General features: G+C 59.9%; 6 protein-coding genes and 1 long non-coding RNA gene across 29 annotated transcripts; 2 read left to right on the forward strand and 5 right to left on the reverse strand.

Annotated features, from left to right (window-relative positions):
- Nucleotides 1-306: 306 nt before the first annotated feature.
- MROH6 (maestro heat like repeat family member 6) lies at nucleotides 307-8,660 on the reverse strand. 9 transcript variants are annotated; one of them, XM_032760626.2, is made up of 14 exons: nucleotides 6,460-8,660; nucleotides 6,096-6,248; nucleotides 5,730-5,884; nucleotides 4,955-5,072; nucleotides 4,525-4,709; nucleotides 4,295-4,432; nucleotides 3,994-4,108; nucleotides 3,740-3,883; nucleotides 3,486-3,659; nucleotides 2,666-2,833; nucleotides 2,256-2,375; nucleotides 1,899-2,001; nucleotides 1,724-1,789; nucleotides 307-1,578 (listed from the first exon to the last, which is right to left on the reverse strand). In XM_032760626.2, exons 1-14 carry the CDS (start codon nucleotides 6,745-6,747, stop codon nucleotides 1,352-1,354), a joined length of 2,154 nt encoding a protein of 717 aa, XP_032616517.1. In that variant the 5' UTR covers nucleotides 6,748-8,660; the 3' UTR covers nucleotides 307-1,351. The 9 variants fall into 9 exon arrangements, 8 of the variants coding, with proteins under 8 accessions (XP_032616517.1, XP_058299685.1, XP_032616515.1 ...); XM_058443702.1 differs by having other exon boundaries at nucleotides 313-1,578; nucleotides 3,486-3,662; XM_032760624.2 differs by having other exon boundaries at nucleotides 313-1,578; nucleotides 2,238-2,375; nucleotides 3,486-3,662.
- A 128-nt stretch (nucleotides 8,661-8,788) lies between these two features.
- NAPRT (nicotinate phosphoribosyltransferase) lies at nucleotides 8,789-12,273 on the reverse strand. Of its 3 annotated transcripts, XM_032760633.2 has the most exons (13): nucleotides 11,961-12,273; nucleotides 11,631-11,758; nucleotides 11,472-11,554; nucleotides 11,085-11,215; nucleotides 10,878-10,993; nucleotides 10,468-10,664; nucleotides 10,254-10,394; nucleotides 9,893-9,977; nucleotides 9,624-9,704; nucleotides 9,425-9,527; nucleotides 9,193-9,347; nucleotides 8,988-9,095; nucleotides 8,789-8,902 (listed from the first exon to the last, which is right to left on the reverse strand). In XM_032760633.2, exons 1-13 carry the CDS (start codon nucleotides 12,184-12,186, stop codon nucleotides 8,840-8,842), a joined length of 1,617 nt encoding a protein of 538 aa, XP_032616524.1. In that variant the 5' UTR covers nucleotides 12,187-12,273; the 3' UTR covers nucleotides 8,789-8,839. The 3 variants fall into 3 exon arrangements, with proteins under 3 accessions (XP_032616524.1, XP_032616523.1, XP_032616527.1); XM_032760632.2 differs by having other exon boundaries at nucleotides 10,468-10,993; XM_032760636.2 differs by lacking the exons at nucleotides 8,789-8,902; nucleotides 9,193-9,347 and having other exon boundaries at nucleotides 9,002-9,095; nucleotides 10,468-10,993.
- Nucleotides 12,274-13,605: 1,332 nt separating this feature from the next.
- On the reverse strand, nucleotides 13,606-31,396 carry EEF1D (eukaryotic translation elongation factor 1 delta). 8 transcript variants are annotated; one of them, XM_032760637.2, is made up of 9 exons: nucleotides 26,561-26,707; nucleotides 22,917-24,007; nucleotides 20,636-20,759; nucleotides 20,118-20,189; nucleotides 15,132-15,231; nucleotides 14,958-15,058; nucleotides 14,391-14,612; nucleotides 13,898-14,092; nucleotides 13,606-13,716 (listed from the first exon to the last, which is right to left on the reverse strand). In XM_032760637.2, exons 2-9 carry the CDS (start codon nucleotides 24,005-24,007, stop codon nucleotides 13,678-13,680), a joined length of 1,944 nt encoding a protein of 647 aa, XP_032616528.1. In that variant the 5' UTR covers nucleotides 26,561-26,707; the 3' UTR covers nucleotides 13,606-13,677. The 8 variants fall into 8 exon arrangements, with proteins under 8 accessions (XP_032616528.1, XP_032616532.1, XP_032616531.1 ...); XM_032760641.2 differs by lacking the exons at nucleotides 22,917-24,007; nucleotides 26,561-26,707 and adding an exon at nucleotides 31,242-31,396 and having other exon boundaries at nucleotides 20,636-20,756; XM_032760640.2 differs by lacking the exons at nucleotides 22,917-24,007; nucleotides 26,561-26,707 and adding an exon at nucleotides 31,242-31,392.
- Nucleotides 26,148-30,113, forward strand: LOC131384174 (uncharacterized). Of its 3 annotated transcripts, none has more exons than XR_009214748.1 (4): nucleotides 26,148-26,470; nucleotides 26,579-26,947; nucleotides 27,115-27,941; nucleotides 29,602-30,113. It is a non-coding gene; the product is annotated as an uncharacterized LOC131384174 (long non-coding RNA). The 3 variants fall into 3 exon arrangements; XR_009214749.1 differs by having other exon boundaries at nucleotides 27,118-27,941; XR_009214747.1 differs by having other exon boundaries at nucleotides 26,579-27,941.
- A 143-nt stretch (nucleotides 31,397-31,539) lies between the features above and the next one.
- On the forward strand, nucleotides 31,540-34,193 carry TIGD5 (tigger transposable element derived 5). Its single transcript, XM_032760652.2, has one exon. The coding sequence runs from the start codon at nucleotides 31,784-31,786 to the stop codon at nucleotides 33,713-33,715; it is 1,932 nt and encodes a 643-aa protein (XP_032616543.1). The 5' UTR covers nucleotides 31,540-31,783; the 3' UTR covers nucleotides 33,716-34,193.
- A 2,869-nt stretch (nucleotides 34,194-37,062) lies between these two features.
- PYCR3 (pyrroline-5-carboxylate reductase 3) lies at nucleotides 37,063-43,528 on the reverse strand. 2 transcript variants are annotated; one of them, XM_032760654.2, is made up of 6 exons: nucleotides 43,391-43,528; nucleotides 41,992-42,056; nucleotides 40,849-41,028; nucleotides 40,363-40,515; nucleotides 39,960-40,052; nucleotides 37,063-39,780 (listed from the first exon to the last, which is right to left on the reverse strand). In XM_032760654.2, the coding sequence occupies exons 1-6, from the start codon at nucleotides 43,515-43,517 to the stop codon at nucleotides 39,598-39,600; spliced, it is 801 nt and encodes a 266-aa protein (XP_032616545.1). In that variant the 5' UTR covers nucleotides 43,518-43,528; the 3' UTR covers nucleotides 37,063-39,597. The 2 variants fall into 2 exon arrangements, with proteins under 2 accessions (XP_032616545.1, XP_032616544.1); XM_032760653.2 differs by having other exon boundaries at nucleotides 37,064-39,780; nucleotides 40,363-40,575.
- A 3,017-nt stretch (nucleotides 43,529-46,545) lies between these two features.
- On the reverse strand, nucleotides 46,546-51,468 carry GFUS (GDP-L-fucose synthase). 3 transcript variants are annotated; one of them, XM_032760657.2, is made up of 11 exons: nucleotides 51,368-51,468; nucleotides 50,460-50,616; nucleotides 50,015-50,129; nucleotides 48,712-48,840; nucleotides 48,549-48,622; nucleotides 48,245-48,378; nucleotides 48,092-48,156; nucleotides 47,674-47,740; nucleotides 47,447-47,526; nucleotides 47,117-47,216; nucleotides 46,546-46,873 (listed from the first exon to the last, which is right to left on the reverse strand). In XM_032760657.2, the coding sequence occupies exons 2-11, from the start codon at nucleotides 50,603-50,605 to the stop codon at nucleotides 46,818-46,820; spliced, it is 966 nt and encodes a 321-aa protein (XP_032616548.1). In that variant the 5' UTR covers nucleotides 50,606-50,616; nucleotides 51,368-51,468; the 3' UTR covers nucleotides 46,546-46,817. The 3 variants fall into 3 exon arrangements, with proteins under 3 accessions (XP_032616548.1, XP_032616547.1, XP_058300459.1); XM_032760656.2 differs by having other exon boundaries at nucleotides 51,322-51,444; XM_058444476.1 differs by lacking the exon at nucleotides 51,368-51,468 and adding an exon at nucleotides 50,932-51,149.
- Between the last annotated feature and the right edge of the window lie 13,148 nt (nucleotides 51,469-64,616).

Here is a 64,616-nt window from a genome sequence, read left to right on the forward strand (position 1 = left end):
ATGTCCTTGACCTGATCCTCAGCTTCCTGCATATGACCTGCAAAGAGACACTCACCCCAGTGCTGACAGCTCTAATCCCATCCATTCCATGCCTGTTAGACCACAGTGCAGCTTCTCTGTCTTAGGGTTAACCCAACCTGACTTGGCCATAGCCTGTGCCTGGAGCCTGCCTGACCTTTAACCCTGCTGCCAAACTGGCTCTTTACCTGGGGCCGTATCAGGGACTACGGCCTATTACCCCAGCCCGAGCCAGATCTTGGACCAGGGTCAGCTCCCATAACCACACTCGAAACAGACGCCCAACGCTTTCCATCCATGTGTGTTTATTTTAGATGCTTTCCGTGTGGGAGCTGGGGAGACAGGTCAGTAGGACCCCACGCCTGTGCCCGAGGAGCCCCAGTCTGGGCAATGGTCCCAGCCCTTCACAAGGCTGTGCACGCTCCCTGTGCACTTGCGGAGGCTTCTCTGAGGAGGAGGCTGCGAAGGAGGCCTTGAATGCAAGGACATTTCCAGGCAGGCATCCTAGGTGCGGGGATCTGCTGCCCAAAGCCAGGGAGGTGAGGTCACAGCACTGGCGGCTGCCAGAGCAGCCTCTTCCTCGTGTGTCCAGTGGCGCGTTCCTCATTCAGCCCTGGGAGAGGTGCTGGGGTAGTGTCACAAGTGCTTGGTCTGATTGGGCGTGTACACGGGACCCCTACATCTGGACCCCCAGGTGTGATCCGGGGCCTACGTGGTCCAGCTTGGGGGGGACACCGGGGCCAGCTTCTGGAGAAGGCCAGGCTCCCATGAGGCCTGACATAACAAACAGGGGGTGATGATGGCCTGGCTGAGAGGGCACAGCAGGTGTGGCCGGGAGACAGGTCAATAGTCTTCAGCAGAGAGGATGCCCACCAGGAGCCTCAGGATGCTGGCAAGGAATGGGGTGAGGGATGAGGATCGGGGGTGCAGCTGCAGGGCTGGCCAAGGCCCGGACAGGCCACAGCGTCTGTCCAGGCATGAGGTGGAGACCCAAGAGGGCAGCCTATGGGACGACCAACTTTGGGGTCCCCCAACAGACTCAAAAGGCCAGGTGCCATCTGGGCCAGGAGCCAGGCCCAAGGTTGGGACACAGGGCATGCTCCAGGGGGCTGTGAGAACAAGAGCCCTGACGGGGACAGATGGGTGCTGGCTGTCCCTCTCTGTCGCCATCAGGGCGGTGGGTGCCTGAAGAGGGGTCGCGGGGGTGGGGGGTGGGGGTGGGCACTGGCGTCCAGCACCAGGCCCAGGGAGCCCCTCCGTCAGGGCGGGGACGGCTGCTGTGCGTGTGGGGTGCCTGAGTCGGACCCTGGCCCGCGGGCCCCAGCCCCGAGCCTCAGGCTCGGCGGGGTCCGGAGCAGCCCCAGCGGCCCGCGAGGCTCCGGCGCTGGAAGGGGCTGTCGGCGAAGACTGGTGGGGGCCGGGCGGGGCGCGGGGCGAGGCGGAGGAGGCGGGGCCCGCGGGGGCGGCCCCGGGCGCGGGCCAGCATCGCCACCTGCTGGGCGGACACGTGCGCTGCCGCGGCCACGGCCGGCTCGGGGTCGCTCTGCAGCCGCCCTAGGTCTGTGAAGAGACCGCGGCTCAGGCTGGGGAGCCCAGGAAGGCCGAGTGCCCGGGCCCTTGGCCCTTCACCCACCGCTCCCGTCCACTCCGCCCTAGCACCAGCCACCTCTCCAGGACACCATCCCCTGGCAAGGTGGGGCCTCACCCTGGAACAGGGAGTCCAGCAGGTCCTGGTTGACACAGCCGGGGCTGGCGTGGTGGACAAGGAAGCCTGGACCAAAGCAGATGCATGAGTGCGGGCCCCACAGCCCCACAGGGGGAGGCTGGCCCAGCTCCCAAAGCCCCGGTGCCAGGGGCAGTGTGACCCCGGGCGGCCTCACCTATAAGCACGGCGGCTGCCCGGCGCAGGGGGTCCTGTGGACTCCGCAGGTAGCCCTGGGTCTGGCTCAGGAAGTTGGGCACGTGGCCCGGGTATCGCTGAACCTGGGGATAAAAGGGCTAGTGGCAGGACAGGAGGGCTGATCCTGAGTGTGGAGGAGGTTGCAGAGCTGAATCCAGGGGCTGGGGTTCCAGGGGAGCCCCCAGAGCAGGTGGCATGGTGGGAGGCCTTGGACTTGCCCCACCAGTAGCCTATCTGGTTTGGCTGCAGTAGAAACGGTTTGGGGGCCCCGGTGAACCCTGGAACAAGTGGGCTGCTGATCATACCCCCTTGCAGTCACCTTGCTTCCCCTACTGACCAGGCGGCAGCAGAGGTGGCTCAGGGCTTCAGGGCTGTCATAGTGGGCCACGGTGACCATCTCCTCCAGCAGGCCCCAGCAAAAGGCCTGGTCGCAACGGGCCAGGGTCCACTCTGAGCTCTGGGATAGGGGAAGGGAGCCGGGTCAGGGGTCCAGGAAGTAGAAAGGCTAAAGGTGGGGTGGGAAGAGGGGGAGCAAGGGCATCGGGTGAGGGGCAGAAGAGCCCAGGGCAGGAGGCCGGATTGAATCCGCTCAAGGGAAGAACAGTAGTAACCTGGCCGCCCGTCACACCTGCCTCTGAGGTCCTTGGGATGGGTGAGTCCCCGACCTGTAATTGTCGGAGGGGAGGCACGGTGGGAGTGGTGAGTGTTGGATGGCATCGGGGTGGGATGGTGTGGGGGGTTGCTGACCTCAGCAGCGTCCCTGCTGGGGTCATGCAGACGCAACAGCAGCGGCACGAGACTCTGCAGCACCAGCTTCCGCAGGGGGCCGCGGAGCCCCAGCCGGAGCCCGCCCCGGCCCCGGCGCACCAGAGTCCCGAGGAGCCCGACGGCCGAGGCGCGAATTGAGTCCCGTGTCTGCGTGGGAGGGCGCAGTCAGGGCAGGCGGAGACTGAGAGGGGCTGCAAGGGTGGGAGGGTGCGGCCAGCGCGGAGCGAGGAAGTGGGGGGTCTAGGGAAGGCTGCTGACTCGGTGTGATCTGGGGACAGGGAACAGGGCCTGGAGCTGGACCTGGTTGGGAAGCCTGGGGAGCCCCTGCAGGGGGTGGGGCTTGAAGGGATGGGGTCTGGAAGGAAAAGTCTAGCGGGGAGGAGCTTGGCGGGACACGGCCTTGGAGGGGCGGAGCTGGGCGACAGTGGGCGGGAGGGGCGGGGGCGGTCAGAAGGGAAGAAATCTGGGACGGATAGACTGGGGGGACGCGGCCTGGGAGGGAGAAACTGGAGAGGCGGGGCGGGGCCTGGGAGCTCCTGGCCTGGGAGGGAGAGACTGGGGGGCGGGACATGGAAGGGAGAAACTAGAGGGGCGGGGCGGGGCCTGGGAGGGAGAGACTGGGGGCGGGGCCTGGGAGGGAGAAACTGGAGGGGCGGGGCGGGGCCTAGAAGAAGAGGCTGGAGGGGCGGGGCGGGGCCTGGGAGGGAGAGACGGGGGGCGGTGCCTGGGAGGGAGAAACTGGATGGGCGGGGGCGGTGACAGCGGGAGGGGCGGGCCCGGAGGCGGGGCGTTTGCTCACGTCGTCCAGCAGCGGAGGGAGGCGCGGTCCCAGCTCCGCGCTCAAGAGCCGCACAGGCGCCCGGGGCCGCAGCAGGAGCCTCCTCAGGGCGCCCAGCGCTGCACCTACGAGCCGCGCGTCGCCTTCGCCCAGTGCGCCCAGGAGCGCCGGCAGCAGCGTGCTCACGTGCCGCACCTGCTGGGACTCGGGGTCAGCCTCTTGCAGACCTCGCCGCGACCGGGCCAAGCCCCTCTCCACCCCTCCCGTTCTCTCACCTTCCTGCGATTCAGCGCGAGGTGGCCCAGGCCCAGCAGGCCCAACCAGCGCACAGTGGGTTCGGGGTCTCCCTGCCAGGTGAGGAGTCGCTCCAGGATGACCTCCTCCCGCAGGAGCCGTGCGGTGGGCCGGCTCTGCAACAGCTAGGCGAGGCACACGGGGTCAGCACGCCCGCGCTCCCCGTGCAGGCCGCTGCGACTCAGGGATCAAGTCCAGAGTCACCCTTCACCACCCATCCGGGAAGCAGGCTCACCCCTGTGAAGAAGGCCATAGCCGTGAGACGCTGCGGGTCGTCCGCGCTGCGAAGCCGAGGAAGCAAGTCCGCGAAGAGGCCTCGCAGGTGGTGGTCGGCATGTGCCACCATAGCACTGGGGTGGGTGGAAATGGGAGCTCTCGCTCCGTTTGGCGGCCTCACTCCTCGAGAAGACCCCATCCCAACACCACCCTCATGCCCCTGCCTTTTCCCTGTCCCCCTGCCCAGCACCTGGCCAGCAACGACTCTCTTCCTGGTGTGACACCCTGGGGCCCCTCCTCGCCCTCCTCGCCCTCCTCACCTGGCCAGCAACAGGACGCCCTCCAGGTGGGTGTGGGCTCCCACCAACCTCCTCCAGCCTCCTGCCTGCTCCATGCATGTGACCACCATGCGGCCTCCATCCCCGGTGAGCAGGGCCTTCAAGGCCTCCACGGCGCAGCTGGTGGTGGGGACAGTGAGCAGGTGGGCAGTGGGGGCTGAGAGGGTGACACCATGCTGGCCCACCCCACGTAACCTGGTGTTGCCTCTCACCTGGCGTGGCTGTGTGGTGGCCCTCGGTGGGACAGAACCCAAATCTTGGGCATGTCGGGGGAGCACGGGCTGCGGGCCAGCTTGTGCAGCTGTGTGACCAGCGCAAGCAGCAGATGTGGGTAGAAACCCCTTGTGGCTCCCACGCAGCCCGAAACAGCCAGCATCTCCCCAAGAGCACGTGTGGCCTGCGGAGCAAGTGGCCCACTCAGGCCTGGGGCACGCCTGGAGCTGTGCTGGGCAGCAGAGGGACAGGTGTGCCATCGACAGGATGGAGACTAAGCCTCAGACACGCGTGGGACATTCCAGGAGCAGTTACCTAGGTGCAAACTCCCTATCCCCAACCTCCCCCCTCCCCCCACCCCCCACGCCTGCCCCCGCCCCCCACGCCTGCCCCCGCCCCTGCCCCCTGGTAATGGCTGGAGCCACCTACCGCCAGCGCCTGGGGCTCAGGCCCCGAAGCGCCCTTCAGTGCCCACAGCAGTTGCACCAGCACCTGCCCATTTACACGCTGGTTACGGCTTAGGCTGCGCCAGAGCTCGGCTGCTGCCCTGAGGGTTTGGAGGGGTCTGGTGTGAGACAAGAGATGGGTGGGTGTCCAGGGGATGTAGGGAGTCCCCAGCCAGGGTGGAGGCAGCCAGTAGGACTCCAGCAGGGGAGGGGCAGGAAACCACCACCCTCATCTCCCCCAATCCCCAAATCTCAGAGAAACAAATGAAGTGTTAATTGTGCAGACCACAACATAGCCTGTCTTAAGCTGAGCTGCCGGGTGGGGACTCACTGGGAGTCCTGTTGGGTCAGCGACAGTGAGATAAACCTGGCATTATTTAAAAAAAAAAATCGCCACAGAGAATAAAACCAAAGATAACTTCTGGGGCAAATTAACCAAAGAGCCAGGGGTGTCCAGGCACGTTAGCCCCCCAGCCTCATTCACCCCACTCCGGAGCCAACCCCAGGACGGTATCCAGGGGAGACCACCTGAAGATAGAGGAGCCCAGCATCAGAAACTCTGTGGCAGGGTGTGGGGGGAGTTTGCAGAGCCAAAAGTGAGGGGAGCGGGAATGGATACGGGGCACGAGTCACCGCAGGGCTGGAATAAGGAGGCCCTGCCCCCTTTCAGCTCCCTCGTCTGGGGCCAGACTCCACCGCCAAGCGGGAAGAGGGAAGGAAGCCGCGTGGGGACCGCAGAGCCAGGACGGTTGGGTTACCGATCGGGGGGCAGAGAGCGGGGTAGCAGCGCACACACCACGTCCCGCGCATGCTCCAGGGCCAGTGCGCTCAGCACTCGCAGGGCCGCCCTCCAGGGCCTCCCCTCTGCTAGGCTGGGCACCTGCGCCAGCAGCCCGCGCACCAGAGCATGCACCTGGTGGGGAGCGGGGCAGACTTCAGCAGTCAGGCCTCCTCCACCGTCCATTCCCCTCTGGCCTGCACCCCACCTCCACCCCCAACCTGATCCCGCCTGGCAGGAGCAGCCTGAAGATGGCAGGGTCCGGCTGCGCTCTCCAGGCCCCTCCCACCACCTCGGTGCCCGAACAGGCAGGATTCTGTAGGGCATGGAGTGGGTGGAGGCTGACCTGGTCCTCCAACCGCTGCCCCCGGGCCTCCAGGGCTGAGGACAGGGTGAGCGCTGTCGCCTGGGTCCCTGCAAAGCCAGCCTCCTCCAGGCAGGCAGCCGTGTACAACTCGAGGTCGGCAAGAACTCCCTCCTCCCAGGAACTCTGGGGAACCTAGGGCAGGATGGGGGGGGCGTCTGAAGTGCCCAAACCTCTCCTAGCTCTCCTCCTGGTCCCTCAGCCTCCCACCCGGCTTCCTACAAAATCCCTTGCTCCTCTGTTGCTCACCAGCCTGTTTCGCCCTGACCTCCCCCGGGGCCAGCACCACCCCCCGCCACCCCGCCTTCCACCTAGCATCCACAGCATCCCTTCCCTCACCCCTCACCTGGTGGGGCCCCTCAGGGGCTGGTTCCAGGGCACTGTTGGGGGAGCAAGGCTCACTGCCAGCTTCAGGGACGGTGGCCCCACGTCTAGGCTCAGCCTCAGAGGGGGCGGTGAGTGCCTGGGTCTGTGGCTCAGCCTCAGGTTTGACCTCCCAGGACTTGGGCTGAGGGCCTGTGGAAGGGGGTCCCTGGGGCTGCCCATGCCTGGCCCGGATTCCTTCAGTCAGTGCTGTCAGGGTTAGAGCCCCCACGGGAGCCTCCCGGGCCCGGCCCCACACACCCCCAGCCATGGTGGCCCTTGCCTGCAGCACCTGCCACTGCTCCTCCCGGGAAGTTGTGCCCAGGACTGACCTAGAAGCCTGCCCGGGCGGGACCACGGACGGGCGTGGTGGCGCGTGCGCGAGCGTGAGCTTGCGGGGGCTGGGGAGCCACACGGAGGTGCCTACAATGGGCCTTTGAGGGGCCCTCCTGCCTGGGCTGCTGGAGGGGAGTGGCCACCTGGAGCCTGAGTGCCTGTGGTGTGGCTCTACCCACCAGGGCCCTGAGAACAGGATCCCCAAGAGCTGGCAGATCCACAAAGGGGGAGAAGGGCCCCCACCCTGACTACCAGCCCCTGTTGACCAGGGGGCTCAGGGTAGTTTTGGACAGCTCTGAGGAGGTCCTCGCAGGGTCTAGGAGTCTGGGCCCCGCCCTGAGCCCAGCGGCAGTCAGCTCCCCACTGGGCCTGGGGCTAGGGGCTGGCCCTGCCCCCTGCACACTGGCTCTGTCAGACACCTTGGAACAGGCATGACTGGGTGAGCTTGGGGCAGCCCAGAGGGGTGGAGGGGGCAGTGAAGACACCAGAGGAGCGGCGGCCCCTCCAGAGCTTGTGCAGGCCCATTCTGGGTCCCAGGTCCTTGGCCACATCTTATGTTGAAACATAATCCCCAGTGCTGGAGGTGGGGCCTGGTGGGAAGTGATTGGATCCTGGGGGCGACTTCCCCCTTTGGTGCTGTTCCCATTGTCAGAGTTCTCAAGATCTGGTTGTTTGGAAGTGTGTGGCACTGCCCCACCCCTCCCTCCGGCCATGTAAGACCTGCCTGCTTCCCCTTCCACGAAGACAGTAAGTTTCCTGAAGCCTCCCCAGCCATGCTTCCTGTACCTGCAGAACCACAAACCAATTAAACCTCTCTTCCTTAGAAATTACCCAGTCTCAGGTATTTCTTTACAGCAGTGCAAGAATGGAAGAATACTGCCACCCTGGCTGGGCCCCTCGGAGTGCGCGGGTGCCCTGGGGGTGCCTGGGGTGTGGTCTGTTCTGTCCAGTGTGTGCGAGTCTGTATCTCTCTCCTAGCTCGTACTCCCCGGGGCTGGACTGGGCCTCTGCTCAAGTCCCCACCCTTCACGCTCAGCCAACCACACAGTGGCGCTGCCCACCCTGAGCCCCGGGGAGCCAGATGAGCTGGTCTGGTGGAATGCCTGGGCAGACGGAAGTGCCCCTGACGCACCCCAGGCGGCCAGCATTCCCCCCACGCCCTTGCCTGTCTGTGCCACCTCAGGCTGCTTGAACAAGAGAGGCCCAGGCCCCCAGCCTCCACTTCCTGCCAAGCCTAGGAGCTCTCTCCCAAGCAGTTCCTCTGAAGCTCATGTTGCCCAAACTGGCGGAACCCTGAGATCAGGAACTTGCTGGCGCAGAGGCAGGGCCAGCCCAGCACAGCCATGTGCAGCGCCACTCCGGCTAGGTGTCCGGGGCTGAGTCATCTCCTGGAGCTTCAACTTCTTCCCCATTCTTCCTCTCCTTCCGCAGGCTGCTGGGTCAGGAGCTGTGTCCCCGAGGCCAGATGCCAGGGTGGTGCCGGGTTGGCAGCAGCAGTGGCAGGAGACACCTGAGCTCTCCCTTTTGACTTGGGGAGTTTGAGATGTCCTCACTGAGCCTGAGCCTGGGGGGCAGTGCCTGGGCAGGCATGGGAGCCCAGGGCCACGGCTAGACCCTCTTACCTGGCACTACCCCCCAACCCTGTCCTGTCCCCAGCCTGCCTCTAGCAAGGAAAGGTCTTCCACAGCAACTCCCTCAACTCCAAGGCAGACACCAAAGCCCTCCCTGCCTGTGGCCTTGTGGTTCTAGTGTGGGGTCTGACTCCGCACAGCCCACCCCAAGCTGGGGAACTCCTCACTGCCCTTCAGGCTTCAGCACAGGGCTGTCTCCCACCCCGGCAGGGCCTGTGCTTTCATTGGGATGCAAATCCTCCTGCTCCCTTGAGCTCAGATTCCTGACTCCAGCCCAGCCCCAGCCCGGGAGGCCCAGCCTGTGGGCTGGGTGAACAGATGACACAAACAACACAGGACAAGCTGTGGGGAGAAGTGAGTGATTCGTGTTGTTTCCAGGCAGCCCGGCTGCGAGTCTCAGGGGGACGGCCCTGCACGCAGACTGTTCACCAGGGCCTGCAGCCTCTCGGACAGCACCACCTGCAGGGAGCAGAGGAGGGGAGCGGTGGGCAGGGGGAGGGTGGGGGCACACAGGGCAGAATGACAGGGCGGGCCTCCCCCCAACCTGGTACTGTGCAGGGCTCCGCAACCGCCTGTGCTCAGGGCTGAGTTGGCTCAGGGACAGCTGGGCCAAGGCTCTAGACTCTGCCAGGGATGGGAGCGGCTCACACAGCTGCAGGGAAGACGTAAGGAAAGAGAAGCTTGGGGCTGGCTCCCAGTCAGGGCTCTACTGGGGCTGGGGGGCAGGATGAGGGTGGTGGGTCAGCCACCTGTCCCTGCTGGAGGCAGAGGCGCAGCAGCGGCTCCACCTGGGCTGGCCTCACGGTGCAGGGCTCCTGGGCCCCTGGAGGCCACACCCTCAGCTCCTGGCCAGCCTGTGGCGCCGGCTCTTCTGCTAACTGTAGCACGTCCATGAGTAGAGACCCTGTGTGGGTGGGGCAAGAATAAGGGGGGGCCCTGGTGTTTTGAAGGTGGACAGCAGGGGGAATGGGAGGGCCTCACCGTCAGAGCCCAGGAGTCGGAAAGCAGCCTTGCTCCCAGGCAACGTCTGCTTCTCGGGGTCCTCTGTCAGCTTCATTCGTGGCTGGCCCCCCACGGCCACCAGCTGCAGGGAGAGGGCATTGAGCTGGCTAGTCCTTATCCCCCACCCAGCACCATCCCTCAGACCTGCCCCCACCTGGGCCCCCAACACTGTCCCTACCTTATAGACGCCGCCCAGGGAAGGCTGTTGGGGGCAGGTGACCACACTGGTGCCAATGCCAATGACATTCACCTCACTGCCCTGAGTGGGGAAGGGGGTGGCCGTGAGCCCAGCTGCCCTGGGTGGGGAAGGAGGTGGCACTGCCCTGGGTGGGAAGGAGGTGGCACTGCCCTGGCTGGGGGAAGGAGATGGCAGTGAGCCCAGCCAGAACCTGCAGGGGCCCCCGGAGCCCCCTAGCCACCCTCCGCCTACCCCCTCATCCACCCCACCTCTTGGGCCAGTCGGGCCAGCGCCTCCTCGTCAATGTTGTTGCTGACTGCGATGGGGACTGACTCCAGCCAGGGCACCTGGAACCTGCCGCATGGGTGGAGAAAGGGTGGGGGCCGCCCCTCAGGTCTTCCTGATTCACCCTTGTGTCCCCCTGCCCCCCACCCCCTCCGTCAAGGACACCTGTGCTCACCTTCTGCTTGGGAGCTCCTAGGGAGCCCCACCACTTACCTCCCTGCCACGGCCTGCAATATCACTGCTGAAACCACAGCAGAGTACCTCGCTGTCCTTCCCTGCCCCATCCCCAAATCCTGGCTCCCCAGGGATCTCCCACCAGGCACACCTCCTCCCCGGGAAACTCACTGGGCTGCAGCAGCTCGGAAGACCTTGCGGATCTCCTGGGCCTGCTGTAGCAGGTCGCCACTGTCCAGCCTCACGCCCACTGCCCGGTAGCCCAGCTCTCCCAGGGCCAGGGCGACTGCTAGGAAGTTGGGGAGACCACTCCTGCAGGTATGGATAAGGGGATCAGGGGCTGCTGAGGTTCTGCTGCGCCCACCCCTAAAGTGCCCGGGCTCACCTCCACACGCTGTAGGAGTCCAGGAGGCCCTGGAAGGCCCGGGGAAAGGCCAAGGCATAGGCCACAAAGGCTGCCCGCTCGCCTGGGTGCGGCTCCTGCACCCCCAGCCCCAGGTGGGCACACACATGCTCCAGCCACACCTGGGCTTTGGCCGCCAGGTCCACCCCAGGGCCCTCACCAGCTGCCGGCGCCAACATCTGTGGAACAGAGTCGGTGAAGAATGGGGGCCAGGAATGCAGGATGAGGCCTGGCCAGGGACACCCTAGTTTGACGGCAAAGGTAATGCAGCCCGTGCCAGCTTCCTGGGACAGCACTGGGGTGACCTGCCTGGGTGGCACACCTCTCGCCAGGGCAAGGGCTGGCTTGGGGCCTGTCGCCTGGAGACAGCAGGGTTGAGAGGAGGGACTGACCGGGTCAGGGGGCACCTCGCTGCCTGAAAAGGAAGTGACGAAAGAGTGGGCCAGGGTCCCGGCCACCGGCACACCTCGCAGCTGGCCCGCTAGCACGTTGCTGCTGCTGTCGAAGCCTGGGGAGGAAGGCGGTGGGATTGGGGGGCTTTGGCCCAAGACGGGGCTCCTCCTTCCCGGCCCTTGCCTTGCCCCGCACCAGACACTCACCGCCCAGGTAGCTGTAGGTGGAGGCTGTCAGGCCCCCATCGGGGCCCTGAGCCCGCCTCAGGCCCATCTCTAGCAGCCGCTTCTCTGGCCCTGCGATCAAGCGAAGCCGCGCTGCGTTGGTGGCCACCAGGCTGTGGGGAGCCAAGAGTCGGGGGACCCAGGGTGAGGGTCGCCAGGCCACCCAAGACGGCGGTTACCTGGGGCCTGGAACTTCCAACCTGGGAGCTCCACCCTCACCCAGTCCCTCCTTACACCCTGCACAGTGGGGGCGGGAGGCCAGTCCTGGGACCTCCGGGCAGCCAGCCCCGCAGCCACAGTCCAGCACGGAGCCCCGGCGCTCGGGGCCCATCCCATGCCCACGCTCCCTGCCGGCGGCCCGCAGCTCACCTGGCGTAGCTGACCAGGCAGAGCAGCGGTGTCTCCAGCAGCTGCACCACCAGGAGCGGCCCGGACACCTGCAGGAGCGGCACCTGCGGGGAGCGAAGTCAGCTCCGCGCTCGGCCCAGCACCCCGTGGCCGCCGCGCCGCCCGCTTAACCCTACTCACGCCCGGGAAGGCGAGGGAGCCCTCGGGCAGGGCTCGCACCGTCACCTCGGAGCAGTCGAGGGCCCGCAGGTGCTCGAAGAACGCAGGGTCCGTGTCTGGGGGCAGCACCGAGGCCAGGAACTGCACGTCTGGAAACGAGGTAACTGCGCTGAGACCAGCGCGGGGACAGACCGGTCGTGGGACATGGGGGGGTTCCACTGGGGGGCAGGGACTTCCACCGGCCATAGGTGGGGGCTTCCGTCGGGCGTGGGGGTTCGTCAGGCGTGGGGGGCTCCCGGGGTGGGGGCTTCCGTCGGGCGTGGGGGGCTCGTCGCGCGGGCGGGGGACTACCGGCGTCCCGCAGGCGGAAGGCGCGCAGGAAGCGCACACAGTCGCGCAGGCCGGCGGCCAAGGCGAAGGAGCCGCCGAACGGGCAGCGGCGGAAGAAGAGCTCGAACTCGGCGGCGTCCCGCGCCCGGCCCGCGCGCCAATAGCCCAACGCCATGGTGGCCTGGTAGAGGTCAGTGAGCAGCGGCCGCGCCGCCGCGCGCCCCTCGGGGTCCTGCTCCGCCGCCATCCCGCTCCCGACGTCCGGACTCCGGCCCGCCCCGCCCTGCCCTGGCCCCGTGACGCGCCCCGGCCTATGGCGCACTCCCTGTGGGGCTTATCGTGCGGTTTGGGAGCGGCACGGGACGCGATGGAGGACGGGAGAGGTCTAATAGTATTTGCGCGCTGAGAGGGGCTGAAACAGCTGGACCCGGGATGGGGTGGGGGATGTCACCCAACTCCTCTCGGACCCCCAACCCCATTCCAGGCCCAGCGGCCTCTTTGGAGCGCAGCCCGGTCCTGGTCACCAGAGGTGCCCTCAGTCGCTCGTGTGTCTGCCCCTTGGCCGGGCAATGAGGTGCAGCTCAGGACTTGCCAGGAGGCGATATGGGTGGAGGACAGACCGGCCAGACTCCACCCCTACCTACCCAGAAGACAACTGCGGGCCAGCAGCCAGCTTCTGCCCTGGGCCTGGGGAGGGAGGCCAGAGGCTGCCTTAGTTGGAGCTTGAGCAGCCAGGCTAGGACGAGGGAGCCCAGATGGACGCAAATGTCGTTTGGAAAGAGCTTGGCACCCAGGAAAGGGCGGCGTGGGGCAGGGGGGCACATGCCCACTGTCGGCTGGCACCAAAAGACCTTCTGTGGCTATGAAGGCCCAGTGTCCCTCAGTGGTGGGTGTTATGGGGTCCTGCACTCCAAGCCCCACAGGAAACTTTCTAAAGCTTTGAGGGCAAAGTCAGGGGCCACTACCCAGGGAGAATCCATTCCCCTGTGGCTTGGGGCCCGGAGGACAGAGTCTGACCAGAAGCAATCAAGTAATTACACCCCATCCTCTTTCACCCCAATGCAGACACAGGTGGTCTAGGGGAGGGAGCGTGGCCACGCATGCTGACCACATGCGGCTGTCAAGATGCTGAGGCACAGCTCCACAGAACCCAGGCAGCCACCCTCTGGCCACCCCACATCATCATGGGAGGGGCACAGTCCCTGGAGCAAGGGGGCAGGGATTCCAGGAATGAATGAGGTGAGGGCAGGGCCGGGAAGGCACATGACAAAGGGCATGGCAGCAGGGCTGGGTGCCACTGGGACCTCTTTCCTGGACAACTCCAGGCTTGCACGCTTGCTCCCATGGGGACAGTGCCAACAGGCGGCAGAGTGGTGGGGTGGTGGCCTCTCCAGATAGTGAGCTAACAGTTTGTTTCTGGCTTTTTAAACCCCCTGAACTGGACTTGATTTTGCAATGGAAAGGAGAAGAGGGAGGGCCAGAGCTTTGGGAGGGAGTGGCCAGGGGATGGAGGGACAGGTAGAGGTCTGCTGGGGGCAAGGTCACATGGCCAGAGGGTGGCAGCAGCCCAGATGACTGTGTGGGAGCAGCAGGGCAGAGATGGGGCTGAGACAGGGAGGGAGACAGGCCAGGTACGAGCAGGAAATGACCAGGACGGAGCCAGAGGGCCGGTCTCAGTCTTTAATCGTGGCAGGGCCTCACGCACATGTGCCCGTGCGCACATACACACACTCAGGCTTCAGATCTTGTTGAAAGCTGCGATATCAACACTCTGCACCTGAGGAGAGGCGGAGGGTGATGGTCAGGGCCGTTCCCCTACAGCCCACTCGGAGCCAGGAGCCTCCTCTGAGATGGGGTTCACTCTGGGACTCGCTCCCCACTGCCGTGGGATGGAATGCAGGGCATGGGCCAGGGCCCCCAGTCTCCTCTCCCCTCCTCTCCCCGGCTGGCTCACTCACGTGCTCCTCAAACTTGGTGATCTCCTCCTCCAGCAAGTCTGTCCCCACCTTGTCGTCCTCCACTACACACTGAATCTGTAGCTTCCGGATACCGTAGCCCACGGGCACCAGCTTGGAGGCCCCCCAGACCAGCCCGTCCAGCTGGATAGAGCGCACACAGGCCTCCAGCTGGGCCATGTCCGTCTCATCGTCCCACTGTGGGAAAAGGGGAGGAAAAGCTGGGGTCAGCCATCCTCAGAACACCCAGGAAGTACCTGCATGCCCCCTTACCCTCAACCACTGTGTGTCCACAATTGTTTCCTTAAAGGGCCCTCAGAAAACAATCCAAATTCACACCTTCCTGTCTCCAAGTTTGTGTTTATCCCGAGACTTCTAAACTTGGCTTTAAAATCTCCCCAGAACCCAGAGGGCAAGGGGAGGGTCACAGGCTGAGCCGGCTGGGCAGGCACCAGGGCAGTGCCTGGCCCCCTGAAGCCCCACCCCACCCACTCACAGGCTTGACATCCAGCAGGATAGAGGACTTGGCCACTAGCGCAGGCTTCTTGGCCTTCTTCTCCGCGTACTGCCGTAGCCGCTCCTCCCGCAGCTGTGCCGCCTCCTTGTCCTCCTCCTCATTGTCGCTGCCAAACAGGTCAATGTCATCATCCTCGTCATCCTCTGCTGGTGTGGCTGGCTTCTTGGCTGGGGGCTCCACTTGGCGCATGGGAGACACGTGCTGCCACAGGGGAAGGGACAGGAGGAAAGCTGAGACGCCCCAACCAGGGCCCAGAGCTGCCTGGCCACCTCCTGGCCCTCCTTCCTCCCTTGGCCGGAGGAAGGGCAGCCCCTTGTGTACCCCAGCTGTGGTTCCCCACATGCAGGGCCCCAGGAAAGACAAAAACTGCCTCCACCTGCCCAGGGGATTAGCGCAGGCCTAACTGTAAACCTTCCTGGGGACCTGAGGACTCCAGTATCCTGGCTGCCAGCTCATCACTGCTGCTGGGGCCAGCCCACAGGGAGACATGGAAGCCAGCAGGGCCACGTGGTCCCCTGCAGTGTCAGGCGTGGGGAGAGCATTCACCTGGGTCTGCGGGGCTGTGGCCCGGTGGCCAGGCGAGCTCTTCTCCAGCACGTTCAGCCGGGCCTCCAGCTTGGAGATGGCCTGCTGCAGCTCCTGTACCACTGCGGGGGCAAGGGGAGCACGGTTAGATGGCAGGGGCCAGGGACAGCCCCAACCCACTGGCCCGGGGCTCACCGCCACGCAGGCTCTGATTCTCCACTTCCAGACTGGCGATCCGGACGACGAGCTCGCTGTGGTCTCCGCTGGGGCCGCTGGAGGCCCCGGGGCCTGAGCTCTGCAAGGCAGGAGGAGGAGAGGGCTCAGTGCCCAGCCTGCTCCTAGGGTCCCTCAGAGGCTCCAGTCAGCTCCACTGGGTCCCCCTGCCACGCTCAGGACTGCGGGAACTCACAGAAGGAAAACTACAGCTTGGGAGAGCAGGAGGTGCCCCCTGCTGATGCCAGCTCACACTTATGACCTCAGAGATGGTGGCCACCACAGACCACAGTGAAATTCTCAGCCAGGCGAAGTCCAGGACAGGAGGCTCCTGGTGCCCCAGACACGGAGGCTGTGGGGAGCTGGGCCATGGCTGCTGCTGCCTGGCGGGATCCTGCTGAGCAGCCAGGCTCAGAGGCTGGGTGGGAGGTGGTGAAGGACTCACAGTCCTACGGACAACCTGGGACAGGCCTCAGGGGACCAGGCAGCACTGGAAATGGGAGGCGGGAGCAGCTGAGGGCCCAGTGGGGGAAGAAGGAAGGAGCCCACCCGTGTGGACAGCAGCCACCCAGAGATTTGTCTTCCTGGGCCTCACGCCTGCCATCTCACTCAGCAAGCCAGTCTCTAGGTGATCCACGGTCCCAAGCCCACCTCATACTCTGCTATAGCTGAGACTGATTGATGCCCGGGGGCCCAGACAGGCTCCCAGCCTCCTGGCCCTTGACACTAGCCAGTCCTTAGGCACCTACCTGCACACATGGGCCATTTAGCCTGCCCACCCACCAACAGGATGGCTCTAAGGACAGGGTGCACCTGGCTGCATGGAGCTCAGTCAACCCCATCTCGGCAGCTCCCCGGGGCTCCCTCTCTGTGGGGAGGGGCCTGGAGTAGCTGGGCAGGCAAAGCTGCCCCTTGCAGCAGGTGCGGACATACTCAGGCCTTTGCCCAACGTGCAGCCCCAGCCCTGGGGCCCTCCTGCCACCGTCCTTGGGACCATGCTGTGGGGAATGCTTGTTTATGTATCTGGAGTGTGTGGGAGCTAAATCCCGCAGATCATGGGCAAGGCCGAGCCAAGACTGACCCACGAGGCCCACCTGGCAGCGAGGCCTGGAGGAAATGGGCAGGGAAAGGCCAGGCTGGCAGAGGCGCGTGAATGGTGGTGAGGGTGCGGGAGGCACCGGCAGAAACTCTGACAAGCTCTGGGGCAGAAGCTGGAGCACAGGAGGGCCAGGCTGTGGGATGTCAGGGGGCGTGGAGAATCATAGCAGACCTCCTGAGGGAGTGGGGCTGGGTCCCGAGGAGGCCAGAATCTGTGAGTGGCAGGGCCAGGGCACCTGAGGCCTCATGCACCCCACACAGCAGGCCCAAGGACACGAAAAAGGTCCCCTCGGGAAGAGGCACTAAGTCACCACTGGCCCCGGGCTGCATGATGAGCAGTGGGGGCCGTTTCACCACTGCCTGGCTCTGCGGGCCACTAGGCCAGAGCCCACAGCACTCAGGCCACAGGGAGAGCCCCTCCTTTGATGCTGAATTCAGGGGGGACTAGGGATGCCAGGCATCAGAGTCCCTGAGCACAGCTTCAACGGGGCAGGCTCAGGTCACCCAGTGCAGTCACAGCAGGCCTCAGAGAGCCCCTCAGGGACTGGAGGGATGCCAAAGGCAAATACTTCAGAGCCAGACCCATGCCTGTAACCCTGTGCCAGCACCACGTTCCCAGAAACCCTGCAGTTCTGAAACCCCAGTGTCTGCTGAGCACTCCCACCCCAAATCCAAGATGAGACTGGGCCCCTGCCATGGGCTGAATAATGTCCTTCCAAATCCACATGCTGGAGTCTTATTCCCCAGTATCTTAGAATGTGACCTGATTTGGAGACAGGGCCTTTACAGAGGTAACTGTCACTGAGGGGCAGGGGGCTAATCCAATCTGACTGGTGTCCAATAAGAAGACATCAGGACACACACACACTCAGAGGGATGACCGTGTGAAGACACCGAGAAGACCGTCCACATGCTGAGAGGCCTCAGGAAAAACCAGCCCTGCTGCCACCTCGATCATGGACTTCCAGCCTCCAGAGCTGTGAGAAAATACATGTGGTTTAAGTCACCCAGTCTATGGACCTTTGTTATAGCAGCAAACCAGTCCCTAAGCCCTAACAGTGCGACCACCTGCCTGTCCCAGAGACCATGACCTTAGGGTTGACCCCACACAGCCAGGGCTGAAGAGTTCCTGCAGCCCCAGGGCCAAGCCCCTGACCGCTGCCTTCTGGGCACTGGAGCGCAATATGCCTGACTCGGGTGCAAAAATCTGTGCTCCCTTAATCTCATGTCTGCCTAGCTTGGACTTGGTCAGGTGCCTGGGCAGAATGCAAGGCACGAAGGAGCACCCACCTGGCAGACAGGAGTGGCAGCCCTTCCTGGGCCCACCCACCCAGGGATGCCCAGCTTATGGTCTGGGAGCCAGCACACCCCTAGCTGGCTGTGGCTGTGGCAGACAGAATAATGGCCCCTGCAAAGATACCCACATACAAGTCCGCAGAGCCTGTAAATATAGTCTCCCAGGGCAAAAGGGGTTCTGCAGATATGATAAGATTAAGTTAAACGGATCTCAAGGAGAGGATGCTGGATCACCCAGGTGGGCCCACTGTCATCACAAGGGCCCACACGAGGCAGCAGGAACGAGGGAGGGGAGAGGGAGGCTGAGTGATGAGACAGCTGCCTAGGAGCCTTAGGCCAAGGACTGTGAGCAGCTTCCAGCAGCCGGAAGAGACAAGGAAGCGGATTCTCCCCGCAGAGACACCAGAAGGACCACAGGCTTGATTTTGCCCCATAACATGATCTCAGACTTCTGGCCTCCGGAACTGTAAGGTGAGGAACTGGTGCTGTTTTAAGCCTCGGAAGTGTGGCAGTGTTACTGCAACATCAAGTGGAAACCAACACAGATCTTGGCCCAGGAAGTGGGGTGCTGCTGGGATGCCTAACAACGTGGAGATGGCTTTGGCGTTGCGCAGTGGTGAGGCGGGAAGAATTTTGAGGAGCATGACAGAAAAACCCTAGACCGGGCTGGGCACGGTGGCTCACGCCTGTAATCCCAGCACTTTGGGAGGCTGAGGTGGGCGGATCATAAGATCAGAACTAGCCTGGCCAACATGGCGAAACCCCGCCTCTACTAAAAAAAAAAAAAAAAAAAAATCAGCTGGGCTTGGTGACAGGCACCTGTAGTCTCAGCTACTTGGAAGGCTGACGCAGGAGAATCGCTTGAACTCCAGAGGCGGAGGTTGCAGTGAGCCAGGATCATGCCACTGTACTCCAGCCTGGGCGACAGAGCAAGACTCTGTCCACAACCCACCCACCCCCGCCAAAAGAAAAACCCTAGCCTGTTTTGAGCACACTGTTGGCAGAATTCAGGTGCCAAGCCCCTCGGTGAAGACTCAGAGGAGGTGAGGAGCAGGGCAGAGAAAACACATCATCTTCTAGAACAACCTAAACCTAAACGGCCACGAACATGCTGTTGGTAGGAATAGGGATGTTAAAAAATGACAGCGGCGGGGACCATGGGCCACACAGGAGGGCTCCCTTCAAACCTCACATGACCCACCACGCTGGACTGTGAAACTGCCTGGGACTAGTGACGCCCTGTTTCCTTCTTCTTTTTCCCGTTTTGAAAGGGAATGCCTGTCCCACGATTGTATTTTGGGAGCAGATGCCTTGTTTTCCAGTTTCACTGGTCCACGGATAGAGAGGAATTTTGCCTCAGGATGGACCACACAATCCCCCATGCCTGACTGGATGGGATTCTGGACTTTGGGGGGACATTGTGGGGGACTCAGGCTTCTGCAGATGTTGGTGGGGAGTAATGCACCTCACAAATGAGATAATGAGAATCTCCAACGCCCACGTCCCAACCCCCAGAGCCTGCAAATCCACTACCTTATATGGCAAAAAGAAGAATCAGCAAATACGATTAAATTCAGGATTTTGAGGTAGGGAACATCCTGGACCTGGGATCGTGGCGGGCCCAAAGCAAGCACAAGAACCATGTAAGTGACAGAGGAAGGCAGGAGGCTCGGAGAGAGGCGTGAGATAGAAGTGGAGGCAGGGCGGGGATGAGGCTGCCTGCTGGGCACCTCGAAACAAGCAACATGGGCACCCACCAGAATCTGGGAGAGGCAAAGGAACAGACGCGTCCTGAGCCTTCGGAAGGATGGCGACCTTGCCCACACGGGTCAACTTCGTGAGACACGTTTCAGACTTCTGGCCTAACCCGGCATGATACAGATATACTGTTTCCAGCGTGAAGCTGTGGAAAGCCATAGCAGCAGCCACAGAAACACTGACCCCGTTCTTGGGGCCAGGACAGCACCCCGTCCCGGGGAGAACGCAGTCCCAACTCCTCGGGGACACCCCTTCCCCAGCCAGCCTGTCAGGCGGCAGCTACTGCCTCCAACTCCTGATCTCCGCCCGGGGCCTGGAGGCCAAGCAGGGATACAGGGCTCCTCTCTGGGTCTCCAACTCAAGATGGTGCCAGCTCTAGGCTCTGAACGCCTTGCTCCTTGCAGAACCACCACTTCTCTCTCCCCAGTGAGGCAAAATCTAAGAGGGAATGCAGGAAGGCCCGGCAGACACACAGTCCTGCCACGGGGAGCAAGCAGGGAGGCACAGGCCCTCATGGGAGGTGCCCACAGCGCGCCCTGTGAATGGCACCACTCAGCTCCCAGCCGGCCCCGCAGGAACGGCCAGTGTGACCACCAGCCGGCAGACGAGTTAAGCACAAAGGGACGCGAGAATAAGAACACTGTCCATGGCAGTCCGGGCCTGGAGGCCACAGAGCCACACGTCCCAAGGAGCGCAGCACTGTGCACTCTGCCCTGACTCTGCTGTGAAACCAAAACAACCAGCAGCATCAGGAAAAATCAGACATGCTACTTGGCCGAGCAGGAGCCCGCGGGTCCGTGGGCCGCGGGTACTCACTCCAGCCAGGGATTTCTGGATGTTCTCTCTGGCTCTCGCAATGTCACGGAGGATCACGCTGGCGCCGTTCTCCTGCAGACAGTGCAGAAAGAACCAGTCTTTTTTTTTTATTATTATTAAAAAAGAATTTAATTAAAAAACAAACCAAAAAACCCCATGAACCCTCACATAGAGATAGCAAGAAAGTACCGCAGAGAACGAGAGCTCAGCGGGCCAGAAAGGCGGGAGGTGCCTGAGGCCGTGACGACAGGCAAAGGCAGGCGCCCATGTCTGCGGGGAAGGAGTGCCAGGCCTGTCCCCACACCATGTGCACAGGCGCCGGCAGGAGGGCCCTGAGCAGACCCAGCCCGGGGGCCCGGCCAAGGCCACCTGCCCCAAGACCCCACTCCCAGCACCCACAGCAGAGCCACTGGGCCAGGGTGCCTCTGCCCTCCTGGCCTGGCTGAACCCTCCTTGTGTGCCCCGGCCACTCCTGTCGGGCAGCAGAGCCGCCCAGCTGCCCCACGTGCAGCTCTCACCTGGCGGGAGGCACCTGCCACAGGCCCGTTCATCTGCTCATAGAATCTCCTTTCTGCGTCGTCATATTTGAACTTGTCGAACCAGATCTTCTCGTGTGCTAGGAAGTTTGTAGCCATTTTTCTGCTGGGAGGGGAAAGTGGCAAAGTCAGCATGGCTGGGAAGTGGGGCCGTGACAGCCCTGGCCTCAGCCTTCCCCACAGAGACCCTCATCAGAACAGCCCAGAAGCACCAGGGGGCGGTGGGGCTGACACCCGCTTCAGACACCAGCGGTTCTCCACAAAGCGACACCAAGCCCGTAAGCCCTCACCCCACATGGCATCCCCAGGCCTGTCTTCATTCTCAAAGTGTGGTCCAAGAACCTCTGGGGGTCCCAAGGCCCTTCCCTTTCACTCACACGAAGCTGGGTTGATGTCAAACAGCTGGAGTGCGGAGGCAGGTACAAGGGCCCAGCTGCCTCCCACTAAGCTAGTCACCCCAGAGATTTGCAAAAACCTCAAGCAAGGCCATCTGCTCACTGAATTTTTTGGTTATGGGAAAAGTATTTCTCATAAAAAAAAAAAGATGTTAGTAACACGTAAGAAGTTTTTTCTTCAACAAATAAGTACACTTAGCATTTCCGATTTTTTTTTTTTTTTTTTTTTTTGAGACGGAGTCTCACTCTTGTTGCCCAGGCTGGAATCAGTGGCGCAATCTTGGCTCACCACAACCTCCGCCTCCTGGGTTCAAGCGATTTTCCTGCCTCAGCCTCCCGAGTAACTGGGACTACCAGGGCGACCACTGTGCCCGGCTAATTTTTTGTATTTTTAGTAGACAAGGTTTCACCATGCTGGCCAGGCTGGTCTTGAACTCCTGACCTCAGGTGATCCACCCGCCTCGGCCTCCCAAAGTGCTGGGATTACAGGCGTGAGCCACCGTGCCCGGCCCATTTCTCAGTTTTAATCGCTAATGTGGTAAAAATCAATAGATACAATGAAAGCTCTCTGGGGTCCTGAGAGCAGGAAGGTTGAGAACTGCTGCCCTAGACAGGACCATGGCCCGCAGGCAAGTCCAGCCTGTGGTTTTACTGGCACAAAGCCCCACCTATTGCCGCTCCCACCGGCCAGCAGCAGAGCAGCTGGGCAGATGACTCTGTGGCCGGGGCCCAGACCCTCTGGTTCTTTATGGAGTTTGCTGCCCCCAACCCTGGACTGGCCAACACACTCCTACTGTCCAAGTACCACAGAGCCGTCCCCACCCTGCTCTGCCGCCAGTCTCTGGGTGGACTCCGGACCATCGCTGGACCTTGTCAAGTGTCCTCTCGGTAACAAAGGGCTGGAGTCTGTGAGCCTCCTCCGTGTCCCTGACCCAGGACACTCTCTTGGCAAGGAGGGACCAGGCCACCGTGAACACCAGGGCAGGTGGAAGGGCAGGAGGTAGCATTCCCTTATGGGGTCCCACCCTCAGGTTATCTTGTCAACCGGGAAATCCAGACCCCTGGGGGTCCAAGGTTGGCACCACTTCCTTGAGGGCCTAGGCAGCTGCTTGGGATCTTCAGGGTCCTTCCCTGACTCAGCCCGCCCCACCACCAGGACGCCCTCGCCAACAGGCCAGCCTCGCCACTTCCATGCCCTCTGTATTCCCTTCCAAGCCCAATCGCCCACCCACCTGCCTGGCCCCAGAGACCGCTGCTGGGGTTGCACCTGCACCCTGGAGCAAGCCCCCAGCACCCAGAGGGAGGTCGCACAGACCAGGCACCCTGGGATGGAGGCCACCTGACCAGCCACATGCCCATGCATCTGAGACGCCACCACCTTCCCTCAGAGGTGGTTTCAGGTGACAAGGAAAGCTGGGGGTGCACAGGATGGGCAGGCAGGGACACACTGGCTCCCACATCTCATCGCAGGGGAGCGCCAAGGCCAGAAACCAGCTTCAATGCTTCCCGCCCCTATGGGTAGCCTTGTCTTCTCAGCCCTGGCATGTGACAGCCACAGGGGATTCAGGGAGCTTCCCAGCCAAAGAGGGACCCTGGGCAAGGCAGAGATTCTGCCCTGTGCTGAGCCCTTCCCTGCCCCCATCCAGACAGCCCGGAACTTTGTAACCCCAAGCAGTGTCCCTGGAACCCACAAGCGCAGCACCACCTTTACTCAGCCTGCTCCTGCATTCAACTCTGCTGGGCCCACGGGTCTCAGGGAGCCCCCACCCCAGGTGGGCAGGGGAGGAAGCTGGAGGAGCCCCAGCCTGGGACGTCTGTCCCTGTGCCCACAGCCCAGGCTGGGTGCCCACCCAGCACGTTTCTCCTACTTGGGTCTCAGGCTGGACACGGACGGGCCAGACCGAGGACCGGGTCGGTGAGACAGGGAGGCAGCTTCGAGGCACCAGGCCACGCGCAGGGCCTCGGCAGTGTGGTGGCGGCACTCGGCGCTGTCGTAGGCAGGCTTGCTGAGCCAGGGGGCCTCTGCATCCTTCTGCAGGAAGTAACAGTAGGGCAAGGCAGAGGCGGCCTCCCCATCGGCCCGCCGCGGCCCGGCCCGCTTGTTCCCTAAGACGTTGCGGCCCCGCCGGTCTCTGCGGCCCCGCCGGGCACCCTCGGCCAGGCTGGCTCGCTCTTGCAGGCGCACCTTCCCTGGGGGATGGCCGTCAAACAGGGCCTCGTAGAAGCCCCTCTCGGCTGCATCATACCGGGGCTTCTCCAGCCACACCTCCCGAACCAGTGCCTGCAGGCTGCCCAGCGGGGGCTGGCCATTGACCGGTGGGCTGGGCTGGTGGGCCAGGTCGGGGACGGCCACCTGCTGGCCTGTGTTGGGAGTCCCCTGCCTGCGGCTGCCCTCGGGGGCCAGCAACAGGGCCTGAGACCACTCCACGAAGGCCCGCTCAGCCTGGTCGAAGGAGGACTTGTTGACCCAGATCCCCCAGGTCACGTGGTGGCAGGCCACCTGGCTTCCGTGGGTGCAGAGACCCCAAGGGGCCAAGGCAGGAGGCCGGGCTGCCTGGGCAGCCACATCTGCCAGCTTCTGGTGGTAGGAGCTCTCTGCCTGGTCGAAAAGTGACTTGTCCAGCCACACGCGTTCGGCCGAGAGGCCCAGGAGGGCCAGGTCCGCGGGGCCCAGCCCGCTCTTGGGGGAGCGCTTCCTCTTTTTCTGAAGGGGCTTCCTGCTGTCCTGGCTCTTCCTGGGATCACTCCTGCTGCTGCCGTCAGGGGCCTCTGCCTCATCAGCGTCCTCAGGGTCGTCCTGGCCGGGCCCATTCACGGCTGGCCCCTCAGCTGGCAGCTGCTGGGCGGAGGCGGCCGCCTGCGTGGCCTCGTGCTCGTAGAAGCGCCGCTCGGCCTCCTCATACTTGTGCTTGTCTTCCCACACGGTCTCCAGGGTGCAGGAGGCCTTCCCGCTCCTCATCTTCCGGACACAGCGATAAAAAGCAAGCAGAGGGCAGAGTTGCAACACAGCGGGTGGCCGCAGCCCCGTGCCCGCCCTCCCCGTGGCTGCCCTCCCCGTGCAGGGGCTGCGGATGCTCCCCAGTGGGGCTTCCATGAGATGACATTCAAGGACTTCAAGGTCAAGCCCATGTGGGGGATGTTTAGTTGTAAAGAGAAAACAGGCCGGGCGCAGCGGCTCATGCCTGTAATCTCAGCACTTTGGGAGACCAAGTGCCGCCCAATACATGAACAATACATAATTTTTTTAGTGAATGTAAGGCCCGTGAAGTATCTGAGACATACTTATACTAAAAATTTTTCGTCATTTATCTGATATAAGCTTTAACTGGCTAACTAGCTTTCCCTGCATTTTTGCACAGGCCAGGCCTGGCCTCCCCACCGTGGTGGCTGGTGTTCCCACTCTACAGAACGGTCTCTGTGGCTGTCCTGGCCACACCACTGCCACACCCAGAGCACCCTCAAAGTTCTTACAAAAGAGGGAGCCTCGGCCGGGCGCGGTGGCTCACACCTGTAATCCCAACACTTTGGGAGGCCGAGGCAGGCGGATCACAGGGTCTGGAGACTGAGAACATCCTGGCTAACACGCTGAAACCCTGTCTCTACTAAAAATACAAAAAAAATTAGCCAGGCCTGGTGGCAGGCACCTGTAGTCCCAGCTACTCAGGAGGCTGAGGCAGGAGAATGGCGTGAAGCTGGGAGGCAGAGCTTGCAGTGAAGTGAGATGGCACCACTGCACTCCAGCCTGGACAACAGAGGGAGGGAAAAAAAAAGAGGGAGCTTCCTGTGGGCCTGACTGTCCTCCCCAGGAGGGGGCCAGGTGGCTGGGCAGAGTGTGGAGTGCCCACTCATGAGGGTCACATCAATAGGAGACGCCAGGGAGGAGGCTGGTGAACAGTGTGTAGAAAGGAGGGGCCAAGCCCCTGGAGCACTGAGACAGCTCCGGGCTCTCTATCAGCTGCCCCCGCCTCCCAACTGCAGTTCATACCTTTGGGTCCATCCAAGCTAAAGGGGAATCATGGGGATCTCCCAGTCCCAGGATATCAGGGCCCCCTCTAAGGTTTTGGTTCTGTGTGATGTTAAGAGGGACCATCTTGGTGGGAGGCAGGTTGTGAGGCTCCACTCCCCACTTGCTACCGTGGCCTGGGAGCCTCAGCCTCCTCCCTGGATGAGGTGTTCCCTCAAGCTCTGGGCGACCTCAGTCATCTGCTGCCCCAGTGCTGCAGCAGCCATGTGGGATCCTGCTGGGGGCACACTCTGCTCCCAGGTGTCCGGTGGGTGTCACAGAAAGGACAGGCCCAGAAGGCCAGGGGCAAATCTGCTCTTGGGATGCAGGTCAGCGCCCCAGCACGCGCTCGGCCTGCGATAGCTTCCTCCCCAGCCATGCCCAACTTCAGGCTCTGCTCCCCAAAAGCAGAAACGCCTGGGCCTAACCAACACCTAGGAGGACCCTCAAGAGGGGGCTGTGCAGCTGCCCCTCACTGCTGCTTTCTGCTATTCTGCTGCCTCCGCAGGTGTGTCTAGTGGAGCCTGAGGGCAGACACGGTGGCCCCACGGCACGTGGCTGTGACTGGGACCACCTGCCTGGTCTGCACCCGGAGGAAGGCAGCCTTCGGTCAAGAGCAGACCCTTCACACCAGTGGCTATGGGTCTACGCCCCTCTTCTAACATCCTTACCCAACAAAACCAAGGCTGGCTCCAACGCCCCCGGTGGGTGCTGAGCTGTCTGCGCTCCACCCAGGCAGGGAGGACTTTTGGGAAGGCCCCCCGCACTGCACTCTGAAGCCTCTAAGTGGAACATGGAGTTCTTCGCGGGCATGTGGCCAGAATCCCTCAGTCCCAGCAACAAATTCTAACGGCACCAACGAGGAACCGGGGCCAGGAGGCCACAGGGCCCATGAAGAAGCTCCCTAGGCTCCCCTGCTCATTCCTTCCCCAGGCTGGGGCAGCACTTACCAAGGCCAGGCTGATGGGCAGAGGCAGGGGTTGCGGGTTGGGGGTGGGGTGGGAGCAAGAGCCCAGGAGACAGGGCATTGTGACATCGTGTGGTGGTATCCCCGCCAGTCTCTCTGCTCCCATGGAGCCGTGCAGGTCCCATCAGCAGTGCCACTAAGCTGGCCCCCAGTGTCAATGCCCTACCAGACTTCATTGGCCAAAGTGGCCTCAGACTATGTTCTTGGGGGCTCCGGGCAGATGCTGCCGCTCAGGGAGGGGAAGCCACTTCAAGGCTCCTACCGAAACCTGGCACTGCCGCCACTTCCCTGCAGGGAGCCGCATGTCAGGTGCTGACCTGCCAGCCCAGGCCAGGACCCTGCTCACGGCCACACAGGGTGCCCACCTGCTGCTGCCCCATCCAGAAAACCCAATTCCTCCACTTTACAGATGGGAAACTGCAGCCCCTCTGGGCAGACTGGGCCATGCACAGGTGGTGTTGGGTTCCCTCGGGTGCAGTGATGGCTGGGGGTTCCCCGGTCAAATGAAGGGGAATGGGGCACGAGGACAGGCGGGTACTTACTTTGCTTTGGCCTCCTAGGACAGCATGAAGGAAAAGCAGCAAGGTTAGAGGCAGCCAGAAAGACTAACCGGGTCAGACACAGCAGCAGGTCAGCCCACGCCGGCCGGGGCCTTTCCAGAAGCTGCTTGGCGAGGTGGTGTGGAGGTGACACTGGTGGACACGGAAGCTGAGCGCCAGACAGACCCGCCACCACCACAATCGCAGGTGGCAGCTGAGTCCACACGCTCGAGGCGGCATCACTGCGTCATCCCCTGAAAGGGGAGCTCTTGGGATTACTGTTAGCTGGAGCCTAGGCAGGCCCTGCGGGACAAGCAGGGACCACACCTGAGCCAGCCTTTCCCAAATCCACCCACCTGTCGTCACCGGAGCAAGGCAGCCTGAGACAAGGTAAGCCAACGCCCACGAGCATCCCCTGGAGCTGCCAAGGAGCTCCCCCAAGCCCCTCCCCTGCACTGCCCCTGTGTCCGGTCTGCTGAAGGAGGCCCGGAAGATGACAAGGACCCTCAAGGGGGAGGCAGCCCAGGGCCCACGTTGGTACAGGGCCTCTCTCTCAGCAGGAGCCACCGTCAAGACAGGGCTGGCACCCAAGGGCCCCAGCACAAGCCGCAAAGGCCTCCCAGACTCACTCTCCCACAGTGTGCACACAAAGACAGGACCTTCACCCTGTTCACTCCTCAGCTGGAGACACTAGGTGTCCTGCCCCTAATCTCACAAGAGCCACCTCATAAACCCTGTAAGCTCTGGGAAGGGCAGCTGGGCACAGCTGAAAGCCCAGTCACCAGCCCGTGTCCTGGGTGGGACTGGGCAGGAGGGGCCATCTCCTACTGCTGATCAACCCGAGAGCCCTGGCTGGGATCTGTCTTCCTTCACCAACGGGAGCTCTGGCCCCAGGGCCCTGCCCACCTCTGTGCACCCCACACTGCAGCAGGGAGCACCCTGCAAGGAGGAACTGGGCACCCTGCAGGGGTCTGGTGGAGACGAGGATGCTACGGAGGCAGCTGCCCCATGGGACCAGTAAAAGGGGTCTTGGGTGGGCTTCCCCGCAGAGAGGAAGCCCTCAGGAGACACCACAGTGAGCCATGCTGGAGACCTGGAGGCCAGGCCCGTCACCTGGGGAGCCGGCCACTAACAGCGGGCAGACAGCCTCCCAGGACAGCCAGCACAGCCCCCCATACTTCTGAGCCCACCTCCTCACTTCCCGCTTCCCGCGTTCCCAAGCACGGGAGGACCTGCCGGACCGGGCGCACCGTCTCTCCTTAAACAGATCAAGTCTGAGCTTCAACGCTTGCGCCGGCGACAGGCACACCCAAGCCCCTCCCCTCTCCAGCAGGAGGGCCCGGAGCAGGACGCGACATCTTTTTCAACTGCATCCCTACAAACGGTCAGCCCCTTCGCCCCTGCAATTTATCCAAGCTCAGGAGGAGCTTTCTAAAGAGAACACAGGGAGACAGCCGGCTGCCAGAGCCAGGCCCCAGGGGGAAATGGCCCAAGTGTCCCTACTCTGCTCCTGGAAGCAGGCCAGGCTCACCACCGACGCTCTTCCCTGAGGGGCAGACAGTGTCTGCCGAGCACCTGAGCCTCTGGCAGCTGCCCAGAGTCTGACAGTGCCGGGGGGTCCTGGCTCAGGAAGGCTCCACCCAGCTAACAGGGCCTGTGACACAGGTGGCACCCAGCAAGACCCACTGCAGCGGCATGGCCCTCACAGCCTCCCCTGTCCCTGTCCTGGGAGCAGCCCCGGCGAAGACTCCTACCCGGAAGACTCCAGGTCAGGAGAGCGGGGCCCTGAGGAAGGTGAGGACATCCGGGAGGGCTGTGGCCACCAAGGTGCTGCACGGCCTGGAGGGCTCCACACACCTGGGCAAACGGAAGCCTTCTGGGAGGAGCTGGCTCCCAGGCCCTGCCCTCCACGCCATCCCATCACAGTCGCACACACACACAGGCTCCCAGATTGTCCACCCTCCACAGAGAGAAGTCAGGGAGGTGGGCAGGGGATGGGGTCAGCCACCGGCTCAGCCTGTGTATGCCCACCCCTCCCAGCAGCACCCCTCTCCGGCCACCTGGCTGGCCTGAGTCTGTGGCCTGGCACTGCCTGATAGAACTTTCAGCATCTTCAGTGCCCAGAGGGCGCGACGACTAGCCCTTAAAATGAGGCTGGAGCCCGAGGAAGCGGGTCTTTAGGCAGAACCACCGCACGGCAGAGCAGCGCACAGGACAGATCAATGTCTTCCTGCCTGGAGTGAGGCCTTTGGTCTTTTTTTTTTTAAGATGGAGTCTCGCTCTGTCACCAGGCTGGAGTGCAGTGGCGCAATCTTGGCTCACTGCAACCTCCAACTCCCCGGTTCAAGCGATTCTCCTGCCTCAGCCTCCCAAGTAGCTGGGACTACAGGCACGCGCAACGACGGCCAGCTAATTTTTGGTTTTTTTTTTGAGATGGAGTTTCACTCTGTCGCCCAGGCTGGAGTGCAGTGGTACGATCTCAGCTCACTGCAACTTCCGCCTCCTGGGTTCAAGCGATTCTCCCGCCTCAGCTTCCCAAGTAGCTGGGATTACAGGCATCTGCCACCACACCTGGCTAATTTTTTTTTCATATTTTTAGTAGAGATGGGGTTTCACCATGTTTGCCAGGCTGGTCTCGAACTCCTGACTTCAGGTGATCTGCCTGCCTTGGCCTCCCACAGTGCTGGGATTACAGGTGTGAGCCATGCGGCTGGCTTAATTTTTGTATTTTTAGTAGAGACGGGGTTTCACCATGTTGGCCAGGATGGTCTCGATCTGACCTCGTGATCTGCCCGCCTCGGCCTCCCAAAGTGCTGGGATCACTGGCATGAGCCACCGCGCCCGGCTGCCTTTGGTCTTTTTAAGAGAAAAAAGCTCCACATTCCCACTCAGCCACTTTCCTGTCTGACCCCTGGATATTCCAGCCCCGCTGGGAAACGCCAGCCTGTCCTGCATACCTCAGAGCACTCAGTGTAGCTACCCAAGCCACCCTGCCCCAGGCCAAGCCCCGCCCCAACCACGTCTTTTCTTAAATGCCACTGCAGGTCAGCTCCATGTCCATCCCTGCTTGAGGGGCTCTGGCCAACCTGCCTGCCCGGCGCAGCCCCCGTGCCTCCTGGGTGACTCCAGCACTGCACAGGCTTTCTGGAACCCCTGACAATACCCACGCCACACCTCACACGGCACCCTTGGCTGTCAGCGAGGCGGGAGAGCTGGAGACCTGTGGCAGGCTCCTACACCAGCACTTAGCATAACTCACTGCCACCAGCTTCCAACACACTGATGTCACCTTAAAACACCGGCACAGGATGATGACCCACAAATCCTCAATGCCACATTTCCTGTCCTCAGCCCCCAGAAGGCTGACATCAGTGCACGGCACAGCCCAGGTACTCTGTCCATCATCAAGCACGTGTGCCCACCTGTGCTAAACCTTGCAGCCTCACCCAGCAACCCGGGAGCAAAGCCCAGAGGGCCTAGTCCTCCAGACGGGGCGGGAGGCAGCGGGGGCTCTGCCAGCTGGGCGCTCACTCTGCCAGCACTGACTGCGTGTGAACCCTGCAGCAGCCCAGGGGAGATCCTGCTGTCTCACAGGATTGGCACTGTGCCCAGAAAGCCTCTACAGAGGCAGGTCTAGGAGCCTGGCTGGGCCTGAGGCATGTGGTAAGCAGGCGAAGGTGAGCTTCCACTTCCTCAGAGGACACTCGAGGGCTCCTTCCACACCTGCCTAGCACCTCGGCTGCATCCCCCCACCCCCAGAACAGGGCTGGGCAAACACACGGGCTCCGGAAGTAACCAACTGCCTGCGAGCCAGCTGCTTAAGGCTCATGGGGTCAAGATGACGGGTGGTCGGAGCTGTAGAAGGAAGCTGCTCAGGTGAGATGGCCTGGCCTGCCTCCCTGGGAGGTGAGCCACAGGCAGTGTCAACTTAAGAAGCACCCCGCCCTGTCAGGCAGGGACGACCCCAAGTTTAGCTACACACTTCTTTTGCTGCCAGGCGGTCCTTCATTCTGGAAACCAATCCTGACGTCTCATCAGGTCCCCAACCCACTCCGCCCCCTTTGCCTTCTTCCTTCCACTTAAAGCCTCTGAAAGTACTACTTCTTAACAACAGCATCACCGCCCCCTTCAGAGACTGCCCGACCACCCTATCCAAATCAAAAGACACAAATTTTGACCCAGTCACAGTACAGGCTTATTCCTTTCCGTGCTCACTAGCGTCTAAGTTCCAAGAGTGTTGCGTCCGTGCCTATCCCCTCCGTGCTCAGCTGATGCGTGCAGTAACTGGTGCGTAATAAACACGTGGTGGACGAAGCTCTGCAGGCCAGAGCAACAGCTGGGGCAGATGTTTGGTCTCCCACGGAGACGGCGGCAAACACAGACCTTAGGCCCCAGCACCCTGGCCGAAGGGCTTCCACGACCGGAATGCGCCAAGAGCCAGTGCTCCCGGCGCCCCCGGCCCGCGCACGCCCTCCAGGCCGGCCACGTGGCCTCGGTCGCCCCGCCCCTCTGCGCTGGCCCCAAGAGCCGCACTTGGCCCACGGCCCCTAAGCCCGCGCTGGCGCACTTGCGCTTCAGTCCCTAACGGCGCGAGCTTCTGGCGCAGCCCGGGCCGCCCGCCCTCCCGGCCCCTCGGGCGTCTCTGTCGCGCCCGACTCCTTCCGGCGGGGGCCGCGGTACTCACACGCCAGCTAAGGACGCGGCGACCAAGGAGGAGGAATTGGCGGACGCGGGAAGACTGATGAAAGGGAGGGCCGCCCCGGCCGCGCACGGGAAATGAAGCACTGGGCTCTACCAAGAGCCACGGGCCAGGGGCCCGGGGGGGAGGCGACCCCTGCACACGCTCCGCCTGGCCGCCAGGGCCCTCGACGCACCGTGCCCCGACACTTCAAAGGCAGAATTCCATTGGAGATGACCGCGGAGGCCGCTCTTCCCCGGAGGAGTCTGCACAAGTGCTGGGAACGGGCGGCAGCGCGCGCGCCCCCCTGCGCTTCGCTGCCAGTGGTGTCGCCGGTGGGGCGGGGCCGGCGGCTGGCACGCGCCGAGTGACGCACGAGGCGGCCAGCGCGCAGGCGCGGGGCGGGGCCGGGCCAGGCTGGGTCAGCGCGCGTGCGCCCGCCAAGCTGCGGGACAAAGGGGAGGGACCCGCGCGGCCCCGCCCCCGAGTGCCCCGCCCCGAGCGGCTGGGCGTGTGGCTCCCGCGGCCCCGGTGCCCCCGCCGCCGCCATGTACCCCGCGGGCCCCCCGGCCGGCCCAGTCCCGCGCCGCGGCCGCCATCCCCTGCCCGGGCCCCCCGCGCCTGCCCCAGCCCCCGTGCCCCCTGCACGGCCGCCGCCCCCCGCGCCCGGGCCGCGGCCCCGCGTGGCCGTGAAGATGGCCTTCCGCAAGGCCTACTCCATCAAGGACAAGCTGCAGGCCATCGAGCGCGTCAAGGGCGGCGAGCGGCAGGCCAGTGTGTGCCGCGACTTCGGCGTGCCCGGCGGGACGCTGCGCGGCTGGCTCAAGGACGAGCCCAAGCTGCGCTGGTTCCTGGAGCAGCTGGGCGGTGAGGTGGGCACTCAGCGCAAGAAGATGCGGCTGGCCAACGAGGAGGAGATCGACCGCGCCGTCTACGCCTGGTTCCTGGCGCTGCGCCAGCACGGGGTGCCGCTGTCTGGCCCGCTCATCCAGGCGCAGGCCGAGGCCTTCGCGCGCCAGATCTACGGGCCCGAGTGCACCTTCAAAGCCAGCCACGGCTGGTTCTGGCGTTGGCAGAAGCGCCACGGCATCTCCAGCCAGCGCTTCTACGGCGAGGCCGGGCCCCCAGCCCCGGGCCCCGCGCCCGGCCCGCCCGTCAAGGAGGAGCCCGCGCTGCCCTCCGGCGGCGGCCCCCTGCCCGACCGCGCCCCGGCCCCGCCGCCCCCCGCCGAGGGCGGCTACGGCGATGAGCAGATCTACAACGCCAACGTCACCGGCCTCTACTGGAAGCTGCTTCCGGAGCAGGCTGCGCCCCCGGGCGCAGGGGACCCCGGGGCGGGGGGTTGTGGCCGGCGCTGGCGGGGCGACCGCGTAACGGTGCTGCTGGCCGCCAACCTGACCGGCAGCCACAAGCTGAAGCCGCTGGTCATCGGGCGGCTGCCGGACCCGCCCAGCCTGCGCCACCACAACCAGGACAAGTTCCCGGCCTCCTACCGCTACAGCCCCGACGCCTGGCTCAGCCGCCCGCTGCTGCGGGGCTGGTTCTTTGAGGAATTTGTCCCAGGCGTCAAACGCTATCTGCGCCGAAGCTGCCTGCAGCAGAAGGCCGTGCTGCTGGTGGCCCACCCGCCCTGCCCAAGCCCAGCTGCCAGTATGCCCGCCCTGGAGGACAGCGAGGATGCCCCCGTGCGGTGCAGGCCGGAGCCCCTCGGCCCCCCGGAGGAGCTGCAGACGCCGGATGGCGCTGTGCGGGTGCTGTTCCTGTCCAAAGGCAGCAGCCGGGCACACATCCCCGCACCGCTGGAGCAGGGCGTGGTGGCCGCCTTCAAGCAGCTGTACAAGCGCGAGCTGCTGCGGCTGGCTGTGTCCTGCGCCAGCGGCTCCCCGCTGGACTTCATGCGCAGCTTCATGCTCAAGGACATGCTCTACCTGGCCGGCCTCTCCTGGGACCTGGTGCAGGCGGGCAGCATTGAGCGCTGCTGGCTGCTGGGCCTGCGGGCCGCCTTCGAGCCCCGGCCGGGCGAGGACAATGCTGGGCAGCCGGCCCAGGCCGAGGAAGCCGCCGAGCACAGCAGGGTGCTCAGCGACCTCACTCACCTGGCAGCTCTGGCCTACAAGTGCCTGGCTCCCGAGGAGGTTGCGGAGTGGCTACACCTGGACGATGATGGGGGTCCGCCCGAGGGCTGCAGGGAGGAGGTGGGCCCAGCCCTGCCCCCTGCAGCCCCTCCGGCCCCAGCCAGCCTGCCCTCTGCCATTGGGGGCGGAGAGGAGGAGGAGGAGGCCACCGAGTATGGAGGGGCCTCGGTGCCGACTGCCGGGGAGGCCGTGCGGGGGCTAGAGACAGCTCTGCGGTGGCTGGAGAGCCAGGACCCCAGAGAGGTGGGGCCACTGAGGCTGGTGCAGTTGCGCTCACTCATCAGCATGGCCCGGAGGCTGGGGGGCATCGGGCATACCCCAGCAGGCCCCTATGACGGTGTGTGACCAGGCCAGCCCAGTGACCTTTCTCCTGCTGCACTTGGAGGGAGGGGACACACAGTCTCCCATCTCTCCTCCCCTCCCCCTGGGGTGGCCCACCCCATGGGTACAGGGGCTTCCAGGAATCCAAATCCAGCATGGCTTGGAGGAGCTCTGTTGGTGAGAGGTCGCCCTGCCTCACTGGCACCCTGGGGGCACAGCTGGAAGAGAGGCCCGGCCCATGCTCCTCTCAGGGCAGGCACATATGCGGGGCATACAAGGCACAGCGCCTGTTCGAACAGGTGGCTGTGTTCCCTTTCTATCCCCCGTGGGGTCGGGCCTCTGCCCCTGCACCAGTCACACGCACTGGACGAGGGCCGACACTCCTGTCTGCTACCGAGCCCTGGTGCTATGTGGCCCTGGAGCCACAGCGCAATCATCTCAGTGGCAAAGCACACCACTTGGTTCTATTTTTTTTAACACATTAAATCTGTTTTTAAAGATACTCTTCAGAGGGGCGGTGAGAACAGGTGCCGGGTGGGCTGGTCTTGGGCCGCCCTGCGGTTTCTCTGGAGGTCAGAGGCCCCAGGTACTGGAGCATCACTGTGGAGTGGGGAGGGGTGGAGCCCAGTATTTGGGGCTTCCTTAGGTTCTGGGTGCAGCAGGGAGGTGTAGAGTTCCGTTTCCTTGGATTTTTAGTTTTCCCTAAGAAAACTGGTCTGAACAGATCTCTTATTCCTTGGGATTGGCAGCTGCCTGGATTTGGGCCCTGGTGACTTGGCCAGTGGCAGGAGAGTTTCCCCTGCTTCATCAGCCACAGACCATTTTGTCCAGTCCCAGGGCCCGGAGCCACCTGACTTACCTGGAAGCAGGCCCTGGCACTGACAGCCCTCGGGGCAATATGCAGTGCCACCCTCTGTGGGCTCTTCTCCCCGCCCTCAGACTTTTCTGCCTCTCCTGGGACTGCCAAGGATGTGGCTGACAAGCTGCTCCTGGGAGGCCTAGTTTGAAAGGAGGAAAGGGCCCCAGGGCTTGTCCAACGCTGGTTCTGTTCTGCTCTGGCCAGGTCTAGACCTAGAGTCCTTCTGGTTGGACTGGGCCGGGGATGCCCATGCCTTCCCGGGTAGGGTGGGAACTGCCTTTGCAGAGATGCTGCCCGAGCTGGTGTGAGGGGCAGGGAGCTGGCCTGCTTGCCTCCAGGTGGTGGCCCCTCATCCCCACCTGCCCCCAGTGTCCTCCTGGCAGAGGGAACCTTGAAAACCCGGAGTTGTGGAGTGCAGGGGTAGGCTGGAGGCCTGCACAGGGAAGGGAAGGGCTGTGCACCAGCTTGGCAGTGGGGCAGCTGGAGGGAGTGTCCCCCAAAAGTGACTTTTATACAGGTCCAGGAACAAACAGTTCCCTGGAACTGCCCCCAAGTGAAGAAGTATATACATACATATGTATATATCTATATCTCAAAATCTGAGCGCTCAGGGAGGGTGTGGAAAATGTGGGAAGAAGAAAGACTCCCTGAGCAGAGCTCAGGGCAGCAGCTCCAGGCACACCTGCTGAGCCCATCAGGCCACCACCACCTGCAGGAAGAGCCTCCGGCCTGAACTGCTGGGGATGGGCTGCAGAAAGCCTGAGAAATTTGGGCCAGCACCTTCCCAGGGGCCCAGGCCCCAAGGCAGGGAAACCACCTCTGCTCTGCGAGGCCCGCCTCCAGGGCTCTGAGGAAGAGCTGACTTCGTGGCCGCGGTGCCAGTGAGGGCTGCACAGCCGGGCCTTGTCCACGGTCTGGGCACCCCTGGCGCTGCCCTTCAGCCCAGCTACTCATTGCCGCTGCGTCTTTGGTGAGGCTTTCATCTCCAGCCTTTCTTCCCATCTCAGCCCTTTTGTTGGCCGGGGTCCCAGGAGCCTGGCATTGGTGCTGGCAGGCCCACTCCTCTCATCAGGGTGGCTGTGGCCTGTCCCCCAGTCCCTGGATGGTCACTTTCTATAAGCAAGGCAGCACTAATTTTTGCTGTAAGAAAAAAGAGGCCGGGCACGGTGGCTCACACCTGTCATCCCAGCACTTCGGGAGGCTGAGGCGGGTGGATCACCTGAGGTCGGGAGTTCCAGACCAGCCTGGCCAACATGGTGAAAACCCCGTCTCTACTAAAAATACAAAAATTAGCTGGGCGTGGTGGCAGGTGCCTGTAACCCCAGCTACTCAGGAGGCTGAGGCATAAGAAATGCCTGAAGCCAGAAGGCAGAGATTGCAGTGAGCTGAGATCACACCACTGCACTCCAGCCTGCGCGACAGAGCGAGACTCTGTCTCAAAAAAAAAAAAAAAAAAAAAAAGGCAGGTGCAAGCTGGTGGGGACATTAGGAGCCTGTCAAGAGTGGGTCTGCCTGCTGGCATTTACTAGACGGGGAATACCCCCTAAAGAGGGCTTAAAAAGCATCTTCTCCCTAGCATGGGGTGTGCTGGCACACGGTGCTGTACGACAGAGGCTTGGCCGCTGGGCCCTGCTGTTGAGAAGGCTGCTCTGCCCATGCTGGCCCTGTGGGCAGTGCCAGCCATGGATCCCTGAGACCCTGGGCTGGAACCTGGGGCCCCGTCCCAGCCCTACCTGCAGCTCACTAACCCTCTCTGGGTTCTGCTCAGTGTCTGAAGTGATGGAAAGACCCCAGGGTTGGTGGCTGTAGTGGACCCCGGAGGTGGTGGAACCCTTTGGGAGGCTAAGTGTTCTTTCCCAAAGCTGCGCGGGTGCCGTTGCCTGCCAGGCCCTGGCTGTGGTGACAGACGCAGGCCGGGGTGAGGCTGCATCTGCTTCCTCTAACAGCCATGGCTGCCTGCAGGGCCTGGCGTCTTGCTCTGGCAGATTCTGCACATTCCCTGCAGGCACAGGGGTGGGCAGGGGTGCCTGTGGCCTCTGAGGTGCAGCCAGCTGTCCTCAGCTCAGATGGCCGCCAAGAGGCCCCAGCTCCTGTTCACTGCACTTCAGTTGGTGACCCCTGTGTCCGCATCATTGTCAGAGTTCTTGGGCTTGGGGGGTGCTGGAGAAGGGAAGGTGCTGAGGAGGGAAAGATGAGTGCAGGTTTTGTTGAAACCACCCGACCCGCGTTTTCAGAGGGATGAGGCCACTGCCTTGGCCCAGGGACCTGCAGGCTTGGGGGACCCCCTGGATGTCCACTGAGCTGAGGATGAAACATCACAATGTGGTAGGAAAGGAAGGGGAGCACCCCCAGACTGGGGGGTGGTCCTGCACAGACCCCAACCCCTTAGCTACCTAGTTGAGACACCCATGGGGAGCAGCCCCCACAGCATGTCAGAGTCCCTGGGCTTGCGGGGTCTTGCTCTGTTGAGGGCCCTTCCTCTAACTGGCGAGCTTGTTTACAGCTGAGCTTGCCTGGTCAGATGGGCCCAGTGGCTTTATCTAATAAAGGCTGGACATGTCCACTTCATGAGCATCCCTGTTTTGAAGTCTTATTGTTAAACTCTCGATCCAATGGTTGGATCAGGAATACCCCCTAGATTAACAGCTGGGGCACAGCGCATAGAAGTGGAACATTGGTTAAAGAAGATACCGTAATCATATCCATCGCTTTCTATCTTGAAGAACAGTTTTTGCCTGGCAGTAGAAGGCACAGGGGAGGCCTGGCTGACCACGACGCTCCCTGCCGTGCCCTGAGAACCTGAGCCTGTGTCTTTGTCATAGGCCTCACCAGCTGGCCCAGGAGTGGCTGGCTTGGGCTCTCCACCTCCCGAGCTAAGCTCACCTAGTGCCCAGGGCTTGTCAGAGGTCCCAGGGGTAGACAGGTGTTGGTTCAAAGTCAGTGATTTCTCCTTGCAAATGGGCTCAGTGTGAATGCAGGTGGCTGTCAGAAGGGCTGTCCACCTTCAGGGGGCTGCATGCACCAGACCCCAGGCTCCAGACCTGCCCAGGCTTGGCACACAGTCCCCTGGGGTGACAGCGTGCAGGGGAAACTGCAATTCCATGCCCTACAAAGCCCCCAGGTGATGTGGAGGCCTGTAGCAGGCATGGGGAGACCTCTGCTGTCCACAGTGCCTGCACCTCCATCGCCCGACACCTGTCCTTGACCAAGGTTCCAGGCCTCAACTTATGGGGCAGGCATTGGACCTTTTTTTTTTTCCCCAAGAGAGTCTTGCTGTCACCCAGGCTGGAGTGCAGTGGCATGATCTTGGCTCTCTGCAACCTCCCGCCTCCTGGATTCAAGCCATTCTCCTGCCTTAGTCTCCCAAGTAGCTGGGATTACAGGCATGCGCCACCACATCCAGCTAATTTTGTATTTTTAGTAGAGATGGAGTTTCTCCGTGTTGGTCAGGTTGGTCTCGAGCTCCTGACCTTGTGATCTGCCCGCCTCGGGCTCCCAAAGTGCTGGGATTACAGACGTAAGCCACTGGGCCCAGCCCAGAACTTGGTTTTATCCACCTCTGGTGAAACATGAGCTCACTTGGTGCTCTCCAGCCTCTTTATTCCCATCTCCTTAGGCTGACCCTGAAAAGTGCCAGGGCCAGGCTTGGACCAAGCAGTGGACTGAGTCAGCCTGCCCTGGGAACCGGCGGGGGAGGGAGCTTACGGACGGGCTAGGTTCGGGGGAGTAGGAGAGAGCAGGTGGAGGGCAGCAGTCTGTGGCCGCAGAGGCAGCTGAGCATGAGAGATGGAGCGTGCTGCTGTCCTGCAGGTGCCCTTAGCCCTGTTTTGCACTGGGGGATTGATCTGCCCAGGCACACAGGGAGATGCCACAGCAGGACCCGCTGCCCAGCCTCGCTGAGGGCATGCTCCCACCTCACCTCCAGAGGCTGCTGGGTGGAAGCCGAGAGCTGCAGCAGTTGGGGCCAGCGTGGGACTGGAGGCCCAGGTGAATCTTGTAGGGCAGGGGACGGAGCTGAGGCTGTCTGGCCTGGGCCCTCCCAACCCAAAGGCCCTAGAACCCTAGCCTTCAATCCTGGGGGTTTGCTTCTCCCCTAAGTCCTGGCTTTCCTGACCTGCTGTCCGTTAGGGACAGGTGGAGGGGCCAAGTCTTGCTGTCAGAGGCCAGTGTGGTGGTGCCAGAGCCACAGGGCCTTCCAGGACCCCTGACCTAGGCGAGGGGCAGGAGGGCCCAGAGCCACCTGGCCACTTGCCAGGAGCTTAGGATAGGAAGGAAAGAGGCAGCCTGTATCTAAACTAAAGCCAGGGGTCTGCATTTGTCCTGGCTGGCCAGGGCCACCCTCCCAGACCTCAAGCTGCCCCACCTACCACTGCCCACCTGGTGCCACCCCAGCACTGCTGCAGACCTGGCCCAGCAGTTCCTCCTTAGCAGGGGATGAGCACGCCCACCACAGCCACCCTCTTCTCCAGGCTGCAGGGCAGGCTCCAGCTCCCCATGGGGGCCCCACTACAGCAGGCCAGGGACCCTGGCTTTACTGCAGGGGAGAGGGTCTCTTGTGCAGACCCCACATGGCTCGTGCCCCCTAGAGCTGAGATGAGGCAGCTGGCCTGGCTGTAGCTGCATGGAGCCACCTGGAAGGCCAAAGGCAAGCCCCGGCTCCAAACCAGGCATTGGGCCAGCCGTGCCTGTTACCGTAAGTTCTGTTCATGGCCTTGACCAACAGCCCAACCATGCGGGCAACTGACCAAGACACCATCTCTTGGGCCCCTCAGAACCAATTGTCACAGCGAGGCGGGCTCACTGCAGCAAGGGGCAGAGCCACCACCACGGTGCCTTCTGCTCACTGGGGAGGGAGGAGTGTCCCCACTGGTCGGGGCTCCCCCGCCTGCTGGAACCTCTCAAGTCCTGCCCCCTGCATTTCCCTGTGCAGGGGGAGAAGGAGTGGTAGGAGACCCTCACGCAGGAGGGAGGGAGCCGCAGTCCTCAGGGGAAGGGGCACAGGGAGAGGCAGGGGCACAAAGGCAGGAAAGGATGGCCAGAGCCCAGCCTACTTTCTGCTGAGCTCCTTGGCCCGGCAGGTGGCTGCCTCCACGGCGCTCATGGTGGCTGCTCGCAGCCCGCCCTGCTCCAGGGCGTGCAGCCCGTAGATGGTGGTGCCACCCGGGGTGCACACGTCTGAGCGCAGCTGGGCTGGGTGTTGGCCCTCGTGCAGCAGCATCTTGGCCGTCCCCTGAGGAGAGCGTTAGGGCCTGGTGACTGGGGGAGGTGGCGTGGTCCCCACTGTGCGGCCTGCCCTCGTCGCATCCCCCAACCTTGGCCCCAGCTTCTCGAGCCTGCTGTTTCCCTGCTCACTGGAAGTGGTACAGGCTTGGGCCTTCCCGATGTTCCCCAGGGGACACCCTCACTCACAAGCAGGGTCTGGGCAGCAATGCGGTGGGCCAGGCTGCTGGGCATGCCCATCTTGACGGCTCCTTCGGCCAGGGCCTCGGAGAATGCACACACCTGTAGCAACGGCATGGTGGTGGGGGGGATAGGTGTCAAAGTCTGGGGGCTCAGGACCTTCAGGAACAAGGCCCAGAGCAGTAGCCATGGATGGCCAGAACCAAGGCCTGAGCCCAAGGGTCTGCAAAGGGGCTGGCCTCAAAGATCCCCAAGGCGGTGAAGTCCCGGGGACAAGCAGAGCTCCCAGCGGGCCTGGGGACCGACCATGCCGGCCTCAAGGTTGGACTCTGAGGGCAGAGACTGTCGGACGGACTTGGGTGGGCCCCTCCTTGCCGAGGGTGGGGTGGGGGATGGACGAGGCAATACTCACGAAGGCCACGCCACTGCCACTGAGGCCAGTGTGGATGTCGACGTAGGCTTCAGGCACCTCCTCACACCGCCCACAGGCCTCAAGCAGATGCTGCAGGAGCTTGGTCTCGCTGCTCCCCACGTGGCGGCCCCGCGCCATCACTATGGCCCCTTCCTGGACCACACAGGGCAGGTTGGGCAAGACCCGCAGCACCCGTGTGTTTGGGGGCAGCAGCTGGCCAGAGAGAGGTCAGAATCAGGGAGTCTATAGGACTGGGCCTTGCTGGGCAGGCCCCAGCAGGGGCCTCAGGAAAGGTCCACATCCGCTCGCGGTGGGCTCCAGCGTCTGCCTCCCAGGTACAGCACCAGGAGGGAACCCTAAACCCAGCCACTTGATCCAGGTGGGCCAGTCGACCACCTCTCAGGCTCTCTGGGGGGCTGCCTGCCACCCAAGCCTGGCCAGCAGAGCCTATACTGGGACCAAGGCCTTAGCCCAAGGGACACTCACCTCCTCCAGGGTGCTCAGAGACACCCCAGCAGCCACGGACACCAAGATGTGTTCAGTGGTGACCACAGGAGCCACCTCTGCCAGGACAGCTGGCAGGACATGGGGCTTGGTGGCAAAGATGACGAGCAGGCAGCTCTGCAGCACCTCCTGGTTGGAGTGTGTGGTCCGGCAACCCAGAGCCTGCGCCAGGGACACCAGGACCAAGCCTCAGGGGCTGTGTGAGCGGCGCACCCTCTCCACCACAGCCCTTCCTGCTGGATGCCACACATTCCCATGGTCCCAGGGCCTCTCCCATTGCAAGTGTCTAGACTACCCCGACTTCTCCAGTGCCCAAGACTCACCCAGACTAGCCCTACTCCTCACAGGCCGTCCTGATGTCAGCGCCTCCCCAAGTCCTGAGCCCTCCATTCCCAGTGAATGTCCGTGACCACCACCCAGCATGCAAACACACACATGCACATGCACGCACTCACGAGCACGCATTCATATACACACATGCAGACACATGCACTCACGAGCATACATACACACGTACACATGCATGCACTCATGAGCACACACGTGCACACACATACACACATGCACTCACGAGCACACACATGCACACACACCCACTCATGAGCATGCACTCATGTGTACACGCACACACTCATACACGTGCACATTAACTCATATACACATCTGCACACGCACACGCACGAGCACATACGTGCACACGCATGCACTCACGGCCACACACGTGCACATGCATGCACTCATGAGCATGCATTCATACACACACATGCACTGACATGCACACACCACACATCCACACGCACGCACGTGCAAACGCACTTATGAGCACGCACTCACATATACACGTGCACACACATAGCCTCACATATACACACGTGCATATGCACGCACTCACGAGCATGCACTCACACCCACGCATACACACACACAAACACTTTGCTTTGGCCCTCCTCAACCTTACTTTCCTCCTGGCCTCTAATCTCCCTTTCCCCAGCCCAGACCAGCCAGTCTGCAAACTTCAGCTAAATAAACCACCCATCCCTGGCTCTGGTAAGTGTCTTAGTGGGACAGGAGCCAAGAGCTATCCTGGGCTCCTGAGGGTATGAAGAACCTGCGCTCTATGCTCACTTGGAAGTGACACAGGTTCCTGTCTGTTGGTGCACTCGCCAGTATGTGCTGAGCTTCCACTTTTCCTGGAAAGAAAGGAAAAGGAAGAGGGGTTGGTGAGGGGGTCGGATAGGATGGCAGTGAGAGGAGAGGGAGGAGCTCACTTGGCCTCTCAGGCTCAGCCACGCCTGGCCCATCCTGGGCCTCCTCCTGGCCTCAGGAACCCAAAGCGGGATGCACCATTCACTGGGCCCAGGCAATCGGATCCATTGATTCTACTTGGCAGTCAACGCCCCTGACTGCTGCTGGGTATGGAGGCCAGGAGCTTACCTCGTTGGTGAGGACACAGATCCCTGGGGCCTCTGCCTCTAGAGAAGGGGAGGCTGCCTGGAGCAGAAGAGGCAGTACCTCTGGAGGAACACCAGGCCTTGGGGGAGTGTGGTGGGTACAAAGGCAGTTGATTGGCTACGGAAGGCCCAATCGGGGCCCAGGTTCTTCGGGAGGGAGAGTCGGTGTTGGAATGTCCAAGAAGAGGCTAAATGCCTACTTGGTAGAAATTATCTGCTTTTGTCGCGTACAGGGGTGGAGAAATTGGCTTAGATTTTTGTAAGGTCGAACAGGAAGACAGAAGTGTACACCACAACCTGAACACAGCAGTTAATCACGACAGTGGCAGCCACACACACCAGTACTAGGCTCAACACTAGACATTTATGTCTCATTTAACCTGTACAGCTCTGGGAGGCATGTGGTACTGCCGGGTTTCACAGGTAAAACTCCTGAGACTCATAGTAAGATATTTCTCGATTGATCTTGACTTTTCTGGTCCCTGAAGTATGGCTGAAGGCAGAGAGCCAAGAGTCACCCAGCTCTCCCTATCCACAACCTGCAGAGAGGCTTCTAAATGCCTGGAGGAGTATATGCTCGCATAAATATCCCGGGTATAAAGCAGTGTGTGTCAACAGGGGATGATTTTGCCTGTCTCCTCCCCCCACCCAGGGGACATTCGGCAGTGTCTGGAGGCATTTTTGGCTGTCACAACGTGGGGGTGCTACTGGCACAGGATGGATGGTCTGGCCCAGGTGTCCCTAGAGCCAAGGTGTCTGGGGGAGAAGCCCTGCTGCTCCCCAAGAGTGGGGCTGGCGCGCAAAGAGAAAATCAGAGGCTGGAAGAGGTGACCCTGGCCAACGCCACGCGGCCAGGAAGCCGGCCAAGGAAGCGGCACCTAGCCACGTGTAACTCAAATCTTCCCGCAGCCACGTCAAAAAAGTAAGAGGAAACAGGCGTGGCCCCGGCTGCGCCCAGCGGAGGGGAGACCCGGGTGGCTGGGCCCGCGCCCCCGGCCCCACTCTCGCCACAGGACACCTCCCACGGAGCTGCTCCCACGCCAGACCGCAGGCCCAGCCCCGCGCCGCCCCACCTGCTCTGATGAGGCCCTGCGCGATGGCCCCCGCCATGCGGCCCGCGCCCACGAAGCCCACGCGCCGCGGAGCCGGCCCCGCAGCCGCCATCTTGTTGCTCCGGACGCCGCTGCGCTCACCGCCCATCCACAGGCCGCGCCCCGCCCACAGATCTAGGCCCCTCCCCCCACCCGCCCTCCAATAGGACACTCCTCCCCGTCCCCGCCCTCGCCGATTGGTTACTGGGACCGCACGCTCCGGCCGGCTTTTTGTCCGCACGCTACAGATTCGCAAGGCGCGGGGACCCCGCCTCTCGCTGCTTATTGGCCCGAAAAGGCTATGCCGCCCCTCACTGCTCATTGGCTGAGAGAAACCGGGGCGGGGCCAGCGGGGGCGGGGGCGGCGGGGTACTCGCGCTCGGAGAGGCCGGAGGAGCGGGGAGGGGTCGCGGTCGCGCGTGCGAGGAGCAGATCTTGGTTTTCCGGAGGGGAGGGGTAGTGAAGCGGGTTGCGGGGCTGGTCCAGAGCGTGCGGTCACTGAGGCCCCGCCGACCACAGATGGTGGAGCTGCAGGGAAGAATGAGGGGCGGAGGCCCAGGTCACCGAGAGCAGGCCGGGGCCAGGAGCCTGAGACCGACAGGGAGGGGACAGTCGGGGAGGGGGGGTACTCGTCGTTTTAAATGACAGAAGGAAAATAAGGCTTGAAGATCTGAGTGCGGTTTTGTTTTCATCATCCAATCTAAAGCTGCATGTTATATATGTTATTTTCTGCTGAAGCCTTTGACATTTTGTTTTTTTTTTTGAGACGGAGTCTCGCTCTGTCGCCCAGGCTGGAGTGCAGTGGCGCGATCTCGGCTCACTGCAAGCTCCGCCTCCTGGGTTCACGCCATTCTCCTGCCTCAGCCTCCCCAGTAGCTGGGCCTACAGGCGCCCGCCACCACGCCCGGCTAATTTTTTTGTATTTTTAGTAGAGACGGGGTCTCACCGTGTTAGCCAGGATGGTCTCAATCTCCTGACCTCGTGATCCGCCCTCCTCGGCCTCCCAAAGTGCTGGGATTACAGGCGTGAGCCACCGCGCCCGGCCAAGCCGTTGACATTTTCTAAGCTCTTCAGTAATGAAATCCTCTCATTGATTCAACATTTACTGTGCAGCTGCATGCAGCCCTGGGCCCTGCTCTGGGCCTGGGCAAGACCACCCCACAGCAGCAGACAGGACAGGCTGGACCCCACCCTGCAGCCCTGCTTGGTGGCAGTGTAGACAGACTACAGTCAGCACACACGCGGGACAGTGTGTCAAGGCTCTGAAGCAAATGACATGGAGAGGGATAGAAAGCCACCAGGAGGCTGCTTCGGCCACCACAGCCAAGAAACGTGGGTGGTGAACACTTTGCACTAGCACACAGTGTCAGCAGCTGTCTCTCCTGCCACCTCGGATCCTCCCAGCCCCTTCCCACACAGACTCCCTGGATTTTCTCCCAGGCCCCCTGGGCCAGTGATGGCTCGGGACCAAGGCTGTGGGGAGGTGAGGGGCCGGAGGCATCCAGTGCCATGCCATCATACATAAGGACAAAGCTCATCATAAACAAGTGGACTGAGGTGAGGTGAAGGAGGGTTGTTGGCTGACTGCCCAGGGCCACAGTGGGTAAAAGAAAGCCCAGGGGCCCAGCCCCGTTCAGCTTCTCCATCCCATGCCGGGCCGGGCTTCTGAGCATCAGTTGGGAGCCCTCAGCTGACCTAGACAGCCAGCCAGCCATGGCTGGGTGTCCAGGGCACCTCTCTGCTCTTGGCTGGGCTTCTTCCCACTGTTTGTCACCTGGCGGATCCAAGCGGCCACACAGGCGCCACCCTCTCCAGGAGGCCTTTCCTGAACCCCCACATGGGCAGAGCCTTTATCCACAAAGGGCTGGTGCCAGGGGATACACTGTGAACGAGGCCTACCCACTTCCTGGAGCTCCAGGTCCTGGGGTGTCGGCGTGAGGGGTAGGGGTGGAGGCGGGGCTCCCAGAAGTGTCCAAATAATCCCAGTAGGGCAGGGATGCTCTCAGAGGCGCTGTGAAGGTGCCATCAGGGAAGGTGTTTTGGAGGCTGGGCCACCTCAGCTGAGGCCTAAAAGGTGGGGAGGCCTTGACCCAAGAGGGGGCCAGTCTCAGGGGAGGCCTGGAGGATACCTTGGCTTGCTAGACACAAAGGGGCAGTGACAGATGAGGTGAACGGTTGGCTGGGTGCAAGACACACAGGTCTAGACTCAGTGCTGGGACAGGGAGGACACACCACTGCTGCCCAAGTGAACAAAGAAGTGAAGCAGCAGCAGGCCCTACCTGCAGCCAGAAGGCATCGTGTGCGTGAAGATGGCACAGGGCGCCCAGGAGAGGGACCCTGAGAAGAGGCGGGCCCAGAGTTGGGCCAGGAGCCAGGGAGGGTGTCTGAGTCCTGAGCGTGGTGGACCAGAGGGTTCTGGCCTAGGGACTCCCTCTGTGTGAGGCGCTGAGAAAGGGGGCGACGGGCAAGTTGGGGCCTGGAGCCCAGTGCTCCTGGTCCATACCCCAGCGCCACCCTGCCTGGCTGAGGCACTGGCCTGGGAACCATTCTGGACTTTGCTGTCTCCCCTCTGAGAATGGCGAGCAGGGGAGCAATGATACCCCCCGCCTCTGGTGGCTGGAGCTGACCTGTCCAGCAGGCACCTGTCCCTCTCCATGGGACGAGGCCAGGTGGGGACCCACACCCAAGCCTAAGAGCCGCAGAGAGGAGGGGCCAGGCCAGGGGAAGCCCGAGCCACCCAATCATCAGCCTCCCCTCAGATCCATCCATGGGCCCAGCTCGACTGTCTCACTAGACGTTTCTGGCCCACTAGACCAGCTTCCCCAGAGCCCTCAGGCTGAGGCAGGGAGGCCCGGGTGAGCTTAAGTTACTCAGGCCTGCAGGTGGCCACATGTGGAGGGGCTGGGACTGGCCCTGCCCTGAACATCCTTGTCCAGCTGACAGTCCACACCAGTCTCATTGCTGCCTGCCCACATGTGCCTTCCCATCTCCAGCCTCTGTGGCCTTTCCACCCCGGGAGTCGCCAGCTCTTGGGGGCTGAACAGCAAGCCAGGGGGATAGTGGGTCCCGGGACTGGCCAGGCTAGGGGGCAGTGCCTGGGTGTAGGGGACGGCTCAGCACAGAGCTGCCAAGGCCAGGACTGTGAAAACGCACTTTATTGGCTCCCAGGGAGTGGGACGCAGGATCAGAGTGGACACGCACAGGGCCGGGGGCTGGTGTGGGGAGCAAAGCACCAGGCCTGCCCGGGCCCTGGTTTCCCTGAGGACTGACGTGAATGAGGGCTGCAGAGTGGACAGAATGCGGGCCCAGGTTGCTGGGTGGTGCCCTCAGCTCCTGGCAGGGTTGACGGCTGGTGGCCACTGGGCTCTGCCAGCCGATGATCTGCTGGCACCTGCTCCTGCCTTCCAGCTCACTTCCGGGCCTGCTCGTAGTTGTCAGTGAACCAAGCACAGGTCTCCTTCACCGCTGCAGAGGCAGGCAGGTGAGGGCCATGGACAGGGAGGGCCAGGGCCGCATGGGAGGAAGTGGGGGGAGGAGGCCCAGGGACACGGAAGTCACCCCTCAGAGCTTTGGTGTCCCACCTCCAGGGCAGTATAGGCTCTGAGGGGGCGCCTCACCTCTGCCCTGGTAGCGAGCATGAGGGAGGGGCTGGGGCAGGCCAGCAGGTGTGGGGGCCACCAAGTGGAGGGCTGTGGGGTCGGGGCTCACCCTGCTTGAAGGGTGTGAACCGGAAGTCGGGCAGGTAGGTCCTCAGCTTGCTGTTACTGGCTGTCTTCTTAAACTGCCCATCTGACTTGGTTGTATCAAACTGGACGCTTTGTCAAGGCCACAGCTAAAGGAGCACCTCCACCCCAGCCCCCGCAGCTTGTCCTTGAACCTCTGCCATTCCCAGGGGAGCCACAGCAGAGCTCCTCCGCCTGCCAGGGTGAGCGTCCTCCCTCCACAGTGTCCCACCCACGCTGGCCCTATACCGGGAGGCCACTGAGCGCCCGCCCACAGGGCCCCCGCCCAACCCCCAGCACTGGAGCCAGAGGATACGGTGACCTCCCCATGGAAGTCCATGGCGTCCACCACCGCCTCGGCTGCCTCCTTGATGGAGACCTCATCTTCCTCGCCCACTGTGGGGAGCCACCGGCTCAGGCCTCCCCTTGCTGCCGCCCGACTGCCCGTGAATATTCCCGCTCCCACCCCTCAGCCAGCCTCCCAGGACAGCCTTGGATCCTGTCCCACCATGGAGGAAGGGGGCTGAGGGCTGAGGTACCCACCCGAGAGGATGATGGGCTCCACTTCATTGTACTCCCGCAGGACCCAGATAAAGAGCTGGGCCAGGTCCTAGAGGTCAGACAGGCAGGGTCAGAGACCATGGGTATAGCCACAGGTCCCCTCTCCCAAACGCCCCTGCCAGGGACTCCATACTGCTGTTCTTGTTCAGTGGGGGCTCGGCCTGGGGACCAGGGGTCCCTCCTTTCTCCCTCGGAGCTCACAGCTACACCAGTGACTCCTGGAGACAGGAGCCTATGGGGCTGCCACGAGGACCAGAGATGGCTCCTCTCGGAGCTCAGCCCAGATTCTCTCCTGGTCGGAGCCTCCCTCCTGCACTACCTCCCCGACGGCCCAGCAGGGGCAAGCCCAGGGCTCAATAGAGCAGGTCCTCTGGGGAGAGCCGCGCTTTCCTTTACGCACCAGCGAGTAGATGAATTGCCTCCGCGGCTTCCCTGTACCCCACACCGTCAGGGCCGAGCCGCTGCCTGCAGATTCGGGGAGGGAGCAGGTGTCAGAGGCACTGGGTCACCTCCTGAGCTGAGCCCGGGCACCCCATCGGGCGGACGCACTCACTCTTTGCCAGGTGCACCTTGTGGATGAGGCCAGGCAGCACGTGGCCATCCTCGATGTTGAAGTTGTCGTGGGGCCCAAAGACATTGGTGGGGATGACAGCGGTGAAGGTGCAGCCGTACTGCTGGAAGTAGGCCCTGCGGAGGCACAGCGTCTCCTGCCCTCGTCCTGGGCCCGAGATCCCACCCCAGGCTGCCGCTGGCCTCTTACTGAGGCTGGCACGAAGACCCGACCAGCCGGCCCCACCCGCCCCTGGGGGCCCTCTCCCCCACTCCTGGCTGGGCCTCAGCAGGATGGGCGTGAGGACCTGTTCTGCACGTCGATCATCCTCTTGGCATACGAGTACCCAAAATTGCTGCTGTGGGGTGGCCCATTGTGGATCTGCGGGGGCGGGAGAGGCAGAGGCCGCTACTTCCCGGCCCTGCCCACAGGCTCCCCGGCCCCGCCCACAGCCAGGCCCTGCCCCTCACCATGGTCTCATCTATGGGGTAGGTCGTCTTGTCAGGGAAGATACAGGTGGACAGGCAGGACACCACCTTGCGGGCGCCCACCTCGAAGGCCGAGTGCAGGACGTTGTCGTTGATGTGCACATTTTTCCTCTGCAGGGGTGAGGTGGGGACAGATCAGGCTCCCCAGGCCAGATCCTAGCCCTTACCTGCTCCTCCAGATGCAGAAGCGGAGACACACCCTGGCCCTTCAGCCCTGGTAGGACCCAAGCCTGCCCATCCTAACCGTTTCAGGACAAGGCACTGGACTTACAGGCACCATTGCTCTCCAGCCCCACCAAGGCTGGAGGAGGGGCTGGCTCTGCCTTCCACTATGAGGAGAACCACACCCCCAGCTCAGGGCTGGGCCCCACCCAGGAGGCTGCTGAGGTCAGGGCAGGTAGTGGAGGCTGGGAAGGAGCCCAGTTTGGCCCTGGGCTGGGCTGGGGCTCCCACTACACGAGGAACAGGGCGGTCTACTTCCCCACCCTGGAGGATCTCCCACCTGGCTCTACCTCCCAGGATCAATGGAGCCTGAGCTTGCCGGGTCCACCCCGCAAGCCCCACTTCCCGTGCATGAACTAGACACGGCATGGCTGGAGCACTGGGACTGGTCCTGGGAGAAGGGAGAGGTGGTGGCCAGGCAGCCTGCTGGGAAGGCCCAGACACCGACAAGGAGGGCTCTGGGGTGACAGGGCTCCTGGGCAGAATCTGGTCTGAGCCTCTGCTGACCCTAGTGCCTCCTACACTTAGCAAAACCAGCTAAGGCAAGGCTGCTGCCCAGAGACTGGTGGGGCCAACCCTCCGGAACACAACTAGCCGAGGCAGGGCCCTTACTTCCCCCAGACACAGGCAGCAGATGCACAGAGTGCTGTTCACACCCCTGCGCCCCGGAGTGTGTGGTGGGCCTGGCTCAAGGGAGCTGGGCCAGCACAGTCCTGGAAGCCAGAGGCTCCAGAGGCCCTGGGGACTCAGGGGGCAGGAAGCAGCTCCCAGTCCCACGTGGCCGCTGGCTCTTTTCAGCTTCCCAATGCTGCAAGTCAGCTCCACAGCTTTGTCTACTGGGCCAAGTGCCTCCAGGCCCACCTGCATGCCCTTCTGTCCACCGCACCAAGTGTCAGTGACTGGGGGTCCCTCAGGGGCTGCCCCCACCAGGCTGTGCCAAGCCCTGATCCTCAGGGACTTCCTGCGGTGGAAATGTGGGCCTGTGAGAGTGGGAAGCCCGCCAGGAAGTTCCCAGAACCTGGGATCCTGGTTTCCAGTGCTTGCTGGGGCCACCCTCACTTACCCAGAAGTCCAAATTGTACTTGATATTCCGGAACAGGCCCCCCACCATTGCAGCAAGATGGATGACGTGTGTGGGTCGGACCTTCTCAAACAGGGCGCGGGTCTGTGCTGCATCCCTGTGGGAAGCCAGGCTGTCAGGAGGCTCTGGAGGGAACCAGCACCCCAGGGTTGGGTGCCTAGTGCAGGGACTGGGTGAGACTATGGCAGGAGGGACAGTCAAAAGGGAGGGTGGCCCCAGGACCTGGCTGGTGTGAGGGTGCAGGCTTCCGGGAAGAGATGGGAGGGTGTTTGTCTAGGAACACAGCCAAGCACACCCAGGCCAGGCCAGCCAGCTGGCAGGAAGGACCCAGACACACAGCTACTGTTACACTCAGGAACAGGCCCAGCCTGGAACTCTTAGTTCTAGGGTGGGGAGGAAGGGCAGATCTGGGGATGGGCTCACTCACGTGAGATCGGCGTCTTTAGAGGAGACAAACACCCAGTCCTCTCCAGGAAGTCCAGCTCCATCTGCTACCACCTTCTGGATGGCTTTGCCTACCAGCCCAGAGCCCCCTGTCACTAGAATCCGCATGGATCCCTGGGGTTCACCCATGTCAGTTGCACCTGTAGTGTCAAATAGTGGGAGGCTGAGACCATCATGCCCCCACCCTTTGGAGCCCCACTCTTCTGTGGCAACTGGCACAGAGTGAGGCCCTCAGAGTGGGGACATAGTCCACTGGCAACCAGAAAAGACCCAGCTGGACCGAGGCACCCCCTCGTCGCAGCCCTGTTCCCCAGGGAGCGCTCAGCCTACAGCGCCACAGGAGTCCTGAGCTACCACCCAGCCCAGAGCAGCTGGTCCCAACCCACGACCCCCCACTGGGCCGAGAAAAGGTACTTTCTACTCCCCTCTGGCTGACAAGAGGGGAGGCAGACAACCTTGGGACTGGGGCTCCTGGCGCAGGTCGTTAACACGGTTCGCAGCCAAGGCCCGCATGCTAGGGACAGGCACGAGACGGTGCCTGTGCGCAGCCCACGCCCACTCGAGGCTGGCTGGTCCTGGAAAGCCCTGGCGAGCCAGATTCCTCCAGGGCAGGACAGGCGTCGGGGCGCAGCCTCCCTCAAGGATCCTATCCTGGGAACCGGAAACCTGCTCGGGCTCCCCGGCAGGGCCCCAGGGCCAGCCCTTACGGGAGGCGGCCCTGCGCAGGCATCGCGCGGCTCCCAAGCACGCGGGGAGACCTCACTGCAGCCAGACCCACTACCACAGCCCCAGGCTGCCCCCATGCCCCTCGATCCCAGACCCCCACAGCGTCCCCTGACTCTCACGGAGCATCCAGGGCCCAGGGCGCGGCTGAGTCCGGTGCCACCTCACCTGCGTCCAGCCCCACCGCCGGCGCCCCGACAGCGGCTTCCGGCCGGGTGCGCTCCGGCTACGGGAGGCGCCAGGTGGGGGCGGGGCCAGGAGGCTGGGGCGGGGCACTCTGGGAAATGGAGTCCCGGGGACGCGCAGCGTCCCGGGCACAGCTGGGACTTGGAGTCCGCGGCCGCAAAGCCGCTTGGGAAGCGCAGTCTCGTCCGCCGGCCGCGCGCGGGCGCGGCCCCGGACGAGGTCCCGGGCCGCAACCTCTTTACCAGCCGGTGCGCTGGGCCCAGGCCCTGCTTGGGGCGGCGGGAGGACATGAGACGAGGGCCGGCAGGCAGCGCCGCGCGGGCTGCCCGCGGCGTCGGAAGGAGCCTCTCAGGCGCTGGGGCCAGGCGGGCTCACGCTGCGGCGTCTCCCTCGGCTCCCCTTCCATCCCGGGGCTCCGCCCCCGAATCCGCAGACTTTGCGCCGCAGCCTCTTGGATTCCGGCCACGATGAGGAGCCCGGGTTGTCGTCCCAAGCACTTGCACTGTCACCCGCGCCCACGGGAACGCCCAGGCTCGGGCAGCAAGCAGCAAACAACCCCAGAGTTACGGCGAATCACGTTGGGTGACTGTGGGTGACAGTGGGTCACGGCAGGTTAAGAAGGATCACAGCGGATCACGGTGGGTCACGGCGAGTCAAGGAGGGTCGCGGCGGCTCACAGTGGGTCCCACGGTCGCGCTGCGAGCCGCCAGCTGCTCCTGCCCTCAGCTCAGAGCCCAGTCCTGCTGCCTGGGGCGGGAGGGGGTGGCAGCCCGGCCCTGACATCGAGAGGCCCCCGTCAACGGCTTCCATCGAAAGGCAAGCGTTTAAAAGCAGTCACGGCCATGCGCGGTGGCTCAGGCCTGTAATCCCAGCACTTTGGGAGGCCGAGGCGGGCGAATCATTTGAAGTCAGGAGTTCGAGACCAGCCTGGCAAACATGGTGAAATCCCGTATCTAATAAAAATGAAAAATTAGTCGGGGGTAGTTGCGCGCGCCTGTAATCCCAGCTACTTGGGAGGCTGAGGCAGGAGAATCGCTTCACCCCGGGAGGCGGAGGTTGCAGTGAGCCCAGATGGCGCCACCGCACCCCAGCCTGGACGACAGAGCGAGAGTCCATCTCAAATAAATAAATAAAAACAGTCACTCAGGCTGACAACGGTCAGGGAAATGTGGTCCGCCCCGCCACCTTAACATCTTGTTATGAAAGGACGTTTCATGATGCTAACGTGTAAAGACATCCGTAAGGGGATGGCTTTTATCTGACTGGAAGTTAGCAGAACATAAGAGATGACTGAAGTGAGTCGCTGCTGGGTATGTCCACCTGCTCTGGTGATGGGCAGGCAGGGTTGCTTAATAAAGATTTCACAATTTTAGGCCGGGCACGGTGGCTCACGCCTGTAATCCCAGCACTTTGGGAGGCCGAGGCAGGCGGATCACGAGGTCAGGAGATCGAGACCATCCTGGCTAACGCGGTGAGACCCTGTCTCTACTAAAAAAACAAAAACAAAAAATTAGCCGGGCGTGGTGGCCGGCGCCTGTAGTCCCAGCTACTCGGGAGGCTGAGGCAGGAGAATGGCAAGAACCCAGGAGGCGGAGCTTGCAGTGAGCCGAGTTCACGTCACTGCGCTCCAGCCTGGGCGACAGAGCGAGACTCTGTCTCAAAAAAATAAATAAATAAATAAAAAATAAAGGCTTCACAGTTTCTAAATTGTTATATATTTCTTCCATAAAAATTTAGTTTTCTTGTCTTCATTTCAGCAAAGTTACTAATTATGTTATTAAAAAGTCACATAATTTGTATTCTATTGACCATAATGTCAAACTACACAATCTTTCTTAAGTCATTGTACTTCTTTTCTGTTTTCGGAGATGCAGTCTTGCTGTGTTGCCCAGGCTGGTCTCAAATTCCTGTCCTGATCACTTGAATTCAAGCGATCCTCCTGCCTTGGCCTCGCAAACCTCTGAGATTACAGGCATGAGCCACTGCACTTGGCTTGTACTTTTCTTTTTAAAAATTGGTTCAGCCGGGTGTGATGGCTCACGCCTGTAATCCCAGCACTTTGGGAGGCCGAGGTGGGTGGATCACCTGAGGTCGGGAGTTCGAGACCAGCCTGACCAACATGGAGAAACCCCGTCTCTACTAAAAATACAAAATTAGCTGGGTGTGGTGGCGCATGCCTGCAATTCCAGCTACTCGGGAGGCTGTGGCAGGAGAATCGCTTAAACTAGGGACGCAGAGGTGACTGAGCTGAGATCGTGCCACTGCACTCCAGCCTGGGTGACAGAGCAAGACTCCGTCTCAAAAAAAAAAAAAAAAGATTCAATTTGGAGACTTTTTTCTGTTGAGGCAGTAGAAACTGAAATTATCAAAGAAATCCAAAATCTTTTTTTGTTTTTTTTTTGAGACGGAGTCTCACTGTCTCGCTCAGGCTGGAGTACAGTGGTGCGATCTCGGCTCACTGCAACCTCTGCCTCCCAGATTCAAGCAATTCTCATGCCTCAGCCTCCCGAGTAGCTGGGACTACAGGCGCGTGCCACCACGCCCGGCTAATTTTTGTATTTTTGGTAGAGACAGGGTTTCACCCTGTTAGCCAGGATGGTCTCGATCTCCTGACCTCGTGATCTGCCTGCCTCGGCCTCCCAAAGTGATGGGATTACAGGTGTGAGCCACCGTGCCTGGCTGAGGTCTCCCTATTTTGCTTAGGCTGGCCTCAAACTCCTGGACTCAAGCAGTCCTCCTGCCTTGGCCTTCCAAAGTGCTGGGATTATAGGCCTGACCCACCATGCCCAACCCAGAATTAGTTTTAAAGAGTTTATTCAAGCAAAAAGCTGGGAATAGCTACCTAAGAGACACTGACTCCAGAGAAATGGGTTCAGTGTTCCTGTATTAGTCTGCTTTCACACTGCTGATAAAGACATACCCAAGACTGGGCAATTTACAAAAGAAAGAGGTTTACTGGACTTAGTTCCATGTGGCTGGGGAGGCCTCACAATCATGATGGAAGGTGAAAGGCATGTCTCATATGGTGGCAGGCAAAAAGAGCTTGTGCAGGGAAACTCCCCTTTGTATAACCATCAGATCTTGTGGGACGTACTCACTATCACGAGAACAGCACAGCAAAGACCTGCCCCCAAGATTCAATTACCTCCCACCAGGTTCCTCCCGCAACATGTGGGAATTCCAGATGAGATCTGGGTGGGGACACAGCCAAACCATATCAGTTCCAAAGTTAAAAGTTAAGTTCTTGCTTATAGGCAGAAAACAAAGACGTTTACCTGGATTACCAAAGTTTCTATACAAGGCTGGTTTAAGAGGTACAACAAATTAATTAGTTGGTTTCAGTCTGTTTTCTTTTCCCTACAGCTTGTTTTCATTTCCTTTCTAACTTAAAACAGTATATTTAACATTCCATCTTAACACAGCTTGAGAGCCATGAAGCTTTTGTGTGAGGCAGGTAAAAGGAGGTTAATCTACAGTGAAAGACAACATTGGAGAGGCAAGGGCTCTTCCCTAGTGCCCTTCAGCCATTTACAGCCTTTTACAAAACAATGCATGTAAGAAAGAAGGCTTAATCTAAAATCAGAGAAAAAAAAGGTTATAGTTGCCTAGGTTACATACAACTGTCTGTTCACTTGACTCAGGTCCTTAAGCATTTTTTTTTTTTTTTTTTTTTTTGAGATGGAGTCTTGCTCTGTCGCCCAGGCTGGAGTGCAATGGCGTGATCACAGCTCACTGCAACCTCTGCCTCCCAGGTTCAAGCAATTCTCCTGCCTCAGCCTCCTGAGTAGCTGGGACTGGAGGCATACACCACCACACCAGGCTAATTTTTGTATTTTTAGTAGAGACAGGGTTTCACCATGTTGGCCAGCCTGGTCTTGAACCCCTGACCTCAAGTGATCCACCCCCATCAGCCTCCCAAAGTGCTGGGATTACAGGCATGAGCCACCGGGCCTCATCTCATAATCATTCTTTTAAGGCTTAAAATAATTTAGAGTTTCAACAGCTTAGATTTTGAATTATTTATTTTCACTGATAATTTATAGCGTCATTTATTGGCAAATCTCAAAAATCTCAAAAAACATAACATGGAATGAAAACGGCAGTGCTGTGGTTTGAATTATGTCAACCAAAAAGCTATATTCAAGTCCTAACCCCGAACTTACCAGTGAAGGGAATGGGGTCTTTGCAGATGTCATCAAGTTAACATGAGGTCACAAATCCAGTGACTGATACTCTTTTTTTTTTTTTTTTTTTTTTTTTTTGAGACGGAGTCTTTCTCTGTCGCCCAGGCTGGAGTGCGCTGGTGCCATCTTGGCTCACTGCAACCTCCACCTCCCAGGTTCACGCCCTTCTCCTCCCTCAGCTTCCCAAGTAGCTGGGACTATAGCTGCCTGCCACCACGCCCAGCTAATTTTTTGTAGTTCTAGTAGAGACGGGGTTTCACTGTAGCCAGGATGGTCTTGATCTCCTGACCTCGTGATCCGCCTGCCTTGGCCTCCCAAAGTGCTGGGATTACAGGCGTGAGCCACTGCGCCCAGTGATGTGATCTTGGCTCAGTGCAACCTCTACCTCCCGGGTTCAAGCAGTTCTCCTGCCTCAGCCTCCAGTGTAGCTGGGATTACAGGCGCATGCTGTCACGCCTGGCTAACTTTTTGTATTTTAGTAGAGATGGAGTTTCACCATGTTGCCCAGGCTGGTCTCAAACTCCTGAGCTCAGGCAATCTGCCTGCCTCGGCCTCCCAAAGTGCTGGGATTACAGGCATGCGCCACCATGCCCGGCTAATTTTTTTGTATTTTTAGTAGAGACGGGGTTTCTCCATGTTTGTCAGGCTGGTCTTGAACTCCCTACCTCAGGTGATCCACCCGCCTCGGCCTCCCAAAGTGCTGGGATTACAGGCGTGAGCCACCGTGCCTGGCCCGATATTCTTATAAAGAGAGGAAATCTGGACACAGGGAGAAGACGGCTCCGTGATGATAGAGGCAGCTATTGGAGAGGTGCCGCTACAGCCAGAGAGTGCCAAGGATTGCCGGCCATCATCAGAATCAGGAAGAGGCAGCAAAGATTCCTCTCTAGAGCCTTTGGAGGGAGCACAGTGCTACTGACACCCTGATTCTGAACGTTTAGCTTCCAGAACTACAAGACAATAACCTTGCGTTGTTTTGTGGCAATTAGCTGAGGCAGCCCCACGAGGTGTCTGCAGGCCTGCGTACACATGCTGCCTGTGCCGATGAGTGCCCTGACGGGGAGGGAGAACTTCCCCTCCACCCTCTGAGCATTTGATACCTGAGCGTGTGAATCAATTGACCACAGGCAGATGAACAGGAGAAAAGGTGGACAAATATCTTACACGCACAGAGCCATCCCAGGAAAGAAAAGTAAATATCTACACTAAACCCAGGGAGATCTAGAAACTCTGACACTCTCAGCACAGGGGAGATGCAGGGGGATGTAGGCAACTTCAGGAGAATCGATGTATTACATGATATTTTTTGTATTTTTAAATTTTAATTTAATTAATTTTTTTTTTTTTTTGATGGAGTCTTGCTCTGTGGCCCAGGCTGGAGTGCAGTGGCACCATCTCGGCTCACTGCAACCTCTGCCTCCTGGGTTCAGGAAATTCTCCTGCCCCAGCTTCCCAAGTAGCTGGGATTACAGGCGCCTGGCACCATGCCCAGCTAATTTTTGTATTTTTAGTAGAGACAAGGCTTCGCCATGTTGGCCAGGCTCAAACTCCTGACCTCAAGTGATCTGCCTGCCTCGGCCTCCTAAAGTGCTGGGATTACAGGTGTGAGCCACCGTGCCCAGTCCCTCTGTTTTTTTTTACTCCAAAGGTAAACCATTTTAAATGATTTCTTATTAATATTTCCAATAATCTTTCTCTTTTTTTTTTTTGAGACGGAGTCTCGCTCTGTCTCCCAGGCTGGAGTGCATTGGCGCGATCTCGGCTCACTGCAAGCTCCGCCTCCCAGGTCCACGCCATTCTCCTGCCTCAGCCTCCCAAGTAGCTGGGACTACAGGCACCCAGCACCACGTCCCGCTATTTTTTTCTATTTTTTAGTAGAGACGAGGTTTCACCGTGTTAGCCAGGATGGTCTCGATCTCCTGACCTTGTGATCCACCCACCTCGGCCTCCCAAAGTGCTGGGATTACAGGCGTGAGCCACCGCGCCAAGCCCCCAATAATCTTTCTGTAAAGAGAAAACCAATTTTTATCTTTGCGTCAGTATACTACTAATACTAAAGTTAATTTTTTTTTTTTTTTGAGACAGAGTCTTACTCTGTCACTCAAGCTGGAGTGCAGTGGCATGATCTCGGCTCACTGCAACCTCCACCTCCTGGGTTCAAGTGATTCTCCTGCCTCAGCCTCCCGAGTAGCTGAGATTACATGTGCCTGCCTCAATGCCTGGCTAATTTTTGTATTTTTAGTAGAGACAAGGTTTCACCATGTCGGCCAGGCTGGTCTTGAACTCCTGACCTCAGGTGATGTGCCCGCCTTGGCCTCCCAAATTGCTGGGATTACAGGTGTGAGCTATCATGCCCAGCCCCTAAAGTTAATCTTAATATAACTTTATAAACATATCTATCCGATTTCAATTTTTACCACAGAAGATAAGATTTCCAAAAACATTTTATAACCTTTTACAACTTTCTATTAAAGAGCAGATCAGCAGATCAATGATCCAGGAAAACTCTGTTATTCTAAGACAGGGGCCCAGACTCTGGCTCTGCATCTGTGTACTTTGTATATTAATGCTCAATTTTTAGTAAAACTAAATAATCCCCTTCTAATTTTAGCCAACTTGATCACACACAATGTTTTCTTTTCTTTTAATTTTTTTTGAGATGGAGTCTCACTCTGTTGCCAGGCTGGAGTGCAGTGGCACGATCTCAGCTCACTGTAATCTCCGCCTCTCAGGTTCAAGCGATTCTCGTCTCAGCCTCCCAAGTAGCCGGGATTACAGGGCGCATCACCATGCCCGGCTAATTTTTGTATTTTTAGTAGATATGGGGTTTCACCCATGTTGGCCTCTTATTTGTTTTGAGACAAAGTCTCACTCTGTTGCCCAGACTGGAGTACAGTGGCATGAATGTGGCTCACTGCAGCCTTGAACTCCTAGGCTCAAGCAATCCTCCTGCCTCAGCCTTCTCAGTAGCTAGGACCACAGGCATGTGCCACCAAACCTGGCTAATTCTTTGGATTTTTAGTAGAGATGAGGTCTTGCTATGTTGCCCAGGCTTATCTTGAAGTCCTGAGCTCAAGCAGTCCTCCCACCTTGGCCTCCCAAAGTGCTGGGATTACAGGTGTGAGCCACTGAGCCCAGCCAGAAAATTCTTTTCACAAGATGAATCTTCCCGAACCTTGTACAACTCACTACACCTCCAGTTTTAGCCTATACCTCCTTTTTATATTGGCATTCTGTATTGAGACCAAAATTTGTTTTCCTTCCCCCCTTATTATTTTGACCACACAAAATTCTCTTATGTAAAAGAAAAAAAATGGCCAGGTGTGGTTGTGGGCGGCAAACCACCCAGGCGCCGAGGCAAGAGACCGAGGACACGAGTTGTTCCAGTATAATAAAATATAAAACAAGAATAGTTATACCAGATATAGATCTTAGATATGATTATATATGAATATCATTAATCATTAGTTGGTAGTAATTACTCTTTATCCCAATATTATAATAATCCCTGCTCTATAATCATAACCTAGGAAAAACCAGGCCATACAGAGATAGGAGCTGAGGGGACATAGTGAGGTGTGACCAGAAGACAGGAGTGCGAGCCTTCTGTTATGCCCAGACAGGGCCACCAGAGGGCTCCTTGGTCTAGCGGTGATGCCAGCATCTGGGAAGATGCCCGTTGCCAGGCGGACCGTGGTCTAGCGGTAGCAAAAGGTGTCAAGGAACAACACCCGCTACTTAGCAGACCGGGAAAGGGAGTCTCCTTTTCCCCGGGGGAGTTTAGAGAAGACTCTGTTCCTCCACCTCTTGTGGAGGGTCTGACACCAGTCAGGCTTTCCCTCAGTTATCCGGAGGCCTAACCGTCTCCCTGTGATGCTGTGCTTCAGTGGTCACGCTCCTAGTCCACCTTCATGTTCCATCCTGTACACCTGGCTCTGCCTTCTAGATAGCAGTAGTAAATTAGTGAAAGTACTAAAAGTCTCTGATATGTAGAAATAATGGCATAAGCTGTCTTTCTATCTTCTCTCTGCCTCGGCTGCCAGGCAGGGAAGGGCCCCCTGTCCAGTGGACACGTGACCCACGTGACCTTACCTATCATTGGAGAAGACTCACATTCTTTACCCTGCCCCTTTTGCTTTGTATCCAATAAATAACAGCACAGCCAGACATTCGGGGCCACTACCAGTCTCTGTGCATTGGTGGTAGTGGTCCCCCAGGCCCAGCTGTCTTTTATCTCTTTGTCTTGTGTCTTTATTTCTACACTCTCTCGTCGCCGCACATGGGGAGAGACCCACCGACCTTGTGGGGCTGGTCCCTACATGTGGTGGCTCACGCCTGTAATCCCAAGACTTTGGGAGGCCAAGGTGGGAGGTTTACAAGGTCAGGAGCTCGAGACCACCCTGGGCAACATGGTGAAACCCAGCCTCTACCAAAAATATAAAAAAATTAGCCAGGTGTGGTGGCAGGCGCCTGTAATCCCAGCTACTCGGGATACTGAGGTAGGAGAATCGCTTGAACCTGGGAGGCAGAGGTTGCAGTGAGCCAAGATTACACTACTGCACTCCAGCCTGGGCAACAGGATGAGACGCCGGGTGCGGTGGCTTACATCTGTAATCCCAGCACTTTGGGAGGCCGAGGCCGGTAGATCACCTGAGGTCAGGAGTTTGAGACCAGCCTGACCAATATGGTGAAATCCCGTCTCTACTAAAAATACAAAAATTAGCTGGTGTGGTGGCGGGTGCCTGTAGTCCCAGTTACTCGGGAGGCTGAGACAGGAGAATTGCTTGAACCTGGGAGGCAGAGGTTGCAGTGAGCTGAGATCGTGCCACTGCACTCCAGTCTGGGTGAAAGAGCAAGTCTCAAAAAAAGAAAAAAAAATTGCTCAATCTTTTCTGCTTTCTTTACACACTCCGTACATAAAATTGTTTCTTTTTTTTTTTTTTTTTTTGAGACAGTGTCTCACTGTGTCACCCAGACTGGAGTGCAGTGGCATGACATTGGCTCATTGCAACCTCTGCCTCCCAGGTTCAAGCAATTCTTGTGCCTCAGCCTCCCAAGTAGCTGGGATTACAGGCACGTGCCACCACGCCCAGCTAATTTTTTTGTATTTTTATATTTTTAGTAGAGACAGGGTTTTGCCATGTTGCCCAGACCGGTCTCGAACTCCTGAGCTCAGGTGATCTGCCTGCCTTGGATTCCCAAAATGCTAGGATTACAGGTGTGAGCAACGGCGGCCGGCCTAAAATTGTTTCTCTTATACCTAGTAGTTTTAATTACATACATTAATTACAATGCTAATTCTTAGTAACCCCAATTCTCAGTGAAAACCATAGGAAAAAACAATTTTAATATGTACCAGATGCAGAGCCCAAGATCAAAGTACTGCTGTAGAGACAAAGCCTGAAGGCCAGGCGCAGTGGCTCACGCCTGTAATCACAGCACTTTGGGAGGCTGAGGCGGGCGGATCACGAGGTCAGGAGATCAAGACCACGGTGAAACCCCGTCTCTACTAAAAATACAAAAAAAATTAGCCGGGCCCAGTGGCAGACGACTATAGTCCCAGCTACTCGGGAGGCTGAGGCCGGAGAATGGCGTGAACCCGGGAGGCGGAGCTTGCAGTGAGCCGAGATCGCGCCACTGCACTCCAGCCTGGGGTGACAGAGCGAGACTCGGTCTCAAAAAAAATAAAAAATAAAAATAAATAAATAAATAAAATAAATAAAAATAAAAAAAGACAAAGCCTGAAGGGTCCAACCCCTCTCAGCATGGCCAAGAGGCACAGCTGGACCAGGGAGGAAAGGGCCCAGGCCTCACTATGGCCGCTTGTCTAGACCTCAAAATCTAAAGGCTCAAATCCAAGGATATAAGCTCACAAATTAAACAAGTATCAAAAATATCATAAAACTGATAGCTTTATGATTTTAAAACATCTAGTAGAAATAGTATAAACAGGACTGACCAACAGACCCAGGAAAATGTCTAAATTAAATTCTGAACATATTTCTATTTTATTTTATGAAAAATTTTAAAACTATCTTCGTTTATGAAAGATTATTGAAGTCACATGAACTTGACAAGCATTTGGGTTGGTTATTTAATTGATAAGTGCTCATTTATTTATAAGTCAATGGTACCATATAGACAGTATACAAACATGTATACGTGTATACATAATGCAGATAGACACAAATAAAGACTTTAAAGATTTGATTTTAAAGTTTTGGCCATGGGACCAGTAAAATTCACTACTTTAAAAGGACAGTTGGCTGGGAATGGTGGTTCATGCCTGTAATCTCGGCACTTTGGGAGGCCAAGTTAGGAAGATTGCTTGAGCCCAGGAGTCTGAGACCAGCCTGGGCAACATAGTGAGACCCCATCTCCACAAAAACGCTTTAAAAATTGGCCAGGCATGGCCGGGCGTGGTGGCTCACGCCTGTAATCCCAGCATTTTGGGAGGCTGAGGCGGGCGGATCACGAGGTCAGGAGATTGAGACCATCCTGGCTAACACGGTGAAACCTCAACTCTACTAAAAATATAAAAAATTAGCCGGGCATAGTGGCAGGCGCCTGTAGTCCCAGCTACTCAGGAGGCTGAGGCAGGAGAATGGCAAGAACCCGGGAGGTGGAGCTTGCAGTGAGCCAACATCACACCACTGCACTCCAGCCTGGGCGACAGAGCAAGACTCTGTCTCAAAAAAAAAAAAAAAAAAATTGGCCAGGCATGATGGTGTGTACCTGTGGTCCCAGCTTACTCAGGAAGCTAAGGTTGGGGGATTGCTTGAGCCTGGGACGTCAAGGATACAGTGAGCCATGATCACGCCACTGCATCCAGCCTGGGTGACAGAGTGAGACCCTGTCTCAAAAAAAAAAAAAAAATTAAAGTTGGATCTAAACTGTGTCTTTATAAATGGAAAAGGTTAAAGTTTATCTGTCCCACATGCTGAAGCCCTTAGTTAGTCTTAGGAAGCACAGGGTAGTAAATTTACACCTCAAAGCACACAGATAGAATTTAAGCTTTTTAAAAGGAGTCTGAGTGTGTTAGAACAAGATTAAAAATAACATAAAATCATAAGAATTTACCATAGGATTTTATAAGAAGACCAACTTCATTAAAATAAGTAACTTTTAATTTATTCTGTTTTCCAACTGAACCACTGAGCTCAGGGTGGAGCCCATTAAGGAACAGGGCCAACAAAGCATTTGCAGTTCTTAGGGCCTAGCAATTTAAATATGTGGCAAGCAGGCACAATTAGGAAGGCGGAGCATCTAGATTTTTAAAAATCAATAATTCTGGCTGGGTGCAGTGGCTCACGCCTGTAACCCCGGCACTTTTGGAGATTGAGGCAGGTGGATCGCCTGAGCCCAGGAGTTTGAGACAAGACTGGTCAATGTGGTAAAAACCCATCCCTACAAAAAATACAAAAATTAGCGAGGCATGGTGGCTCAAGCCTGTAGTCCCAGCTACTCTGGAGTCTGCAGCAGGAGGATTGCTTGAGCCCAGGAGGCAGAGGTTGCAGTGAGCCGAGAATATGCCACTGCACTCCAGCCTGGGCAATAGGGTGAGACCCTGTCTCAAAAAAAAAAAAAAAAAATCAAGATCTCCACTTTTATACTGAATTCCGCATCCCCCAAAAGAGGGAAGCACCATGGGACTGGGCCACACAATGCTTTCACAGTACACTCCGCTACTTCGTCATTTCTCCAAGGGTTTATACGGTGTCTTTGTGATCTAAATGCACAGCAAAATGCATAGCCCCCTGTGTAATAAACACTCACTGCAGACCACTGCTGTCAGCCACCTCCAGAACTGCACAGCCCCTGTGTAATTAACACTCACTGTGAACCACTGCTGTCAGCCACCTCCAGAACTGCACAGCCCCTGTGTAATTAACACTCACTGTGAACCACTGCTGTCAGCCACCTCCAAAACTGCACATCCCCTTGTGTAATTAACACTCACTGTGAACCCCAGAACTTTGGGAGGCCAAGGAGGGCAGATCACAAGGTCAAGAGATTGAGACCATCCTGGCTAACACGGTGAAACCCTGTGTCTACTAAAAATACAAAAAAATTAGCCAGGTGCGGTGGCGGGCGCCTGTAGTCCCAGCTGATGGGGAGGCTGAGGCAGGAGAATGGCGTAAACCCGGGAGGCAGAGCTTGCGGTGAGCCGAGATTGCGCCACTGCACTCCAGCCTGGGTGACAGAGTAAGACCCTGTCTCAAAAAAAAAAAAAAAAAAAAGTATTAAGTGCCAAGATGCAGCCATGTGTTAGCTGTTGGTGGGGTTGAAGTGGCAGGTGTCAGGTGTACAAGGCAGATTTTGATCTGTGACAACCTACTCAGGTGGTGCTCTCAAGCTCTTTGGGCCTGTGGACAGAGAGGCTGAAAGGTCTGTAAGTCCTGTGGGGAAGAGGCCCCAAGCCCTTCTCGCCCTAAGAGCTGGGTCCCATGGTAAGCTGGCAATAGGGTTGCAGCAGCCGAGGTCTCCGGGCCTGGATGAAAGGTGGGGTCGCTCAGTGTAGGGCTTTCACACACACCCCTGGAACGCAGAAGTCTTTCCAAGAGCCGGGGAGCCCCTGGAGAATCACAGCAGGACTTCCACATGGATTCTGCCCTGGAATTCCTGTAGAAGGTCCTTGGATGAGGGCACGCACCTAGCGTGTCCCCTTTGGCCACAGCTCCTTCTCCCACGTTGCTTCTCTTCCTTTATTCACCCTGGTACCTGGCCTTGGTACCTGGGCTGTCCTCCTCATCAAAGGGACAATTCAAAACTCTGCAGTTGATTTTAAGAAAGTAGGTGAATTTATTGGCTGGGAAAGACTTAATGTAGTTTTGCACTTTGCGTTACTTCTAATTCTTTGCTTCTGTCAAAATTTAAAAAGGACCTATTCAAGTGGTCAACTGACAGATAATTAAGTACACTTGGTGATAAACTGCTGTTATGTTTTTTGCATATAAGTCAGAAGGAGGCCGGGCGCGGTGGCTCACGCTTGTAATCCCAGCACTTTGGGAGGCCGAGGTGGGCGGATCACGAGGTCAGGAGATCGA

Source organism: Hylobates moloch, unplaced genomic scaffold (assembly GCF_009828535.3).
Source record: "Hylobates moloch isolate HMO894 unplaced genomic scaffold, HMol_V3 SCAFFOLD_9, whole genome shotgun sequence".
Lineage (NCBI taxonomy): Eukaryota > Metazoa > Chordata > Mammalia > Primates > Hylobatidae > Hylobates > Hylobates moloch.

What these genes read in the sequence shown, in the direction of transcription:
- MROH6 (XM_032760621.2), bottom strand. Translation starts at nt 6,747, where the DNA reads ATGGCTGGGGGTGTGTGGGGCCGGGCCCGGGAGGCTCCCGTGGGGGCT. An exon ending in CTGAGCCCCAGGCGCTGGCG is followed by an intron (nt 4,710 to 4,954) that starts GTAGGTGGCTCC and finishes CTTGCTCCGCAG; the next exon opens with GCCACACGTGCTCTTGGGGA. An exon ending in CCAGCAGGGACGCTGCTGAG is followed by an intron (nt 2,376 to 2,665) that starts GTCAGCAACCCC and finishes CCCCTATCCCAG; the next exon opens with AGCTCAGAGTGGACCCTGGC.
- NAPRT (XM_032760632.2), bottom strand. Translation starts at nt 12,186, where the DNA reads ATGGCGGCGGAGCAGGACCCCGAGGGGCGCGCGGCGGCGCGGCCGCTG. An exon ending in GCTCCCTCGCCTTCCCGGGC is followed by an intron (nt 11,555 to 11,630) that starts GTGAGTAGGGTT and finishes CGCTCCCCGCAG; the next exon opens with GTGCCGCTCCTGCAGGTGTC. An exon ending in TTCCGAGCTGCTGCAGCCCA is followed by an intron (nt 9,978 to 10,253) that starts GTGAGTTTCCCG and finishes CCCATGCGGCAG; the next exon opens with GTTCCAGGTGCCCTGGCTGG.
- EEF1D (XM_032760637.2), bottom strand. Translation starts at nt 24,007, where the DNA reads ATGAGGAGCGGGAAGGCCTCCTGCACCCTGGAGACCGTGTGGGAAGAC. An exon ending in GAATCAGAGCCTGCGTGGCG is followed by an intron (nt 15,059 to 15,131) that starts GTGAGCCCCGGG and finishes TTGCCCCCGCAG; the next exon opens with TGGTACAGGAGCTGCAGCAG. An exon ending in TCCTGCTGGATGTCAAGCCT is followed by an intron (nt 14,093 to 14,390) that starts GTGAGTGGGTGG and finishes CTTTTCCCACAG; the next exon opens with TGGGACGATGAGACGGACAT.
- TIGD5 (XM_032760652.2), top strand. Translation starts at nt 31,784, where the DNA reads ATGTACCCCGCGGGCCCCCCGGCCGGCCCAGTCCCGCGCCGCGGCCGC.
- PYCR3 (XM_032760653.2), bottom strand. Translation starts at nt 43,517, where the DNA reads ATGGGCGGTGAGCGCAGCGGCGTCCGGAGCAACAAGATGGCGGCTGCG. An exon ending in GCAGGGCCTCATCAGAGCAG is followed by an intron (nt 42,057 to 43,390) that starts GTGGGGCGGCGC and finishes CTTTCTTTCCAG; the next exon opens with GAAAAGTGGAAGCTCAGCAC. An exon ending in CTCTGAGCACCCTGGAGGAG is followed by an intron (nt 40,576 to 40,848) that starts GTGAGTGTCCCT and finishes CTCTCTGGCCAG; the next exon opens with CTGCTGCCCCCAAACACACG.
- GFUS (XM_058444476.1), bottom strand. Translation starts at nt 50,989, where the DNA reads ATGCGGGCCTTGGCTGCGAACCGTGTTAACGACCTGCGCCAGGAGCCC. An exon ending in GGAGCCCATCATCCTCTCGG is followed by an intron (nt 47,527 to 47,673) that starts GTGGGTACCTCA and finishes GGCTCCCCACAG; the next exon opens with TGGGCGAGGAAGATGAGGTC. An exon ending in GTTCACACCCTTCAAGCAGG is followed by an intron (nt 46,874 to 47,116) that starts GTGAGCCCCGAC and finishes CTGCCTCTGCAG; the next exon opens with CGGTGAAGGAGACCTGTGCT.